Source organism: Triticum aestivum, chromosome 6A, assembly GCF_018294505.1.
Source record: "Triticum aestivum cultivar Chinese Spring chromosome 6A, IWGSC CS RefSeq v2.1, whole genome shotgun sequence".
Taxonomy (NCBI): domain Eukaryota; kingdom Viridiplantae; phylum Streptophyta; class Magnoliopsida; order Poales; family Poaceae; genus Triticum; species Triticum aestivum.
Window position 1 is genome coordinate 15,918,734 of NC_057809.1, and position 70,163 is coordinate 15,988,896.

General features: G+C 45.4%; 2 pseudogenes; one reads left to right on the plus strand and one right to left on the minus strand.

The window, feature by feature from the left end:
• Positions 1-40,600: 40,600 nt before the first annotated feature.
• LOC123130012 (receptor-like protein EIX2) lies at positions 40,601-42,280 on the plus strand (annotated as a pseudogene).
• A 6,940-nt stretch (positions 42,281-49,220) lies between these two features.
• On the minus strand, positions 49,221-58,271 carry LOC123130014 (receptor-like serine/threonine-protein kinase NCRK; annotated as a pseudogene).
• Between the last annotated feature and the right edge of the window lie 11,892 nt (positions 58,272-70,163).

Sequence of the window (70,163 nt, forward strand, 5' to 3'; positions counted from 1 at the left end):
GACGAGCCTATCATGTACAGACATGGCCTCGGAACACAAGAGACCGAAAGGTCGAGCATGAGTCGTATGGTAGATACGATCAACATGAAGATGTTCACCGATGATGACTAGTCCGTTTCACGTGATGATCGGACACGGCCTAGTTGACTCGGATCATGTAATCACTTAGATGACTAGAGGGATGTCTATCTGAGTGGGAGTTCATAAGATGAACTTAATTATCCTGAACATAGTCAAAAGGTCTTCGCAAATTATGTCGTAGCTCACGCTTCAGTTCTACTGTTTAGATATGTTCCTAGAGAAAATTTAGTTGAAAGTTGATAGTAGCAATTATGCGGACTAGGTCCGTAAACTGAGGATTGTCCTCATTGCTTCTTAGAAGGCTTATGTCCTTAATGCACCGCTCAGTGTGCTGAACCTCGAACATTGTCTGTGGATGTTGCGAACATCTGACATACATGTTTTGATAACTACGTGATAGTTCAGTTAAACGGTTTAGAGTTGAGGCACCGAAGAAGGTTTTGAAACGTCACTAAACATATGAGATGTTTCGAGGGCTGAAATTGGAATTTCAGGCTCGTGCCCACGTCAAGAGGTATAAGACCTCCGATGATTCTCTTAGCCCACAAACTAAGGGAGAAAAGCTCAATCGTTGAGCTTGTGCTCAGATTGTCTGAGTACAACAATCATTTGAATCGAGTGGGAGTTGATCTTCTAGATAAGATAGTGATGTTTCTCCGAAGTCATTACCACCAAGCTGCTAGAGCTTCGTGATGAACTATAATATATCAGGGACATATATGATGATCCTTGAGATATTCGCGATGTTTGACACCAAAGTAGAAATCAAAGAGCATCAATTGTTGATGGTTGGTGAAACCACTAGTTTCAAGAAGGGCAAGGGCAAGAAGGGATACTTCATGAAACGGCAATTTAGCTGCGGCTCTAGTGAAGAGACCCAAGGTTGAACCCAAACCCGAGACTAAGTGCTTCTGTAATATGGGGAACAGCCACTGTAGCAGAATTACCCTAGATACTTGGTAGATGAGAAGGCTGGCAAGGTCGATAGAAGTATATTGGATATACATTGTGTTGATGTGTACTTTACTAGTACTCGTAGTAGCACCAGGGTATTAGATACCGGTTCGGTTGCTAAGTGTTAGTAACTCGAAATAAAAGCTACAGAATAAACGGAGACTAGCTAAAGGTGAGCTGACGATATGTGTTGGAAGTGTTTCCAATGTTGATATGATCAAGCATCGCACGCTCCCTCTACCATCGAGATTGGTGTTAAACCTAAATAATTATTATTTGGTGTTTGCGTTGAGCATAGACGTGATTGGATTATGTCTATCACAATACGGTTATTCATTTAAGGAGAATAATGGTTACTCTGTTTATTTGAATAATACCTTCAATGGTCTTGCACCTAAAATGAATGGTTTATTGAATCTCGATCGTAGTGATACACATGTTCATGCCAAAAGATATAAGATAGTAATGATAGTACCACCTACTTGTGGCACTGCCACTTAAGTCATATCGGTATAAAACGCATGAAGAAGCTCCATGTTGATGGATCTTTGGACTCACTCATTTTTGAAAAGTTTGAGACATGCGAACCGTGTCTATTGGTGTATATGCATAAAGAAACTCCATGCAAATGGACCATTTGGACTCACTTGATTTTGAATCACTTGAGACATGCAAATCATACCACATGGGCAAGATGACTGAAAGCCTCGGTTTCAGTAAAATGGAACCAGAAAGCAACTTGCTGGAAGTAATACATTTTGATGTGTGCAGTTCAATGAGTGCTGAGGCGTGTAGTGGATATTGTTATGTTCTTACTTCACAGATGATTTGAGTAGATGTTGAGTATATTTACTTGATGAATCACGAGTCTGAATTATTGAAAGGTTCAAGTAATTTCAGGGTGAAGAAGTTGAAAGATCGTCGTGACAAGAGGATAAAATATTTATGATATGATCATAGAGATGAATATCTGAATTACGAGTTTGGCACAGAATTAAGACATTGTGGAAATTGTTTCACAACTAATACAGCCTGGAACACCATAGTGTGATGGTGTGTCCGAACATCATAACTGCACCCTATTGGATATGATGCATACCATGATGTCTCTTATCGAATTACCACAATAGTTTATGGGTTAGGCATTAGAGACAACCACATTCACTTTAAATAGGGCACCACGTAATTCCGATGAGATGACACCATATGAACTATGGTTTAGAGAAACCTAAGCTGTCATTTCTTAAAAGTTTGGGGCTGCGACGCTTATGTGAAAAAGTTTCAGGCCGATAAGCTCGAACCCAAAGTGGATAAATACATCTTCATAGGACACCCAAAACAGTTGGGTATACCTCCTGTCTCAGATCCGAAAGCAATAAGGGATTGTTTCTAGAATCGGGTCCTTTCTCGAGGAAAAGTTTCTCTCGAAAGAATTGAGTGGGGATGGTGGAGACTTGATGAGGTTATTGAACCATCTCTTCAACTAGTGTGTGGCAGGGCACAGGGAGTTGTTCCTGTGGCACCTACACCAATTGAAGTGGAAGCTTATGATAGTGATCATGAAACTTTAGATCAAGTCACTACCCAACCTTGTGGGATGACAAGGATGCGTGCTACTTCAGAGTGGTACGTAATCCTGTCTTGGAAGTCATGTTGCTAGACAACAATAAACCTACGAGCTATGGAGAAGCGATGGTGGTGGGCCCGGATTCTGATAAATGGCTCGAGGCCATATAATCCGAGAGAGGATCCATATATGAAAACAAAGTGTAGACTTTGGAAGAACTACTTGATGGTCGTAAGGCTGTTAGGTACATATGGATTTTAAAAGGAAGACGGACAATGATGGTAAGTATCACCATTAAGAAAGCTCGACTTGTCGTTAAGATGTTTTCCGACAAGTTCAAGGAGTTGACTACGATGAGACTTTCTCACCCGTAGCGATGCTAAGAGTCTGTTGGAATTATGTTAGCGATTACTGCATTATTTATGAAATCTTGCAGATAGGATGTCAAAACATTGTTTCCTCGACGATTTTCTTGAGGAAAGGTTGTATGTGATACAATCGGAAGGTTTTGTCAATCCTGAAAGATGCTAACAAGTGTGCAAAGCTCCAGCTATCCTTCTAAGGACTGGAGTAAGCATCTCGGAGTTGGAATGTATGCTTTGATGAGATGATCAAAGTTTTTGGGTGTATGCAAAGTTTATGAGAAACTTGTATTTCAAAAGGAGTGGGAGCACTATAGAATTTCTGATGAGTATATGTTGTTGACATATTGTTGATAAGAAATGACGTAGAATTTCTGGAAAGCATATAGGGTTATTTGGAAAGTGTTTTTCAATGGAAAGCCTGGATTAAGATACTTGAACATTGAGCATCAAGATCTATAAGGATAGATCAAAACGCTTAATAGTACTTTCAAATGAGCACATACCTTGACATGATCTTGAAGGTGTTCAAGATGGATCAGTCAAAGAAGGAGTTCTTGCCTGAGTTGTAAGGTATGAAGTTAAGACTTAAAGCTCGACCACGGCAAAATAGAGAGAAAGGACGAAGGTCGTCCCCTATGCTTAAGACGTAGGCTCTACAGTATGCTATGATGTGTACCACACCTGAAGTGTGCCTTGCCTTGAGTCAGTCAAGGGGTACAAGAGTGATCCAAGAATGGATCACAGGACAGCGGTCAAAGTTATCCTTAGTAACTAGTGGACTAAGGAATTTTCTCGATTATGGAGGTGGTAAAAGAGTTCGTCGTAAAGGGTTACGTCGATGCAAGCTTAACACCTATCCGGATAGCTCTGAGTAGAGATACCGGATACGTATAATGGAGCAACAATTTAGAATAGCTCCAAGTAGAACAGTTATTTGGAATAGCTCCAAATGTAGCGTAGTAGTTGCATCTACAAGATGACATAGAAATTTGCGAAGTACATACGGATCTGAAAGATTCAGACCCGTTGACTATTACATCTCTCACAAGCATAACATGATCAAACCCAGAACTCATCGAGTGTTAATCACATGGTAATGTGAACTAGATTATTGACTCTAGTAAACTCTTTGGGTATTAGTCACATGGGGATGTGACCTTGAGTGTTAGTCACATAGCGATGTGAACTGGATTATTGACTCCACTGCAAGTGGGAGACTGTTGGAAATATGCCCTAGAGGCAATAATAAATTGATTATTATTATATTTCCTTGTTCATGATAATCGTTTATTAGCCATGCTAGAATTGTATTGATAGGAAACTCAGATACATGTGTGGATACATAGACAACACCATGTCCCTAGTAAGCATCTAGTTGACTAGCTCGTTGATCAATAGATGGTCATGGTTTCCTGACCATGGACATTGGATGTCGTTGATAACGGGATCACATCATTAGGAGAATGATGTGATGGACAAGACCCAATCCTAAGCCTAACACAAGATCATGTAGTTCGTATGTTAAAAGCTTTTCTAATGTCAAGTATCATTTCCTTAGACCATGAGATTGTGCAACTCCCGGATACCGTAGGAATACTTTGGGTGTGCCAAACGTCATAACGTAACTGGGTGACTATAAAGGTGCACTACGGGTATCTCCAAAAGTGTCTGTTGGGTTGGCACGAATCGAGACTTGGATTTGTCACTCCGTGTGACGGAGAGGTATCTCTGGGACCACTCGGTAGGACATCATCATAATGTGCACAATGTGATCAAGGAGTTGATCACGGGATGATGCGGAACAAGTAAAGAGACTTGCCGGTAATGATGTTGAACAAGGTATCGGGATACCGATGATCGAATCTCGGGCAAGTATCGTACCGCTAGACAAAGGGAATTGTATACGGGTTTGATTAAAGTCCTTGACATCGTGGTTCATCCGATGAGATCATCGTGGAGCATGTGGGAGCCAACATGGGTATCTAGATCCCGCTGTTGGTTATTGACCGGAGAACGTCTCGGTCATGTCTGCATGGTTCCCGAACCCGTAGGGTCTACACACTTAAGGTTCGGTGACGCTAGGGTTATAGAGATATTAGTATGCGGTAACCCGAAAGTTGTTCAGAGTCCCGGATGAGATCCCGGACGACACGAGGAGTTCCGGAATGGTTCGGAGGTAAAGAATTATATATAGGAAGTGCTATTTCGGCCATCGGGACGAGTTTCGGGGTCACCGGTATTGTACCGGGACCACCGGAAGGGTCCCGGGGGTCCACCGGGTGGGGCCACTTGCCCCGGGGGGCCACATGGGCTGTAGGGGTGTGCGCCTTGGCCTATATGGGCCAAGGGCACCAGCCCCAAGAGGCCCATGCGCCAAGAGATAAGGAAAGGAAGAGTCCTAAATGGGGAAGGCACCTCCTAGGTGCCTTGGGGAGGAGGGACTCCTCCCTAGCCGCACCCTTCCTTGGAGGAAGGGCCAAGGCTGCGCCCCCCCTCTCCCTTGGCCCTATATATAGTGGGGGGAAAGGATGGCAGCCACATCTAAGCCCTGGCACCTCCCTCTCCCTCCCGTGACACATCTCCCTCCTCCCGCAGCGCTTAGCGAAGCCCTGTTGGAATCCCGCTACTTCCACCACCACGCCGTCGTGCTGCTGGATCTCCATCAACCTCTCCTCCCCCCTTGCTGGATCAAGAAGGAGGAGACGTCGCTATTCCGTACGTGTGTTGAACGCGGAGGTGCCGTCCGTTCGGCACTAGGATCATCGGTGGTTTGGATCACGACGAGTACGACTCCATCAACCCCGTTCTCTTGAACGCTTCCGCTTAGCGATCTACAGGGGTATGTAGATGCACTCTCCTTCCCCTCGTTGCTGGTTTCTCCATAGATAGATCTTGGTGATACGTAGGAAAATTTTGAATTTTTGCTATGTTCCCCAACACACGAGAGGAAGAGGGGAAGAACAGAGAGGGAGGGGAAAGGGGAAGAACAGAGCAAGCTCGGCGGGTGGACGAAGGGTTTATGTAGGACGACCTTTAGTACCGGTTCGTGACACGAACCGGTACTAAAGGTGCAGGAGGGGCCCCAGATTGATAACATCCTGCCACCACTCTCATTAGTATCGGTTCGTGGAACGAACCGGTGCTAAAGGTCCGCCACGAACCGGTACAATTGAGAGCGGCCCGGCTAGCCGTTGAAACCGGCACTAATGGACACATTAGTGTCGGCTCAAATTCAAACTGGCACTAATGTGCTTCACATTTGACCCTTTTTCTACTAGTGACGAGATATGTGCAGCTCCTATCGGGATTGTCGGCACATCGGGCGGTCTTGCTGGTCTTGTTTTACCATTTGTAGAAATGTCTTGTAACCGGGATTCCGAGACTGATCGGGTCTTTCCGGGAGAAGGAATATCCTTCATTAATCGCGAGAGCTTATCATGGGCTAAGTTGGGACACCCCTGCAGGGTTTAAACTTTCGAGAGCCGTGCCCGCGGTTATGTGGCAGATGGGAATTTGTTGATATCCGGTTGTAGAGAACTTGACACCAGATTCGAATTAAAACGCATCAACCGCGTGTGTAGCCGTGATGGTCTCTTTTTGGCGGAGTCCGGGAAGTGAACACGTTCTTTGGGTTATGTTTGACGTAAGTAGGAGTTCAGGATCACTTCTTGATCATTACTAGTTGACGTCCGTTTCCTTTGCTTCTCTTCTCACTCTTATTTGCGTAAGTTAGCCACCATACATTGCTTGGTCGCTACTGCAACCTCACCACTTTACCCCTTCCTTACCCACAAAGCTTTGCTAGTCTTGATACCCATGGTAATGGGATTGCTGAGTCCTCGTGGCTCACAGATTACTACACCAACAGTTGCAGGTACAGGTTTTGCAATGATCTTGACGCGAGAGCGATGTTTACTTGTTTGGAGTTCTTCTTCTGCTTCTTCTTTGATTGAGGGATAGGCCCCTAGTCGGTAGCCTGGGATAGCAGGGTGGATATTGTTTGAGTTTCTGTTTATGTTTCATTCGTAGTCGGATGTTGATCTTATGTATGATGTATTGTTGTATTCATGTGACATTGTATGTCTTGGATGTATCCCCAGTATTAAATGTTGGAAGTAATGATATCCACCTTGCAAAAGTGTCTTCAAGATGCGCTTCTATCCTTGGTGGGACCTTCGAGTTCCTTTAGGATAGGGTCGCATCTTGGGCGTGACAAGTTGGTATCAGAGCCTCGACCGACCTTAGGAGCCCCCCTTGATTGATCGTGTAGTTTGGCCGATGTCGAGTCTAGAAAAAAAATCTTTTTCGGAGTCTACCTATATCGGAGAGTAGGAATTCTTTTTACTCCTCAGCCCCTTCGTCACTCTGGTGAGAAATCTTGACGTAGGTGTTTTGAACTACTCCTCTTCTCGTACAAATTTTTCTTTAGGATCACGCGGTTAGTTTTTGTTCGTTGTCCATCCTCTTTTGCCCGGCGCATTTCTCGTCAAGCCGATTCGACCCTCTTTGTCTTTTGGGAGATCAATCCTCAGCTCTTTTGAACCGATGTTGTTTCCCTGTCCGAAGTTGTCCTTGTTTTTTTCCACCCGCCCACCCCTTTTTCTTCTTGGAACCAGAGTCTGTAATCGAGTATCTATTCTACTCGTGTCAAGCCTTTGCATTCTTTCCTCACTTAATTCAATCGGCGCCTTTCTCTGCAAGTTATTCATCGGTTCCCCGTTCGCAAGTTATTCGTCGGTTCCCCGTTCAAGTTGCCTGTGTCTTTTCCTGCCCTCCCACCCTTTTATTCCGGAGTCTGAGCCTCTATTCAAGTATCAATTTCATTCGTGCGGAGTATCTTTAGTCTTTCCTCAATTGTCTCAACCGGTGAATTCTCGCCTAGTTAATCATTGTTCGTCTCATTTCCTTTTCCGGTGGGTCCAATTCAAGTTTTCAGTGTTGATCATATTTTTCCCTCAGCTCAAATGTTTCCCTCTGATCGTTCGCCTCTCGCCATTTAATCCGTCCGGAGTGCTGAAGACATCTCAGAAGATTCGTGTTTGCATCCAATTAATTTGAGGTTGTCACCTCATTCAAGTCTTTCAATCGTTCCGGTGCATCATTTCTCATTCGAAATCCTTTCCAACGGTGTTCTCCTTTTAGTGGGCCCTAACCCACAGGTCTTTTCCCAGGATCTTACCTGACTCTTCTGATTTTCCGGATCTATTCTCAAATTCTTTTCGAAGTTTGACGTAAGTATTAATTTCATCAGTCAGATGCCTTCTCCAAGATCACTTTCAAATTCTTTCATGTTCAGGTCAATCTATCCTCTTTTCATTCTCCCGGAGTATCTCAACAATTTTACTGGTGTTCCCCGTCGTCATTCTCAACATTTGAAGACCGAAGAAGAATTTCTCTTAAATCTTGTCCGTTCTCCCGGAGATTCGTGATGCTAGCTCGATGTTAACCTATCTAATTGTTTCCACTCGTGCAATTCTTTTCATCCATCCGGAGTATTTCAGGAGTTGCTTTCTCTCTCGATCATCCGGAGGCCATCTTTTCGGAATACTTCTTCGTTCTAAGTTTTCAAATTCGTTCTCCAATTATTCTAGACCCGTGCCCTTTCGCTTTTCAATATTCTTTTGGTGCTTTGTTCAAGAACTATGTAATCAGTTCGAGACCTCTTCATTCCGTGGTATCAAATTCCCTCAAGTATCTTCATGATTTTTAATTCTTCCCGGTGATTCATTCTCCTTCGTCATTTAATTTTGAATTCTTACGGTGGCTCGTTCAAGATTTCTTTTCCGTTGTTATCGTATCAATTCATTCATTCTTTCAAATCTACCGGAGGTTCATGAAGACTTTCTCAAGTTTCGCGCTATATCCCCCCCTTAATCCTTTCCAACGCGATTAAGTAGTACGCAAATCCATTGCTTCGCGTCAATTTAATTGGTGGAGGATTAAGCATAGCGTAATTCTTATTCTTCTTTCATCAAGTTGATTAATTCCTTCCTTCGGAGATTGTTCATGTTCTAAGTTGTTCGTATTTTGTTTTCCGGAGTTCCAACCCTTCTCGCTTGTCTCATCGCGAAGCTCCATCCAAATCATCGCAAGGCTTTAACCTTTTTCTTTTCATCCTTCAATTTTATCTCGTCATCCGTTTGTTACCGGAGTTCTTATGGTGGTTCATCAGGATTTAATTCATTCTTCAAGTGTTCATCAAGATTCTTTTGAAGGAGCTCAAGTATCTTTTTCTTCTTGCTTTCGAGGTGCAAGTAATTCTCCTTATTCTTTTGAAGTGGAGTTTTGCATTTCTTCGTTCTCTCTCAGCTATTCAATCTTTTTCCGCTTGTGGTCGGAGATCACCTCATAATTTTGAGTTGTTATCCATAAGTCCACAACAAGCTTATTCTTTTCGTTGTTGATTTTTCTCAACAATTCCGTTCAATCCTTCCTTCTATGGATGCTTTCTATTTCATTCGTGGTAGAAGTTATCATCTTCTTCCCCATTCTTCTCATTCCACTATTTCAATTCTTCTGGAGGCATTGTGTTGTTCCTCTCGTCAAGTGTCATGCCATTTTGTTAAGTTCAAGTTCTATTCCATTCTATGTTCCACTGGGATCCTATCACAATTCTTTCGTTCTTATGCCTTGTCTATCTTGTCCTAACCGGAGTGGTTTTCAAATTCAGTCTTATTCTTTGAGCGTTTGCTTCTTGTCATATTCATGGTTCCTCTCTTCTACCTGAGTGCTCTCGACTTTGTTCATCCTCTCTCTTTTGTTCTTATTTCACCTCATCCCTTTTCCCTTCCGTCTCGGTCCTAAGATCTCGGGACGAGATCTCTTGTCAGTAGAGGAGAGTTGTAACGCCCCGGAACTGATGCGCCAGGTGTCTGCCAGTTATTCGCCGTCGTTGCCATGTCATTTGCTTGCGTGTCGCATTTTGCCATGTCATCATGTGCATCTTATTTTTGCATACGTGTTTGTCTCATGCATCTGAGCATTTTCCCCGTTGTCCGTTTTGCAATCCGGCACTCCTATGTCATCCGGCGCCCCCTTTTATCTCTTTTCGTGTGCGGGTGTTAAACTTTCTCGGAATGGACCGAGGTTTGCCGAGCGGCCTTGTTACACCACCGGTAGACCGCCTGTTAGGTTTCGTTCCATTTGGAGGTCGTTTGATACTCCAATGGTTAACCGGGTAGCCGCAAAAGCCTCTTAAGTGTGCAGCCCAACACCCCTCCAAAGTGGCCCAATAACCCATCCTAACCCCCTCCATGCTCTTGGTCGTTCGATCACGATCGTGTGGGCGAAAACCGCACCTCATTTGGACTCTCCTAGCTCCCCTACCTATAAATATGTGCCCCTCCCCGAAAATTCGTGGTGCAAACCCTAGCAGTCTTCCTCCTCGCGCCGCCGGGCATGTCCGCCGGACACGTCGCTCCGCCCAATGAGAGCGTGCCACGTCAGCGCCGCCGCCTCCTTCCTCCACTCACGCGCCGCCACGTTGCCTCCTCTCTCTCTCTCCCGTGCCGCGGCCCGCGGAGCCCATCCGGGGCCCGCCCGGCCCGTCCGCCGCCGCCGTGTGGCCCGCGCCGCCCGTGCGCCCCGCCGCCGTCCGCCCGCTCACCCCGTGCCGCCTCCCGCCGGCGAGCTCGCCCGCTCACGCCGGCCTTCGCCGCCACTCTGCGCCGCCTCGTGTCCCCGCCGGACCGCGCCGCCCACCGCCTTGCCTCCCACTCGCCGGCCGCTCCACTCCCCGCCGCCCCGCGAGCCGCCTGCGCGCGCGCCGCTCCGTTCCCTGCCGCTGCGCCGGCAACCGCGCCGTTCGGTCGCCGCCCGCACGCCCGCGCGCCGTCCTCCGGCCCAGACCCGGCCGGTGCTCGTCGCCCCGACCCCGGTGGTGCTTCTCCTTGTCCGCCCGACCGTCTCCGGCCACCCTCCGGCCATCTCTGTAATCTCCGGCGAGGTCCGGTGGATCGAGACGAGATCCACCGGTCCCTCCATCCAAACACGCCCCCGTCGTCCCCGGATCCCTCCGTCCCGAACGACTCTGTCCCAATTTCGCGGGGTGAGAAATTTGCAAAGTCCCTGAGATCCATTATTTTGGTGCCCTGTTTGACCTGCTATATCTTCATGTGTACTGCTTCATTTTTCATGCATGTTATATCGAAATGTTCACCACAGTGTGATCTTTGTTTTGTTCCATTTTGCCATGTTTTTTTGAGGTGATCTTAATGCCCTAATCATCGTTGCAGGAGTGCTATATAATGTTGTCTGCTGTCTGTTAACAGAATATGCTCATTTGTCATTTTTGCAACTTTTTTTGTGATTTTCTTTTGAGCATCAAGTCTACATGGGTTATGAGATACAACATGCCATCTTTGCTGTGGTGCAATCCACTTTTCATGATATGCCATTGGTTGATTGTTACAAGCTTGCAAAGTAGCCTCCGTGATGTTGCTGATTTCAGTGACTTGGGATTTTACCAAGTCTTTGTTCTGCTGTTATTTTCATGCCATGTATTCATGTTGCTACAGTGAGATCCATGCCTCTTTTGAGTATGTTCAGTAACGATGTTTTGGACACATGGTTATGCTCTATCCATGCATGCCTCTGTTTGAATTTATAGAGTGCTCTAGCATGTCTTAATCTTGCTCCACTTTTGCTATAAAATGTTCCTGGCAGATTGTTTACTTGTTAATCAATTTTGCCATGGTTGTTGTTAGTGATGCATGCATGCTATGAACTTGTTCTTGCCATTGTTAGTTTCATGAACATGTCTTCTTGCTTATGTTATGCTTATCTTGTCATGGAATGCCTTGTGATGAGTGAATCGAGCTCGCAAAGATACTTTCATAATTCTATTTATGCCTGAACCTGATAATAAAACTTGCTATGTTTACATAGGTGCCATCATATCTTCTGTGCCTTTTTGGCTCATGGTTAGTAAGGGACTTCTGTTGTATGAATTATTAGATTCATGCTATGCCTTTGGTTGCCATGATAAGTTCCTGTATCATGTTGTTTGATACCTCTAAACATTGCAACTTGATGTTATTTCTGCCATGTCCTGTGAATTCTGTCAAGTCTGTGAACCTGTTATTATTTGCAATCTTTCCATGTCCTTTTGAGCATGTTCTAGTAGTTTCTGGAGATAGCTAACTGTTCATGTTTTGTCATGCTTTACCTTTACATCATGTCCATGCCTTTTCTTTTCTTGTTGAGGTCTTGTAGCATGTTGTTTTGATGCTTGCAGTATGCCTGGTTGCTGTTTTGGACAGCATGCCCTTTAAACTTGCATGGTGTGTATCTGTTGAACCGTTGCTCCGTTTTGAGTGTGCTCTATATGAAACTTGCTTAGTTTTGCATATAGCTTCATATTGCCTTGTTGCATCCATGCTTTGAGGTGTTTGCTTGATGTTTGAATGCATTTTGCATCAATGCCATGCTTATCTTGTGTTGGGGATATTACTACTGGGCGTAAACCGGCCTGCCTAGTCCGGATTAACTTCATCAGTAGTTCAAGAGTGTTAAAGCCCAAGAAGCTAGATAAAGGCCCAAGGCCATAGTCGGTTCAATGCTTATAGTTGTAAACCGGCTTGTATGTAAACTTGTATTGTAAGTTAGGAATAAGAAGAGACCAACCCGGATACGAGTATGAACCGGAGATTGGGACTCTGTGAACCGACGGGCGTCACCCGTGTATATAAGGGGACGACCCGACAACGGTTCAAGGACAGACAACCACAACTCGAGACTCAGGCGAAGCTTGTTTGCTCCCTAGTCATCGAAACCCCATCAATTCCATCACAAACTAGACGTATGATTTTACCTTCATCGAAGGGGCCGAACTAGTATAAACTCTCTGTGTCCCTGTGTCCGCTTTAACCCCTTCGAGTTAACCCGTTGCGATGGCTCCACGACTAAGTCCTTTTGCTAGGACATCCGCAGTGACAAACCCACGACAGTTGGCGCCCACCGTGGGGCTATCGCATGATGGTTTCAAGTTCTTGGAGGGCTGCTTCAAAGGACTCGAGGGATACGCCGTGGGCCGGATGACCAAGAGTCGTCGCGGCAAGATCTACATCGACGATGCAGGCTGGGGCCCCGAGGCCAGCTCAATTGAGTACGGGTACCGGGTCCCCTTTGGTGGCATACACGTCTTCATCAGCAAGATCGGTGAACCGGGCCCTGAGCTGGACACCTGCACCGACCTCGTCGAGACAGCTCAGCGTGCGCGACCTGCCCGGGTTAAACCGGCCGTGAAACGTGCCTTCGTGGGAGTCATCCATGGAGCAAGCTATGAGGATGGATCAGGATCTGGCGGTGAAACCGTCGTTTACTCTGGCGACGAGTCATCAACCGGAGAAACTGAGTCGTTGTATCAGCTACAAGATGGCCGGATTGGGGGCTGTTCCGATGGCGACAGCATTCCGGATCCCTCCGATCTGCTCAACCGAGTTGGAATATTCATGGCCGGTACACAAGCAGCGCTTCATTCATCTACTGCCGCGGCGGTGGTTTCCGGTTCAGCAGCGGCAGCAGCTGCCGGGGCAGGAGGTTCTGTCCGCCCGCCGGCTCAAGTTTTATCTGATCTGTTTGATGCGTTAGTTGTGCTCATGGCAGAGGCTAATCCGGCGGATCAGGATGCTCACAACGCAGAGATTGCAAAGGTGAGGGAGCAGATCACTCAAGCCAAAGCGGATCTAGCGGCTGAAGAAGTCAGGATGACTGCAGAGCGGGCTGCTTTGGACGCGCAAGCTTACAAGCTCATGCTGGACCATAACGCATCACAGGAAGTCATGAGGAGGAAGTACCGATCTCGTTTGCCTTCAGTTTTCGAAGCGAGGGACCTTTTCAACACCCTTGGAGCAGGGACCAGTAATCCGCCGATGGTAAACCGGGCGGAGGCACCTGGGACGGGCGCGCCGGCTCAGCCCCGTATAATAGATCTGCCCCGCCATAATACTGGTGAACCGCGGGCTGTGCCCACCCCTCCGGGTCACTACTCCAATCCGCTCGATAATCTTGTTGCGGCTGCGGCACGGTTGGAGGCTATTCCAGTTGAGGGAGATTCATTATAGGCGATAGAGACGCGTCGGGTCAAGGAGCTCCTTGGGACCGCTTTGGTCCAACAGGAAGCATATTCGTACAGCCGCGATCGGATCCATTCCACCCCACGTCCAAGCCGGACTTATAGCAGGCATATGGAGGAACCAGCTGCGTCAAGTAATGCACGGCGCGGAGCGCCCCGTGGCAACAATCCGGCCGATGACATTGACAACGCTCAGGAGGTGGTGGACCGGGCCCGAGCACGCAGGGAGGCCGAGTTAGCAGCACAGCATCAAGCTCGTCAGCTTACGCCGATTCGTCCAACCACTTCGATTGAGTCTGGGCTTACTTCTAGCGCGTTGGGAGTGCCTTGCCTTATCCCCGCTTTACGAATGTGCGCCTGCCTAAGGATTTCAAGGGCCCGCGCAAGGTACCAAACTATACGGCAGATCAACCTCCAGAAACATGGGTGGAGAGCTATGAGATGGCCATGGAGATGCTTGATGTGGATGATGCGGCGTGTGCAAAGTATTTTACTATGATGCTTGAGGGGACGGCCCGTACCTGGCTAAAGAGCTTGCCACCCAATTCTATCAGTTCATGGGCCCAGTTGCGAGCCCGGTTCATCAATAATTTCAAAGACACGTGTAAGCAGCCTATGTCGATAGTGGATTTAGCTGCTTGTGTCCAGGAGGAAGGAGAATCAACTACTCATTGGGTGCACCGGGTCTCACAAGTTTTGCATTCATCAGATCGCATCAACGCTGACACCGCAGTTATAACCTTGGAAGGCAATTGCCGGTTTGGACCCCTAAAGTTGAAGTTAGGGCGGATGAAGCGCCATTGCACTGACATGGGGACTCTCATGGACGCTTTGGTAAAGTATGTTGATTCTGATAGTACCAAGGATCCCTAGTCTGATGATGAAAAGACAGGGAAGGGAAGGAAGAATAGCAACTCCAAAGGTCAGCAGCATCACTCAGCAGGTAATGGTGGTGGTGGCAAGCGTAAAGTGGATGGTAACATGGACTTTGTGGCTAATACTAACGCGCAGGACAAGGGCCAGCGACGTAAGGGTAAGAACCGCAGTGGAGCGCCTAGTCCTAATCCGGACCGCCTAAATTATCTATTGAACCAGCCCTGTCCGAAGCATGGGACGAAGGAAGTACCAGCGAACCACCTTTGGAAGGATTGCTACATTATGCAGGAGTTCAAGAGCTCCAGTGCTTTCCGGTATGACCCCAGCTCCGGTGGTGGCTCTGGATCCGGGCCGGTTTATGGTGGAGGAAATTCCGGTTCGGGATTTAATGGTAATCCGGGCGGACATAACAATCAGAATCATCAGAATAATCAGGGTGGTTACAATCAGCAACAGCAGCAGTCGGGTTACCAGAGCAACCCAAAGCAATTGAATAGTGGGCAATATCACGTATTCACCACTAGCTTGGACAAGCGGGACCGGAAGGTCTAGAAGCGGGCAGTTAATTCTATTGAACCGGCCGTGCCCCGATATCTACGCTGGTCAGAGCAGCCAATCATATGGAGTAGAGATGATCACCCTCCCCGGGTTGACAATCCGGGTCAACTGGCTTTAGTGGTGGCGCCTCAGGTGGGAGGTTATAAGTTCACCAAGGTACTCATGGATGGAGGTAGCAGCATTAACATCTTATACTATGAGACCTTCCGTCGTATGGGGCTAACAGATAAAGATCTTCGACCGTCGAATATGGTTTTCCATGGTGTGGTACCTGGCAAGTCAGCATACCCCGTTGGTAAGATAGCGCTGGAAGTAGCCTTTGGGGATGATCATGACTCCAGATCAGAGACGCTGACGTTTGAGGTGGTAAAAATCCAAAGCCCGTATCACGCCCTGTTTGGGCCTATGCCAAGTTCATGGCACGGCCCTGTTATGTGTACTTGCAGCTCAAGATGCCGGGTCATAAGGGGACTATAACGGTTCACGGGAGTCGTAAGGTCGCTTTGGAATGCGAAGAAGGGGATGCGGCTTACGCAGAGTCGGTTTGTGCCACCAAGGAACTGAAGTATTACAAGGACAATGTTGATCCGACGGATATGACTCCTTTGAAGAAGCCTACCACGGAGCATGATCCGACCCTGAAGTTCACATCGGCAGCTGAGACTAAGCTTGTTGACTTCATACCTGGCGATTCATCCAAACAGTTCAGCATCAGTGCCAATTTGGATCCAAAATAGGAAAGCGCGCTCATCGAGTTCATCTGTGAGAATCGGGACATCTTTGGATGGAAGCCTTCTGACATGCCAGGTGTACCGAGGTGACTCGCTGAGCACACTCTTAATGTGGATCCTACATACAAACCAGTGAAACAGTTCCTCCGCTGGTTCAATGAAGAAAGACGCAAGGCTATTGGAGAAGAACGGCCAGGCTCTTAGCAGCTGGCTTCATCATTGAAGTTTTCCATCCTGAGTGGCTTGCTAATCCGGTGCTGGTCCTTAAGAAAAACGGCACCTGGCGCATGTGTGTGGATTACACTGATCTTAATAAGGCATGTCCTGCAGATCCTTTTGCCCTCCCCCGTATTGATCAAATTATTGATGCTACGGCGGGTTGCGAGCATTTATGTTTTCCGGATGCATATTCCGGCTATCATCAGATCAAAATGGCAGTTAAGGACCAGGAGAAGACAGCGTTCATGACTCCGTTTGGAGCCTTCTGCTATGTATCTATGCCTTTTGGGCTCAAGAGTGCCCAGGCAACCTATCAACGATGTGTGCAAAATTGTCTCCACAAACAGATTGGCCGTAATGTGCATGCTTATGTAGATGATATTGTGGTTAAGTCAAGGAAGAAGGAGACACTGGTTGACGATTTGAAGGAAACCTTTGATAACCTGAGGACGTACAAGATGATGCTCAATCCGGCCAAGTGTGTCTTCGGTGTACCGGCGGGCAAGTTATTGGGTTTTCTGGTGTCCAACAGGGGAATTGAGGCTAATCCAGAGAAGATTACGGCCATCAACTCCTTGGCTAAACCGAAGTGCATCAATGATGTTCAATGTTTGGCTGGCCGGATTGCCGCATTAAGCCGGTTTATCAGCCGCCTTGGTGAGAAAGCAATCCCCTTGTATCAGATGTTGAAGAAAACGAATCAATTTGTTTGGAGTTCTGCCGTTGATCAGGTGTTTGAGGACTTAAAGCGGCAATTGGCCAATCCGCCCGTGCTCGCCGCTCCCATTGACAAGGAGCCATTACTGCTGTATGTTGCTGCTAATGCTCGCGCGGTCAGTGTGGCTATTGTGGTGGAGCGGAAGGAGGCATGCAAGGAGCATCCAGTTCAGCGTCCGGTTTATTATATCAGCGAGGTGCTTATTGAATCCAAACAAAGGTATCCACATTGGCAGAAGCTGGTATATGGAGTTTTTATGGCAAGCCGAAAGCTGAAGCAGTATTTCCAAGGGCATCCCATCACAGTGGTCAGTTCTGCCCCCTTGGGTGATATCATCCAGAACCGGGAAGCGACGGGCCGGATTGCCAAGTGGGCTATAGAGCTTGGGCCGCACGGTTTGAAATACGTGCCTCGGACGGCGGTGAAGTCCCAAGCGCTTGTCGATTTCATCAATGATTGGACGGAGCTGCAGGTCCCTGAAGAGAAGCCGGATCACACATATTGGACTATCCATTTTGACGGGTCACGGCAGTTGGAGGGCTCGGGGGCTGGAGTCGTATTAACTTCCCCACGAGGTGACAAGTTCTGTTATGTTCTCCGCTTAATGTTCCCTTGTACTAACAATGCAGCTGAGTATGAAGCCTTGCTCCATGGTCTTCGGATGGCTAAAGAGATGAATTTAAGCCGGGTTAAGTGTTTCAGTGACTCGGATCTAGTGGCTCAACAGGTGTCTGGCACTTGGGATTCTAAAGACCCACTCATGGCAGCATATCGTCGTGAGGTGGATATTGTTGCGGGTCACTTCAAGGGCTATCAGGTGGACCACGTGGACCGTCGGAAGAATGAGGCGGCGGACGCCCTGAGCCGTTTGGGCTCCCAGCGTAAACCGGTCCCGCCTAATGTTTTTCTCGATGTGTTGTACAACCCATCGGTTCAACTACCTGGTGAAGCGGATTTGGCTGTTCCTGATCCGGAAGCTCAGTTGGTGGCAGCGCTGCACGTCATTCCGGATTGGACACTTCCTTACCTGGCATACATGAACCGGGGCGAGTTACCAGAGGATGAGACTCTAGCCAGACAAATAATACGGCGGTCCAAGTCCATGACAATCGTTAATGGTGAGTTGCACCATTGCAGTGTATCGGGAGCGTTTCAACGTTGTGTATCTCCTGAGGAAGGCTGTGAAATTTTGCGTGAGATCCACGAAGGGGATTGTGGTCACAACGCCGGTTCAAAATCTTTAGTGGCTAAAGCGTTCCGCCACGGTTTCTATTGATTAACTGCCCATGCTGATGCGGAGGATCTGGTCAGACGATGTGATGGTTGCCAAAAGTTCTCAAGACGTGCTCATGTACCGGCTCAAGAATTGAGGATGATTCCAATCACTTGGCCATTTGCAACTTGGGGGCTAGATATGGCTGGGCCTTTCAAAAGGTCCAAGGATAAGAAGACCCACCTCCTGGTGGCGGTTGATAATTTTACAAAGTGGGTGGAGGCAGAGCCTGTTAGCAAGTGTGATGCAGCCACGGCGGTTCAGTTCATCAAAAAGGTGATTTTCCGGTTTGGTTTTCCACACAGTATCATCACAGACAATGGTACCAATTTGTCCAAGGGTGCCATGAAAGAGTTCTGCGAACGGGAGCACATCCGCCTTGACGTTTCATCAGTGGCGCACCCACAGTCCAATGGTCAAGCAGAAAGAGCTAATCAGGAGATCTTGAGAGGCATCAAGCCATGACTTATGGTTCCTCTGCAAAGGACGCCGAGTTGTTGGGTAGAAGAGTTGCCCTCTGTGTTGTGGAGCATTAATACCACACCCAACAGATCAACAGGATACACGCCGTTCTTCATGGTATATGGAGCGGAGGCGGTTCTCCCTAGTGATATCCGTCATGATTCACCTCGTGTTGCGGCTTATGTTGAAGCGGACAACGAGACGGTTCGACAAGACGCTTTGGACCGGTTGGATGAAGAGCGAGACATAGCAGCTGCCCGCTCAGCAATTTACCAACAGGATCTTCGTCGCTATCACAGTCGTCGAGTCAGAACCAGAACCTTTCAAGAAGGAGATTTGGTGCTTCGACTAATTCAAGATCAAACCGATATGCATAAGTTATCCCCACCTTGGGAGGGACCTTTCGTGGTCAGCAAGAATCTACACAATGGGTCATACTATCTGATAGATGTTTGAGAGCGAAAAGACTCACACAAATCAGAAGAGGAGACCAACAGGCCGTGGAACATAGCTCATCTTCGGCCTTACTATACTTGAGCCATTGGCTCTGCTTATGTACATATTATAACAGTGTATATATTATAATACAGTAAACTGGATCCTCAGCTAAAGTGGGGTATCTGTTCTTTTATATCATGCGTGGTTACATGGAGTGATTCTATTTTAAAGCGGCCTCCAGTTTACCCCTTGCAAAAATTATAAAATCACTAGGGGGCTCGGTCGTGTCCGAACCGATGCAACACCTTTTGATAGGCGAAAGCCACCAGATCACTAGGGGGCTCGGTCGTGTCCGAACCGATGTAACACCTTTTGATCGGCGAAAGCCACCAGGTCACTTGGGGACATGGTCAAGTCTGAACCAGTCACGACTCTTGATCAGCCTAAAGGCCATAGAATCACTTGGGGGCTTGGTCGAACCCGAACCATTGCCATGCCACTTGATCAGCATAATGCCACGGTTTCATTTGGGGACCTGGCTGACTTGAACCATAGCTACGCCTATTGGGAGCTTGGTCGTGTCCGACCATGGTAACACCATCTGATCGGTTCAGTAAAATCTCTTTTTTGCAAACGGTTTTTATCATTGCCTTTGCTTCTATATTTTTTCTTGATAATTGCTATTTTATCTTGGTTGCGTTCTTAAACCAACAATGTTTTACACCGGTTCAAGCTGCCAATTTGGAGGAGCACGGTATATTCTTAAACCGGAGATTGTTTACCCGGTTTAATTTTTTCTGTTAACATCCTTTTTTGGAGTAACAAAATATTTATTATGACCAAGCACGGTTTACACAGTAAGCCGGCATTATATACACAGGAGCTGTTTTCTCCCATGATGGTCTAGGTTTATTAAACCTCCGTTTCAAGATTTGCTAAGCCTACTTCATGCCCAATGACGGCAGGTATTTTGTATCACAAAATTTGATCATATATGTCAAATCTACTTGCATATATATGAAGCTTATCAACCGGTTGGCTGTACAACCGCCCTGGTAGTTTAAAATTTTATGATTGCAGGAGATATAAATTGGCAGTTTCGGTCTTTCAAACAAAAGTATCAGCACAGATGCACGAAGGCATCTCAGAATCTAAAGTGTCGGCTATCCTATTACAAGGCAACATGGTGCCCGAATAAGATCATTGTTTTTCTGGCGGAATATAACAAGGCAGCCTACTAAACCGGCCTCCGGTTCAAGCTTGGTCACCACCTTGGTTTGATGTTCGTGGGTCGTCCTGCGCCGCTTCAGTTTCTTCTGCCCTACCCAGCGGCTGGAAGTCAACAGTGGTCCAGTCGATTCCCATTAAAGCTTGAAAAATAGCTTCATCATGGATCAGTGAAGACGGTTCAATATCAGGAGCATAAGTGTGCTTACGGATTGGCGGGATCAGATTCTTCGCTTCAGGAACTGGTGCAGCCACTCGTTTGTTCTGATTATTATATTGGGCTTGATAATGCGTCAAATCTGCCTCTTCTACCAATTGACAAGCCAGAGGGTGCACCACCCGGTTTATTGCTCTCAGATCATCTTCATTGAATTCTGACCCGTCTTCCTTCAAACTGGGATAACCCTGAGCTGCTTCAACAGGATCGAAATCTGGGACCCATGCTTTTGCTCGGATTAAGGCAGTAATGGCACCGGTTCGAGCAGCAGATTTTTTCAGATCTTCAATCCAGGCGGGAAGCATTGACAATCTCTTAAGAGTATCTTGGATTAATGTGGGTGCCGGATTGTTACACTACACCATGACAAAAAATTAAGGGCAATTAACTGCCAGGAAGAAGCAAGAATTGGGGGCGAGTAACTGCCTGGAAAGCTTTATATGCCGGGCAATGATGTATAGGTCAATGCATCTGCCGGGAATATGGAAGCTAGGTGGGCAGGCCATCTGCCGGCATCTTTTGGGGCGGCCCAATTGCCCCAAATTCATTTTGAGGGCGAACGCACTGCCCTTAACGAGCTGGCGCGGAATAATGAATTGAGGCCCAAAAAGCGCGCGAGGCAAGTCGCGGGAGAATGAAAAATGAATGAAAAATTAGAAGACACTGGAAGCCCACCGTGGCCTTTTCCCCCTCCTCTTTCCCCTTCTCCACACACTTCATCTCGAAAAAAACACATCTCGATGCTCTCCCTCCCTCAGCAGCCGCCCGCACTGCATCTCGCCGTTGCCGCCAAACCCTAGCGCCACCGCCCCTCCGTTGAACCACCGCTGCCGCGCCCCATCCCCTACATCGACCCACCGCCGCCGCCCCTATCCTCTGCATCCACCCGTCGCCTTCATCCCCTCATCGACCCACCGCCGCCGAACCTGCATCGACCCACCGCCGCCGACCCCATCCCCTGCATCGACCCGGCACCGACCCCATCCCCTGCATCGACCCACCGCCGCCCCCATCCCCTGCATCGACCCGGCGCCGCCGCCCCCATCCTCTTCATCCACATCGCAGGAGCATCCCCAATCCAGCCCGCCGCCCCTGCATCCACCTAGCACCGCCGCCCCCATCCTCTTCATCCACACCGCAGGAGCATCCCCAATCCAGCCCGCCGCCCCTACATCCACCCAGAACCACTGCCCGCATCCTCTTTATCCATGCCACAGGAGAATCCACCAATCCAGCCGGCCGCACCAGCATCACGCAATCCAGCGCCGCCACCCCATCCCCTCCATCACCCCACATAGCTGTCCCGGTGTACAGGCGAAGCTGAATTAAAAAGATCTCAGCTTTGTGGGATATACATAAAAAAACTTTGATGCTGTGAAAGAATTAAAATATGCAGGTTTGTGTCTTTGACATAGTTTTGTATGTTGTGAAATATGGCTGGATTGCAAGTATGGATTTCTTTTCTAGTGTTATTGGCATTTTCTCATATCATACTCATTATGTTTTGTAAACTTATAAATGACAGTTTTTCATAGTATAAACATGCTATTAGGTAGCTTCACCACTTGATGAAAAATGACCAGTATCTAAGTGGCATACATGCTGTTTATAATCCTTTGTTGTTTATTAATCTATAAATGTTTGCAGATATGCAAAGGAGCTCATCACTAAAAAGGCCCTCTATTGGTGCTATATTCCCCAAGAACAACGCCTCCCGATACCCTTCGCCATCCTCGCCCCTGGTTCACCTCCTCTGCCACCTACTCATCAACTGATCAGCAACAGCCTGAGAGTCGCAGATAGAGGTTGCACTGAGTTCTATTCTCTGTTGTCACAGGTCTGCATTTAGAACATGCACAGTTTTTTTTGCTGAGGTAGTAAACTTGGCTATGAGCTATGAGTCTAATAGAAGATCCTTGTAACTTGAACGGTCAGAACATGATTCCTAATTTATGCCTATCAGGTGCTATTTAGAGTATATGACTTGGTACTTTTGATTTAGTTTCATTAATGATCTGGATGATAAACTGGACAAGTTTGTGGTACTTTTTGATATGCTAAATGTAAGATCATAACTACATGCTAGTTGGTTATTGTTCTTCATCTAGGGTAATTATATTTTTACGCGTTCCAGGAACCAACCTAAACCAGACTTTAAGGACAAGTTTAAGATCTAGGTTGGGAAGTGAAGAAGGTATCAAGCTGCAGCCATCAATAATTGAACAAGTGCCACTTGCAGCTTCTGGTGAGATTCTTGATCATAAGACTTGATACTTTTTATATCATTGTGTGGTATCTTCTGATTTTAGTTTGAATACCTTGTAATTTGATTCTATCATTGCATGGTAATATTAGACTATATTTCGAATATTCGAGTGTTTCTCTGGTTTGTAATTATTGATTTGTGTTGGCTTGCGATAATTAGGCAAGGGTTCAAATTTAGTACAAGCAACTCGTGATGGACAAGAGTTGGACGGATCATGCTAGGTACAACATTAAGATGAACATGCTTTATACTTTATATAATATTATCGAAGGATTATCTATTGATGAATCAATAATTGTAGGCATACAAAAACGTATATTGAAGGGGTCAAACAATTTATACAATTTGCATTTACCAATTCTGCTAGAGGGAGCAAGATATTATGTCCTTGTAAAATCTGTGTGAACTATGCATGGAAGGAATCTAGTGTTGTCTATGAGCACTTAGTATGTGATGGGTTCTTGCAAGGGTATAAAAAATGGTTGTATCATGGGGAGGGACCGTTATGCCTTCCACAACGGTGCGAGCCTGTCAAGTTTCAAAACGACGAGGTTGAAGATGAGGACATATTTGAGGTACTTGATGAGATACCTGAAATGCTTGAAGATATAGGGCATGAATTTGGTGAAGTTGGGGATGGTGGTGGGAATAATGGTGACCTAAGGGAGGATGGAAGTGATCCAAATATAGAGGCCTTTCACCAATTATTAGATGATGCAGGGCAACAACTTTATCCTGGGTGCACAAGCTTCTCAAAGCTACACTTTGTAGTTAGATTACTCCACACCAAATTTCTCGGGGGTTGGAGTGATAAGAGTTTTAACATATTGCTCGAGCTGCTTAATAAGGCCTTTTCAGGGGACTCGCCACTTCCTAAGAACTTTCATGAAGCAAAGAAGATGATAAAATGCCTTGGACTAGGTTATGTTAATATACATGCATGTGAGAATGATCGCATATTATTTCGAAAGCAATATGCAAATGCAGACCAATGCCCTATATGCAAAACTTCTCGGTGGAAATCTGAAAAGAAGAGCCTTGATGGGAAACGTGTACACCAAGTACCAAGAAAGGTTCTTCGTTATTTTCCAATAAAGAAGAGGCTTCAGCGGCTGTTCATATCAAAGAAGAGTGCAATAGATGCAAGATGGCATGATGAAGGACGCATAAGAGATGGTTTAGCGAGGCATCCTGCAGATTCTCCTGCATGGAAACATTTTGATGCGACACATCCAAAATTTGCTGAAGATAGTCGCAACATTAGGCTAGCTATAACGGCAGACGGATTTAATCCCTATCGATCTATGTACTGTAGTAGCTATAGCATCTGGCCTGTCATGTTGATCCCCTTGAATTTGCCTCCTTGTTTATGCATGAAGCAACCAAATTTCATCCTTTCCTTATTAATTCCTGGCCCAAAGTCACCTGGGGAAGACATGGATGTCTATCTTGAACCACTTATTGATGATATGGTCGAAATGTTTGAAAAGGGCGTTAGAACTTTTGATGCTTCTACAGGAGAGTCCTTTGACTCGCATGCTGCCATATTATACACCATTTCTGATCTCCCTGGTTTAGGTCACCTATGTGGATGTGTCACCTCTGGGGGATATGGTTGTCCAGATTGCCACTTGCACACTTGCTCTCTTCGGCTGACAGAGGGCATGAAGAATTGCTATATGGGTCATAGAAGGTTCTTAGATGCAAACCATGAGTATAGGTTTGATGAAGAATCTTTTGATGGTATGGAGCTTCGAGAGGCACCTATACCACTTACTGGAGAAGAAGTTTTGGCTCTAACAGAAAATATGCATACTGTTTTTGGAAAGAACCCCGTAGGAAAGACAAAGAAAAGGAAGCATAAGGATGGTGAACCAGTAATCTGGAAAAGAAAATCCATATTCTTTAATTTACCATATTGGAAAGACTTGCTGCGGCCTTATTATTTAGATGCAATGCACATTGAGAAGAATGTTTGTGAAAACATAATGAACACACTTTTGGGCTTCGACAGAAAATCTAAAGATAATTTGAATTGTCATCTTGATCTACGAGATCTAGGTATACGAGCTGATCTTCATCCTACTGACTTAGGAGAAGATTCATATTATGTACCTCCAGCACTTTACTTAATGACCTCCGAGCAGAAAAAGCTATTTTGTGGAGTTTTTAAAGGGGTCAAGTTTCCTTATGGCTATGCTTCTGATTTGTATTACCACGTCCATGTTAATGAGAAATTTTTTACTGGATTGAAGAGTCATGATAATCACATTCTCTTGCAAAATTTACTTCCATTGGCTGTTACAGGAACATTGCCCGAGCACGTTGGCATTGCATTGACACGTGTGAGCATATTCTTCAAGAAAATTTATGCACCCGTTATTTGTGTAAGTGATATGGAGAAGCTAGAGGAAGAAATTGCTGAGACAATAAGCATTCTCGAGACTATATTCCCTCCATCCTTTTTTGATCTTATGGTCCACTTAATGGTCCATCTTCTAGCCCAAGTGAGGCTTTGGGGGCCAGTAAAATACACCAACATGTTCCCAGTTGAAAGGTCAAATTCTGCACCTATTTGTTAGTATCATAAAAAAATCTTTTTATTTTTTTACGCTCATATGTGCTATGTCAATCATGTATAGGTTTTTGATGAGGTTAAAAGGATATGTTCGCACCAAGAGTCATCCAGAGGGGTCAATTGCAGAGAGTTATGTGTTTGATGAGTGTATCACTTTTTGTTCTCGTTATTTACAAGACTGTGAGACTAGATTTAGTCGACTTAATGCAAATGAGCTTGCTGGTCCTAGCAGCACTCCTAGTACTATGACCTTCTTTGACAACACGGGTCGGCCTTTGGCTGGAAAACATGATGTGACTTTGGACAATAAAATATGGCTTCAAGCACATAGATATGTCTTATTTAATTATGATCATATTGAACCATACTTGAGGTCAGTTATGTCATATGTCAAACATTTGTTTTCATAGAGTGAATTCTTTTCCCCTATGTTACTCAAATTTGATTTAACTACTGCAGAAAGCATGCTGAGTTTTTGTCCTCATCCGGTCATCGAAATATTAGTCGCATCCAGCATGAAAAATTCCATGAGTGGTTTAAATTACATGTGGCAGAGCTAGTAGAGAGTGGTGAAGAAGTGTTCGAAGAGATCCAAACTTTATCGTCTGGACCCTTCATTGCTCCAAAAACATATAGCAGATATACTATAAATGGGGTAAATTTCCACACAAGGTCCTACGATGATGGTAGGCGCAGCCAAAGTAGTGGAGTTGCTCTAGTTGCACAAACATCTACAAATGCTGAAAATCATATAGTGGGGAGTAAGATATATTATGGTGTGATAACAGAAATTCTGGAATTAAACTATCAACACAAAGGAAATATCGTGCTATTTAAATGTGATTGGTTTGACAACCGTGTACCAGACAAGTGGGTAAAAGTCGATAAATTTGGCATCACGAATGTGCAGGCTAAGCATTTATTTAACTCTGGTGAGAAATTGTCTGATGAGCCATTCATTTTGGCTTCGCAAGCAACTCGGGTGTATTATTTTGAACATACCACTGACAAAGATTGGTATAGTGTTGTTCAGTCCAAACCTGGAATCCTTTATGATATTTTTGGAAAAGGAAATGAGAACTTCGAGAAAGTTGATGAACATGTGGTTTTGTTCCCTGATTTAGATGCTAATGTAGATCTCCGGGTTGATCTTAAAAGTGCACCTCGTATCAGAGAAGATATAGATGGAACAATTGTTCGACAGGTCAAGAAGGATAAGTATGTAGTTTTTAGCTTTTAATATTTCTGCAAAATACCTCGTCTAATTAATATTCATGTGTTCCTCTAGTTCAGATTGTTCATAAGACACCCTTTTTAACCAGTCTTGTAAGACTACATCTTTGTTTTTGTATTGCAGATTGCATTAAACCTTTTTCTAATTCAGATATTTTATCTTTTTTCAGGAAAAAGAATGGCAAATGGAGGAGAAAGGGCTAATACTACTTCATATGAAGAAGCGCGGGCAGAGACTCTAAGGCTGAACACAGAGAAGTTGCATCAATTAATTCCAAGACTTGCAGAGAAGTCTTCGCATGAACAAAACAACAAGACAAAGGTGATGGTAGCCTTCCAAGACTTGCTTGTGTGTTGATTCAACTGTGCTGGTGTATGGTAGCTATTTAACAACATGTGCTTATCTGCAGAAAAGGCAACACAAATCTAGTTAGCCAGCTCTTGAAATGCCTAGACGCATACTAAGATCAGACACTGCTAGAGCTGATTCTAGGCACGATGATGAAGACATGCGAGATGCTGCATTAGAAGAGAATGAAGATGATGTTAATGCAGCGACACAACATGGTAGGTAGTTCTATTTTTTTAGGCATTTAACCTTTTTCATTTCAGAGATCTAACTAATTCTTTTCTATGTTCATATAGATGGTGGTCAACAACAGAAGAAGCGTGGATGCAGCTAAACTAGAAAGGCCGATATACGCTCAAGAGGGAACCAGCCACCAATTAGGGTAGAGATCAATGAGAAGGGACAGCCTGTGAGGGACAATGCCACCGAGTTTGCAAATTTTATAGCCACACTGGTTAAAAATAGCGAGATAGTATCACTTGCCAAACCTGACTGGAGGTTGGTTGAGCCAAAGCAAAAGCTTTTATTGTGGAATACTTTGAAGGTAACTTCCGTGATGCACACATACAAAAATTTCTTATGGACTTATGTTTCATCCTCTAATTCATTGTTGAATTTTGGCAACTTGATAACCAGTTGTACTATGAAGTGGATGAAAGAGTTAAAGACTGGGTCATGGGAAGTGCTGCTAAGAAATGGAGAGATTTCAAATCAGATTTGAAGGCTTTGTATTTTCATGAAGAAAAGACTGACGAGGAGCTCCTTGCTGATTGTGATGCTAGAGTTCATGAAGATGACTGGAAATGGCTTATTGACCATTGGAGGACTGATGCAGCTAAGGTATGCTGCAAGATCATTGTCCAGTGTTCATTTTTGAAAAGCTCTAACTGTTGATCATGATCATTGTTTCTTGTACTTTAGCAACGTAGTGAGATAGGGAAGTTAAATCGCCAAGGGATGTCCTTGTTTCATACAACTGGCAGCAAGAGTCATGCACGTGTTATTGAAGAAGAGGTACATTTTTGCTACTGTTTCCTACAATTCTTTAACCCATCTAAATATGTGCTGGATCATAGAATAATAAATTGAATGTAGCACAAGAAGAATGGATATCCCCCACATAGAGATGAAGCATTTGTTATAACACACACTACTAAAAAAGGAGTTCCTTCCAATGCGGCAACGACACAAAAAATTGTATGTACTAAATAGTAAGTACTTTCATGTAGTAGAGCCATTTGTAGTGATGCTTATTTTTGTGGTTCCTCCTTGTAGAAAGAGCTAGAGAACAAAGCAAATGAACAACCAGAATTTTTAGAAAAAACCATAGAGCAAGGTGATCTTTTTTCGCATGTATTTGGAAAGGAGAGGAATGGATATGTTCGCTGTATAGGCATGGGGCAAAGTGCATCAGATCTACACATGCCTGGAACTAGAAAATTGAAATCAACAAGGCTCCAACTGGCTGAGGAAGAATGTCGACAAGCTATGGAAGAGGCTGCACTTTTAAGGGAGCGTGTGGAAGCAACCGATCGAAAAATGGACATTGTTATGAACGAAGTCCTAGAGATGAAAAAGATGATGTTAGCTTCTCAGGCTAAAGAAAAGGAGCAATTCAGTCCACACTATGATTCCAATTCTGCACAAGACGAGGTGTGTTTTTTGGCATTGTCCCCATTTGAAGCCTTTATGAATAGTATAGTTATCTTTCCTTCTTTGCTAACTCGTATTGGCTTGGTGCAGTATATTTATGATGAAGGCGAAAATAGTGAGACTCGGTACATGGCTGCTGAAAAGGAGGATGATCACGTGGTATGCATTGCTCAAATGAAAATGCATTATTTTAGTATTGTCAACTAGACTTTTTAAATAACATCCAAAAAATACTCTTTGGATGTAGATGTCAAATAGACCAATGGTAGAAAGTCAACCAAAAATCACACAACAGAAGAAGCAAGTGCTGGTCCAACAGATGAATCAACAACTAGATCATCAAAACACAACCGTCACTCAAAAGACTCCCCAAGTAAAAAAAACTCTTGCTCCTAAAGATTTATTGCATTATATTTGACACACATTTTGTGAAGTTTGGCTTATATTTTGCTTGTCTCAGGTTGGACAGGATGTCATATTGTACTGTATCTCCCGCCCTTATAACATACCAGTGGCGAAGGCCACTATTCAGTCAATTGATAGGACGAAGATAGTGGCGGGTGCCGAACTTGGATCTCAATGTTGTGAAGTCGTAGTTAACATGGTGATGAAAAAGGATGCTATTTTGCAACGCCCTTATGGGAATGTGAGGACCATGGCGAATGCTCTCGGGCGATCTATTGCATGGCCTCGTAGATATGTAAAACTTCTTCCTGATCATGTCTATTTCAGCAGTTTGTTTCTCTAATTGCTTCATATTGACAATCCTACGTTTGCAGATTGAGGTTGTTCATAAAGTTATGCAGAAGCAACCATGACAGCCCATAGCAGTCCCCACATCTTGAAGGTATTGCATCTTCTTAGAATTCTGGAATATTTTACACCTAAAGAAAAGATATGTTTCTCTTTTCACATACGGATGACTTATTATTTTTCTGAATGAAGCATGTGATTGAAAGTAGGAACCTAAAAGTTCTTTATTTTCTCCTGAGCAACTTGTACTTTCTATGGTTTCCTAGTAGATAAAAATGTGCCTACTTTCAAATACATGCTTAAGTCCTATTTTGAATCACAAACAGCAACTCTGTTTCTTAGATAATTCTGCAGCTACTACTTAAACTTTGACAGACATTTATGTGCCTGCAAACTCTTTCTGAAAGCAAGCAGCAAACTTTCCACCCTCAAGGCATCAACACCATCTCCTTTTGATTTTGCACTGCCCCTGTTTTATTCTTGGGTACGGCCCTACACACTAAATAGGACAAACATGTACAAGGAAAACAGAATGGTGGACACCCTGCATTGCCACTGGATTGCTAGTAATTGATCCCTGGCTGCAGTTTTTGAATGTTCTATTTACTTAACAGCAATCAAGAGAAATTATACTGCACCAAACAAGATGGCTATTGGTATATATTTATAGTGATTGGTTACATTGATTTTCCTAGTGATGCATACACAGTGCACAATCTCTTCTTATGAGTACATCCACACATTCTGTCTTGCCTTGTGGAATGCATACAGGGTGACACACATGTGTCTCTTTCATTTGGTTGAGTCGATTTTCTTTTTCAGCCGATGCAACATATATGTTTGGAACATGTGTTCTTCTGAGCTGATCTATTTGGCCATTTCTTTTTTTTACAGGTCACCGGCATAATGCCTTTGCATCCACAAATGCGGTGTGTTTGGTGAGCTAAAAGGATCTTCTGCTGGGATATGTTTACACCTAAAACCAGATTGTATATTTTGCGCTTTTGTCTATGATGTACTACTTTGAGTTGTGAACCTACAACTGTACGCATGTGTGCATGTAGACCTGATGGATAGTTGTGCTTTTGGTTGTCTTGTTACTGGACTTATATGCCTGTGTGTGCATGTAGGCACACATAATGGATCTTTGTGCTAGCTTTTAGTTGTCCTAGACTAATGATGTATTGTATGCCTGTGTGTGCATGTAGGCACACATAATGGATCTTTGTGCTAGCTTTTAGTTGTCCTGGACTAATGATGTATGGATGATGGATTGCTCATAATTAGTATATGCACTATCTCTGAAGTGTGATGCTATCTTTATTACTGTATGCATGTGTGTTTTATATATAGATGGCACAAAATGGACTGAAGATAAATCATAGATGTCGAAATACATACAATATGGGAGATTTGTGTGGTTGCAGTGAAGAAAAATACAGGCAGACTGGCTGCCGGGAAATCTTCTAACTGCCCTGTATAATCAGCCCACCGGGGAAGATCTATACGCCGGTAATAGTGCTAACTGCCGGTAAAGGCAAGAACATGAAGGGCAGATATTCTGCCGGCGTATAGGGTAACTGCCGGGAATTCCTTTCCCCGACAGGACTTTCAAGGGCGGTTTGTAGTTGCCGGCAAAAGATTTTCCGGGCAGTTATTCTGCCTCCAATGGCCTGTTTTCCCGGCAGATATTATGACCTCTAATTTTTGGTCATGGTATAGTGTTATGTGATGCAGTCGAGATGATCCGCTGCGCTCCAGTATACAGTTGTTCGATTAATGTGTAGGCAGCTTTCAATTTCATCCGAACATCTGACCCCAAGTGGTTAATGCGGGTGCCTGCAACATGATAGAACAGTTCACAAACCAGACTTATCATAGGAAGATCAAATTTATCACAAAAGTCAAAGGATGCTTACCAAAGATGGCGGCAGTCATTGCATGCACTTGTCGCTTCATGCTATTCAGTTCATCTGTCACCGGTTTAAGGGCAGCTTCAGCAGTTTCAATCTTCTTGGTCAAAGCGTTTTTCTCAATGGCCCAATCCGCCCGATCTTTCTTGAAGCCCTCCTTCAGCTGTTCCATGACGCTTAAAGCGCTGGTCAACTCCTCTTTTGTTTTGGAGGTTTCAGCTTGTTGGGATTTTAAGTTCTCTTGAAGATCGGCGAGTTGATTTTCTTTGGTCTTCAGTTCAGCCTGCATTCAGACAGTTATATGGTTTAACAAACAGTATAGAAATTGAAGTACCAACCACATAACGAGTTATGCACTTGGTACTTGGGGCCTAATGCCTATTTGATCTACAACTATCAATTGATTGCAAAGTCCCAAGCTCAATACAAGTATTCAACTTAGCACTTGGGGGCTAATGGCTATTTGCTCAAATAAGGTTTGGTGTTACTATGTTCAATTATCTAAAGTCCCGGTTTAACTACATTAAGTTGAACCGGCCCTTGGGGGCTACATCAGCACATTTTGAAGTATGCAGCTTTATGTTTCATAAGTCCCGGTTTGAAAGAAGATTACAAACCGGCCCTTGGGGGCTAGGAGAATCCGCAAGATTAAAAAATATACAAGCAGGAAGAGGCATATGGAAGTTACCTCAAATTTCTCTTTCATCATGTTCACCAGACCAGCTTCATAATCGCGATTGGTATACAGCCGGTTCAGGTAACCAGAATGAAGATCTTGGGCGTTCATAGCAGCATAAGTCGCTAAATCGACATTCCACTTGCCCTTGCCCATTGCGGCAAATTCATCCTTGGCAGTATGCTTGGACAAAGCGACAGGGTTGTTTGGTTCGGTATGACCAACACCAGTTATGACAACCTCATCATCCTGGGTGTCACCGGTTTGCACTGTGGCTGTCGGTTTACCAGTAGCTTTGGATGGATTTGTTGATTTTTCAATCCGGATGGGACTTCTAGGTTGGTCGGCAGGACCGGAGGCATCAACAGGCCTTTCTTCAGTAATAAAAACCTCATCTTGTGCTGGTGGGTCGTTGGGCACGTCTTCACGGATGGCCGCTTCAACATTCGGGGTATTGCCCGGTTCGGGGGCAGCTTCTTCTTCTGCCGCTTTATCCAGGCGAGCTTTTTTACACGGCCTCGGTTTGGCCCTGAAAGGAGTAGCAAAATCAAAAACAGTATATGTTGCAAGATAAAATACCAGGAATATTATGATAAGTGCAAGCTTACCCAAGCACAGTTTTAAGCGGTGGCAGTTGGGTACCCGTTGACTCCCCAGAGGATGAGTGGGAGGTAACCTGATAATCGGAGTTAGATGGGTTAAGCGGTTGACGAAAACAGCCCGCTTTAGGACAAGTACTGACAAGCAAATTAGAGACCTCTGAACGACGTCTCCGAACCGGATTGTTCGGTAAACCGGTAGAGGTAACTACCTGGCCGCTGTGCCGAGTTGTGCGGCGCACCTCATGCTGTTGGGTCTTCATAAGAAAGCTGGGATCCAAGTAAGCAAGAGGATGAGAAAATTTAACTTTTCGGTTTGCCTGACGGATTTTTCGTGAAGGCAGAAGACTTGAATCAGAAGAAAGAGTAATTACCTCTGCATCATCAGCATGGCTAGCTTCGGCATCATCCTGACAAATATTATCATCAATAAGGTGTGTAAAAAACAAACCAAGTGAATCAAGTTCTGCCTCAAGGTCCGGATTACCCACATCATCATCAGCGGGCGGATCAGAGGATGCGGTAGTTTTCCTTTTGTGAGCAGGCTTCTTAAGGACCTTTGTCTTAGGCCGGGTCGGTCTTTCCGGTTTGTCTGCCTTCTCTTATGGGAGCTTCTTGCTCCAAAACGGATCATCGCCCTGCTTTAACAGATATTGGTGTCAAAAAATAAGCAAATGCAATAATATCAGAGTTAGTGAAAGGGAAAATTCAGACATACAGCTGGCGGTTTGTTGGTGGCGCAGAAAGGAAGCAGGCCGGTACGGGCGCAGACGTACTCCGGTTCGTTCAAGATTTTCTTCACAGCTTCTGTGACTTCTTCGTCAGTAAGCTGGATGTTCACGTGCCGCAGCGGATCGTTAACACTGCCCGTATATTCACACATCAAACCGGAGCGTTGACTGAGGGGCAGTACACTCCAGGATATCCAGCAACGGGCGAGATCAACTCCTGTTAAACCGTTGGCCATAAAGGCTCTGAGCTTGGACAGTTGGGGAGCATACTTACTCCTCTCTTTGGCAGTCAACCTCTGTGGAAAGGGGTGCGTGTTGCTAAGACGTTCCAGACGAAAACCAGGCAAGGGATTTTCATTAGCAGGGGAGGTGTCTTTGCAATAAAACCATGTTTGATTCCATTCTTGAGGATGGCTGTGCAGTTTTGCATGAGGGTAAGTAACCTCTTTCCGCTTCTGAATCGCCATACCGCCCAATTCCATATTGGAGCCATCAGTAAATTCTCTGCGGTGGTTCAGATGAAAGCAGTCTCGGAATAACTCGACTGTGGGTTCCTCTTGAAAGAACACTTCACAGAGCACTTGGAAATGGCATATGTTGGTAACAGAATTGGGGCCAATATCTTGCGGACGGAGTTGGAAGTTGGCCAAGACATCCCGGTAGAATTTTGAACCGGGCGGGTTAAAACCTCGGGCTAAGTGATCCGCAAAAACTACCACCTCTCCTTCCTGAGGTGTGGGAGGACATTCTTTGCCTGGGACCCTCCAATGGATGGTATTTCTGCTGCTTAAAGCGCCGATCAGGACTAAGTTGTTCAGTTGTGTCTCTGTGACACGAGAAGGCACCCAGTTGCACTCATATACTTGTTTAGCCATGGTGGAGTCTACAGAACAAAGTGATTCCGGTTCAAGATTGTGTTGGGTACAGGATATACGCTGATATGATCAATGTTAAACCGAGGATAATTGCATTTAAACTGAAGCTCTGTGAAGCGATGGATTATGGCTAAAGGATCCTGGCGGTTCAATAAGGGGACTAATGGTATATACCGATTTATTAACTTTTTTCTATGGTAAGTTAAACCGCCCGAACTAAGTATTGAAAGCACTGGAGGTTGCGAAATGGCTAAGTATACAGAAACATGTTTCAAAGAAGTTCTGTTGCATCAATAGATCTGAGGCAACTTCAGAAAAACAGAAAAAAAAATATGTTTAAAGGCCTCGAAACAGAGCGGAAGTGAATCAATGGGCAGATAAACAGATGAGATCCACGGATTTGAACACGAGACTATAGGTGGATACGAAAAACTAAATGGTATTTAGCACAAGGTTTACAGATCCTTACGGAGGATAATGCATGAACAGGAGCAGTCGATGAACATCACAAGAACAGCGAACCCTAGAACAGATCTAGGTTAAGAAGAACAGAGGACTTAGTGGAGCTGAGGAGGATGCGGACGGTCACCGCAGTTTCTCTGGTACGTTCAGGTCGATGCAGCGGCCAAGGTCGAGGCTGGAGGCAACGGCGGCGGCAGAGCTCCGGAGCTGACGACGCGAGGAAGACGAAGATGGGAAGGCACGAAGAGGAAAAAGGAAATGACCCTTCGGTCCTATTTATAAGGCAAAAGACATGTGTCAGGCGCGACAAACTCGGGGCCATGGAACGGAGCTGTCGCCTCGATTTTCGCAACCTCATTTAAGGAGAAAAGGTATTATGGATACTTTCTTTATGACAGATGACGTCACCCCGGTTTAACAGCAATTGGAGAAGATGACGTCAAGACGGTTCAGCAATTACAAGAAGATGTTGAAGATGAAGATTTCTGCTAAGGATTGACATGAACACATTCAAATCAATCTAGGGCCTAATGTTGGGGATATTACTACTGGGCGTAAACCGGCCTGCCTAGTCCGGATTAACTTCATCAGTAGTTCAAGAGTGTTAAAGCCCAAGAAGCTAGATAAAGGCCCAAGGCCATAGTCGGTTCAATGCTTATAGTTGTAAACCGGCTTGTATGTAAACTTGTATTGTAAGTTAGGAATAAGAAGAGACCAACCCGGATACGAGTATGAACCGGAGATTGGGACTCTGTGAACCGACGGGCGTCACCCGTGTATATAAGGGGACGACCCGACAGCGGTTCAAGGACAGACAACCACAACTCGAGACTCAGGCGAAGCTTGTTTGCTCCCTAGTCATTGAAACCCCATCAATTCCATCACAAACTAGACGTAGGCTTTTACCTTCATCGAAGGGGCCGAACTAGTATAAACTCTCAGTGTCCCTGTGTCCGCTTTAACCCCTTCGAGTTAACCCATTGCGATGGCTCCACGACTAAGTCCTTTTGCTAGGACATCCACCGTGACAAACCCACGACATCTTGTTTTGCTCATATTTTCTAGGCTGTAGCTCCTAATCTAATGAACTTTATATGTAACTCGACTAGAATTTCGTGTAGTTCATCGTGGTGCATCTTAACTTGCTGTTTAACAAATTGAACATAAGTTTTATTCAGATCAGGACCAATTTCGAGATTTGCATATGGGGACTTACCGGAATTGTCATATGGTGTTTCCAGCCTCATTTAAACTTGCTTTGATGTGTTGCTCTTGTATGCATCCTCTCTTGCCATGAGTAGCTTCTTGTAGCCTTGTCATGCATCATACTTGGTTGAGCATCATGCCTTGTGATGTGTGGTGTGTTTACCATGTTGTGTGCTTCTTCTCCATAGTTCCCGTTTCGTTGCGATCGTGAGGATGCGTTCGTCTACATGTGGTTCGTCTTCGTGGCTTCATCTTTTTCATGGACTCGTTCTTCTTCCTAGCGGGATTTCAGGCAAGATGATCGTCACCTTGGATCTCATTACTATCATTGCTATGCTAGTTGCTTCGTTCTATCAATTTGCCGCGTTACGTACCACTTGCTTATCAAGCCTCCCAAATTGCCATGAACCTCTAACCTTTGCCACCCTTCCTAGCAAACCGTTGTTTGGCCATGTCACCGCTTTTGCTCAGCCCCTTTTATAGCGTTGCTAGTTGCAGGTGAAGATGAAGATTGCTCCATGTTGGATTATGTTTATGTTGGGATATCACAATATCTCTTATATTATTAATGCATCTATATACTTGGTAAAGGGTGGAAGGCTCGGCCTTATGCCTGATGTTTTGTTCCACTCTTGCTGCCCTAGTTTCCGTCATATTGGTATTATGTTCCCGGATTTTGCGTCCCTAAGGCGGTTGGGTGATTTATGGGACCCCCTTGACAGTTCGCTTTGAATAAAACTCTTCCAGCAAGGCCCAACATTGGTTTTACATTTGCCTCAGCCTAATACCTTTTCCCTTGGAAGTCGCGCATCCCGAGGGTCATCTTTATTTTAGCCCCCCCACCCCCGGGCCAATGCTTGTCTAAGTATTGGTCCAAACTAGAGCCACTTGCGGTGCCGCCCCTAGGCAACTTGGGGTATCTTCGGTTGCCGTACGTAGTGTTCATCCGGTGTTGCCCTGAGAACGAGATATGTGCAGCTCCTATCGGGATTGTCGGCACATCGGGCGGTCTTGCTGGTCTTGTTTTACCATTGTCGAAATGTCTTGTAACCGGGATTCCGAGACTGATCGGGTCTTTCCGGGAGAAGGAATATCCTTTGTTGATCGCGAGAGCTTATCATGGGCTAAGTTGGGACACCCCTGCAGAGTTTAAACTTTCGAGAGCCGTGCCCGCGGTTATGTGGCAGATGGGAATTTGTTGATATCCGATTGTAGAGAACTTGACACCAGATTCGAATTAAAACGCATCAACCGCGTGTGTAGCCGTGATGGTCTCTTTTCGGCGGAGTCCGGGAAGTGAACACGGTCTTTGGGTTATGCTTGACGTAAGTAGGAGTTCAGGATCACTTCTTGATCATTACTAGTTGACATCCATTTGCTTTGCTTCTCTTCTCGCTCTTATTTGCGTAAGTTAGCCACCATACATTGCTTAGTCGCTGCTGCAACCTCACCACTTTACCCCTTCCTTACCCATAAAGCTTTGCTAGTCTTGATACCCATGGTAATGGGATTGCTGAGTCCTCGTGGCTCACAGATTACTACACCAACAGTTGCAGGTACAGGTTTTGCGATGATCTTGATGCGAGAGCGATGTTTACTTGGTTGGAGTTCTTCTTCTGCTTCTTCTTCGATTGAGGGATAGGCCCCTGGTCGGCAGCCTGGGATAGCAGGGTGGATATTGTTTGAGTTTCTGTTTATGTTTCATTCGTAGTCGGATGTTGATCTTATGTATGATGTATTGTTGTATTCATGTGACATTGTATGTCTTGGATGTATCCCCGGTATTAAATGTTGAAGTAATGATATCCACCTTGCAAAAGCGTCTTTAAGATGCGCTTCTATCCTTGGTGGGACCTTCGAGTTCCTTTTGGATAGGGTCGCATCTTGGGCGTGACAGTCGACCCTCGTCTTCCTCCTATGTAGTGAATTTGCAAACTGGTTGTTTCTTATGTTTTGTGTTCGTTGATGGATTATGTAGTGTGTAACTATGTTTTGAACTTGTCGTGAGCTATGTTTGCTGCTATATATGAGTTTAATTCGTATGTGATGTCACTTTAAGCTATAACAATACGATATATGTGCTGCAAAATTATGTTAAACAACTTATATGTGTCGTTTGTCAATTGCAGGAACTTAGGATAGAACAAATAGTTTGTTACTATGCTATTACCTTCTGCCGATTTCTGCACTCGGTGATGTTAGCCTTTGTCAATTGCAGAGCTCGGCAAAGGTGGCGCCTGAGCTACGCTGACACCGCCAGCTCTTTTCCGAGAACGGAGACAATCGGGAAACAAGACACATGGTATGACCTGACTACACCCACATAACTATGACGAGTTGCGAACATATGGAGCTCGGCAAGCATTTATGCCATGGGAGAAAAAGAATTTTTGTAAATACTTTACCGAGTATGTCAAAACAGAGACACTCGGCAAACATTTACTCTCTGAGGAAAAAGTGTTTTCATATATACTTTGCCGAGTACGTGACAAAGAGAGCTCGGCAAATATTTACTGGCAGGCAAAATAGTGTTTTCATAATACTTTGCCGAGTGCTCGGCAGTGGGAGCTCGACAAACGTTTACTGTCAGGAGAAAAATGATTTTTGTAAATAGGTTGCCGATTACTTGGCACTGAATCTCGGCAAAGATGCACTGAACGTGACGGAGCCGCCGAGCGCAAACGGCCGTGCCACCTGACACTTATTTGCTGTGTGCCATAGCAGAGGATCTAGCCATATACTCCCTCCGTCCGGAAATACTTGTCGGAGAAATGCATAAAAATAGATGTATTTAAAACTAAAATACGTCTAGATACATTCATTCCTCCGACAAGTATTTCCGGACGGAGGGAGTACATCACATAAACCGAGTGTTTTTCTTTTTTTTTTTGCCGAGCACATTGCATCGGGCACTCGGCAACTACAGGTGTATGCCGTGTCCTGCTGTCTGTCGAGAGCCACATTTGGCTTACATTAGTTTTACCATGATCGCGTGTTATAGTACTAGGCAAACAACTAGAACTCAGTAACGGTGATTTTTTTAATATGTTTAGCAATCGAGTAATGCTACATCTACAGGAAATTACGGGGGAGAGTGGTTTACAGGATGATGAGGCATTCTTTCATTGGTCAATTTGGGGGGCACCAGCCCACCCCTAAAAATCAGGGGCGGAGGTATGATTAGAAGAGAAGGGAGGTATGTAACTTCCTGTTGATTACCTGTAGGTGTAGGATTATTGTCATGTGGGGCCAGCCCTATAGGCGTAAGGGACCTACATGGGCCGGCCCTGCACCTGCCTAAAGATATGTCCTAGTTTAATTACAGTCTTTTCAGATTAGGAGTCTGGGTATTGGTTGGAAAGGTTTAGTCCCGAAGAAGGTTACCCTGCCAACACCCAATTCTAATAGGAGTCTTAGTCTGGTCTTGTAATTAGGATATATATAGCCAGCCCTTGGATCAATAAACGCAAGCAGAATATCCTACAACCTCTCCTCCCTTGCTCCTGCGCCACGGCGCCCCTCCTCACCCCCTTCTCCAACCATAGGCAAGCGAGGGCCTCGCCCTCGTCCTCCTACCAACCACGACTACAACCTGCGCGGTAATCAGCCGGGCCGTGACAACTTGGTATCAGCCGGGCCGCATTCACAATGTTTTCCATGTCGGAGTCCTGAAGAAGTACCATGGCCCACCGCCGGAAGTTCCACCGATGCTTCCACCTCTGTTTCAGGGTCGAGTACATCCAACCCCTGTCCAAGCATTGCGTGCTCATATTGCCCGCGGTATCCAGCAGGTGCTCATTCACTGGGAAGGCCAGCCGGCGTCTGCTGCTTCATGGAAGGATGTTACAACCTTCCGCGAACGTTATCCAAGCTTCCAGCTCGAGGACGAGCTGTTTCAGAATGGAGGGGGAGATGTCATGTGGGGCCAGCCCTATAGGCGTAAGGGACCTGCACGGGTCGGCCCTGCACCTGCCTAAAGATATGTCCTAGTTTAATTACAGTCTTTTTAGATTAGGAGTCTGGGTATTAGTTGAAAAGGTTTAGTCCCGAAGAAGGTTACCCTGCCAACACCCAATTGTAATAGGAGTCTTAGTCTGGTCTTGTAATTAGGCTATATATAGCCAGCCCTTGGATCAATAAACGCAAGCAGAATATCCTACAACCTCTCCTCCCTTGCTCCTGCGCCACGGCACCCCTCCTCACCCCCTTCTCCAACCATAGGCAAGCGAGGGCCTCGCCCTCGTCCTCCTACCAACCACGACTACAACCTGCGGGGCAATTAGCCGGGCCGTGACAATTATTGTTAGCAATCCCGATATTAATATACGTGAGAGGCTTGACCTGTGCATGGCTTCTTCCCCCTGTCGTGGTACCTTGATTGCCGTCCGTGGACGGCATGCACCCAAACGACTCGGTCCACACGATTTGCCGCCAGGTGGATCGCCGTATTGGTATGCATATATCGCCACATTGTGCGAGTGCTAACAGAGTATCTGCCGACTGGATTATTTTCTTCCTGCTCAGCCATTCTGACTGAGTCCAGGACATGAAGAGACTAGCCCACACTCACCTCGCCGGCAGTGTCGTACTCTTCGTGCTGGCAGCCACCATCATCCCCTCAACAACGGCTGTCGTGGTGTCTTTGGACGGCGAAGCCCTTCTGGCATGGAAGGCCAGCCTCAGTGACCCGGCCGCGCTCTCCAACTGGACCCGGGCCAAGCCGATGTGCCTCAGCTGGGATGGCTTGTACTGCCACCTAGAACGCGTCGTGAAGCTAAGGCGCCCGGGACTCGGTCTCTCGGGCCGGCTCGACACGCTCGACACTTCAGAGCTCCAGGACCTCGTCACCCTGGACCTTAGTGGGAACAACCTCGGCGGCGCCATCCCTGCGGGCATCTCGCGGCTGCGCTCTCTCGAATTGATGGACCTCAGCAGCAACAGGTTCGACGGCTCTATCCTGCCAGGGCTCGGTGGCATGCCCAACCTCGTCTTCCTCCAGCTCTACAACAACAGCCTCGTGGGTGGCATCCCGCCGCAGCTCTGCAGGCTCCCCCTCGTCCGATTACTAGATATCTCCAAGAACCAGCTCGCCGGAGAGCTTCCGAGCTGCTTGTGCGACTTCCGGTCTCTTCAATACATGGACTTGTCGAACAACCAGTTCTCTGGGAAGCTTCCGGACTGCTGGTGGAACCTGCAGGATCTGCAGTTCATGGATCTATCCAATAACTCCTTCTCAGGTAAAATCCCCATGGCTGTGCCAAGCCAAACCTGCTCTCTTAGGTGGCTTTACCTTGCCAGAAATAGCTTCATCGGTGCCTTCCCGCCGGTCCTAAGGAGCTGCAATTCGCTGGAGACAGTGGACATAGGAAACAATGGGTTTTTTGGGGTTATCCCTCCATGGATTGGGAGTCGGTTTCCATTGTTGAAAATCCTTAGCCTCAGATCAAACAACTTCACCGGAGAAATTCCTCCACGGTTATCGCGCCATTTGGGACTTCAGTTGCTTGACATGGCAAGCAATAGCTTGACCGGCTCAATTCCGGCATCCTTCGGCAGCTTCACCTCCATGAAGTATCCAAAAAATCTTTCGGCTACTGCATCGCTCTACTGGTCAAAATACGATGATAAAATCAACATAATCTGGAAGGGCCAGGAGCAGATTTTCCAAAGTGCAACCCAATCATTAGCCGGTATTGATCTGTCGGCTAATTTGTTGTCTCGATGCATCCCTAAAGAGCTAACCAACCTTATGGGCATCCAGTTCTTGAACCTGTCAAGAAACCATCTGTCATGCGGTATTCCTAAAGACATCGGTAGTTTGACTTATCTCGAGTCCCTTGATCTGTCTTCTAATGAACTATTAGGAGGGATTCCTCCGAGCATGTCGAACTTATCTTGGCTGAACACGTTCAATGTCTCGAACAATCTTTTGTCAGGCAAGATACCCGCTGGGAGTCAGATGCAGACCCTGACTGACCCATCGATTTATTCCAATAATTCTGGGTTGTGCGGATTTCCTCTCGAGACTCCATGTGCAAATACTTTCCTTACACAGAATGAGAGAAATGGTGGAAATGAGGATCAGTGGTTGTACTACTCGGTGATTGCAGGGATTGTGTTTGGTTTCTGGTTATGGTTTGGGATGCTCTTTATAGTTAAAACTTGGAGATGTGCTTTTCTCTTATTTGTCGACGGCATGCAATGTAAGGTTATGAAGAAGGCATGATGCTTTAGATGGCATGCAATGTAAGGTTATGAAGAAGGCGTGATGCATTAGTTGTGTTCTCTACTTTGTTGTGCAATAGACAGAAAAATAGTCCAAAATATGAGATGGGTTGTCAACATTAAGAAATGTACAACGAGTATGGAGAAAAGTAGAAATGAAAAAAAAAGTTTCAATGTTTAAAAATATCTTAATCATGCATTTACAAAATGTTAAATTCATATAGAAAAACTATCTCTGATCTATACGAAAAATGTACACCAAAAAGTACAATATATATATGGAAAAAACTAGACATAAAAAAATACAACTGTAAAAAATGCTAAACATGTATTTTGACAATGTTAAATGTGTATATGAAAAAGGTTCCTGATGTATACAAAAAATGAACAATGTGTACGGAAATATTAATCAGTGGTTGTACTACTGGGTGATTGCTGGGATTCTATTTGGTTTATGGTTGTGGTTTGGGATGCTCTTTATAGTTAAAACATGGAGATGTGCTTTTCTCTTATTTATCGACCGCAGGCTATATAAGGTTATAAAAAAGGTCTGATGCATTAGTTGCGTTCTCTACTTTGTTGTGCGATAGACAGAAAAATACTCCAAAATATCAATGTATTTCAGCTTAAGTATGAAGTGGTTTGTCAACAATAAAAAAGTGTACAATGAGTACAGAGAAAAGTAGAAATGGAAAAAAAGTAATATATATATAGACACACACACACACAGATATATATATATATATATATATATATATATATATATATAATGTTCCTGATTTATACAAAAAAATGTACAATATTTATCAAAAGAGTAGACGTAAAAAAGTATAAGTTGTCAAAGATGTTAATTATGTATTTGAAAAATCTTAAACGTGTATGTAAATTTATTCCTGATGTATATAAAAATATAAAATGAAACAAAAAATAAACACAAAGAAACAAAGGAAAACAACGAGGAAAAACATAAAACCGGTTAAAATAAAAAATAATAAAAAAGAAAGAAAAACTGGTAGAAAACCTGAAAGAAACAAAGAAAACGATCAAAAAACAGAAAACAAATAAACAAAACCAAAAGAAAATATAAAAGAAGTAGAGAAGGAAAAACCCAGAGAAAACCAGTACATAGAACGAACGATTGAACTAGCGAGCGGGCGAGCCACCTAACTAATGAGCCGGCCCTATATGTGCGCACCTTCACGCGAGACGGATGCTAGGTGCACCTTCGGCCGTTGGCTAGCGCTCGTTTATATGTGGTTGAGAGACACGACCGAGCATACGTTTTGCCTTTAGTTTTTTGTTTCCTATTTTTCCTTCTTTGTTTTCTCTTTCAGGTGTGTTCTTCCCTTTTTCTTGTTTGTCGTTCTTTCCTTTTTAACCTATTTATAGTTTTCTTTAGTATAAACATGCTTCTAATATATGGTGAATATTTTTAATACACTGAACATTTCCTAATATGCGTTGAACTTTTGTTTAAAAATACAAACTGAATAATTTTTTGAATATGCGGTGAACATTTTTCAGTAAAGACTGAACATTTTTAATATGCATTGAACTTTTTTAAATAAAAACTGAACAAATTTTGTAAATATATTGTGACCCTGTTTCTAATACACGCTGATCATTTCTTAATATACGTTGATTTTTTAACAGAAACTGAATATTTTTTAAATATACTGTGAACTATTTTTAGATACACACTGAACAAATGTATAATATATGATGAATATTTTCTTATATACAATGAGCCTTTTTTTTAAATGATGAACATTTTTTAGATACACAATGAACAAATTGTTAATATACGATGAACATTTCTTTATGTACAATGAACTTTTTTTGAACGTACGGTAAACTTATTTTTAACATATGGTGAACTTTTTCCTAACACAAAATGTACATTCCTAAAATGCACGCTGAACATTTTTTAGAAAAAAACATAGAAAACATAGAAGGGAAAAATAGAAATAATCGGTCGGAAACCAGGAAAAGTTTAGCAATGAGTATGGAGAAAACCAGGAAATCGCTCAGAAAAAAATGAGTATGGAGAAAATTAGAAATGGAAAAAAAATAAGTTTCAATTGTTAAAAAATATATTAGTCATGCATTCACAAAATGTTAAATTCATATAGAAAAACCATTGCCGATGTATACGACAAATGTATACAAAAAGCATACAATACATATGGAAAAAAACTAGACATAAAATATACAGCTGTAAAAAATGCTAAATATGTATTTGGAAAATGTGAAATGTGTATATAAAAAATGTCCCTGATATATACAAAAAATGTACAATATGTATGGAAAAACCAAACATAAAAAAATGTGTGTTTTAAAAAATGTTATTCATGTATTCGAAAAATGTAAACACACACACACACACACATATGTATATGATTGTTAATATACGATGAACATTTCTTTATGTACAATGAACTTTTTTTGAACGTACGGTGAACTTATTTTTAACATATGGTGAACTTTTTCCTAACACAAAATGAGCATTCTTAAAATGCATACTGAACATTTTTATAGAAAATATAGAAGGGGAAAATAGAAAAAATTCAGTCGGAAAACTAGGAAATAACACATAAAAGAAATGCAAAAAAAATTCACAAATTCATCGTTATTTAATTTGAAAAATGTTGACATATTTAAAAAACATTCATTTTTTTCAAAATTTGTGACCGAATTTGAAAATTGTCAATGAATTTAAAACAAAAGAAAGTGAAAAAATCATCATACTTGGAAGAAACTAAAAAAACCCGAAAACAAGGAAAATTAGAAACTAAAAAACGATAGAAAACCAGGAAACCCGGGGAAGAAAACAGTTTTCCATCCCGAGAGGTTCCACCAAAAGGTCGTCCTTTTTTTCTCAATTACGTCACGCCCTACCAGTTAAGCACGAGCGTATCGTTGCCTTAGGGCATGTACAATGGGGGCAGTGGTATGGTGATGACCCAAGATCCACGTAGGAGCAAGTAGATGAAGCATCACCTTCATTCACCGTATGGTCCCTCCTATATTCTCTCTCTCGTCATCTTCTTTTCCCTCTAAATCCATGGCTGCACATGTTTGCTGTGGTCCTCTGCCACCCTTTGCATATGATTTTGCCTCTTTCCTCTTCCTTTATTCTTCTTTTTGGTTGAAGCACCAGCCTCCTCTACAAGAGACCGTTTGGCTCTGCAGGCAGCACTCTTTTCTCTCTGTCCCCTTTTCATCCGACGTGGACTGCAGGGCAGCACTCCAGCATGGAGCGTTGTCCATTCCCTTAGGGCATCTCCAGCCGCGCCCCCAACAGGCCCCACCGGCCACTTTTTCGGCGCCGGCGCCGAAAAAACGGCCCAGTCGCGCCCCCAGGACGCCGAAAATCGCCGGTTCGGACCTTTTTTCCGCCCGGCGGTCACAGGCCGAACCCGGCGCGCTGGGGAGCCGTTGGGGGCTCCGGCGCTAGGGAAAAGCACGCCTGGCCCACACCGACAGGGGAAAAGTCAAGGTTTTCTTCCCCCGACTCGCCTCGCACCCCCGCGCCCTCGGCCACCACTAGCTATATCCCGGCGACGGCCGCCGTCCTTCTCCGCTAGATAGCCATTCCCCGCCGGAAAATAGCAGCACTTCGCCGCGGCAGCCCCTCCCGCAGCATCTGGGCGTTTCCGGCCGCCGAGGCGCGGTTTAACGGCGGGTACACGCCCACCGAGCGCAAGGTGTTCGGCGTTTTGCCTGCCTCGGCGATGGACTCGGACGAGGAGGAAGAGCTCGCCGCGCTGCTGGAGGAGGAAGCCGCGGCCGACGTCCAAGAAGAAGAGCATCTCATGGTGCTCGCCGCCCTCGCCCAGCTGCTGGCGAGCAGTGAAAAGCCGCGGCGAGGTGGCTCGGCGCCGGGGCGGGTGAAAGCAAAGAACCGGCATCGTCTGCAAGGCTACTGCATGCTCTACTCCGACTACTTCGCCGATGCTCCACTTCATGGCGAGAGAACATTTCGGCACCGTTATCGGATGAGCCGAAAGCTCTTCCTCAGGATTGTGAATTCCATTCGGGAATTCGACAACTACTTCAAGTGCAAGATGGATTGCACTGGCGCTCTTGGATTCACCTCCATCCAGAAGTGCACGACGGCTATGAGGATGCTTGCATATGGAGCTCCAAGTGATTCACTCGACGACTATGGGCGCATGGCCGAGTCCACCAGCATAGAGTGTTTCTACAAGTTCTGTTGGGCAGTGGTGGCAGTGTTTGGGTCACAATACTTGAGAACACCCAATGCGGAAGACACTGCTCGGATTCTAGCCCAGAATGCAGCAAGAGGATTTCCTGGGGTGCTTGGAAGCATCGACTGCATGCATTGGAAATGGAAGAACTGCCCATTTGGTTGGCAGGGGATGTACAAAGGCGCCAAAGGCGGTTGCAGTGTGGTGCTTGAGGCGGTAGCCACACAGGACCTCTGGATTTGGCACTCCTTCTTTGGTATGCCAGGAACTCACAATGACATCAACGTGCTGCAGTGCTCTCCTGTTTTTGCCAAGCTCGTTGAGAGCCATTCTCCTCCGGTGAACTTCGAGATCAATGGGCACCAATACAACAAGGGGTACTATCTAGCTGACGGCATCTATCCGAGATGGTCGACATTTATGAATACGATCTCAAACCCTGTGCCAGGAGGCAAGAACGCCTGGTTTGTGAAAGTTCAGGAGGCTTGCCGAAAGGATGTCGAGCGGGCATTTGGTGTGCTCCAATCTCGATTCGTTGTTGTTCGGTATCCCGCTCAGACCTGGTCGAAAGATCAAATGTGGGAGATCATGACTTGCTGTGTCATCTTGCACAACATGATCATCGAGAGCGAGCAAGAAGACCCAGTGATTGACACTGAACCATACTACAGGCAAGGCCCTCTAGCCGAAGTTGATCACCAGCTACCAGCAACTTGGACTGCCTATCTCAGTATGCGTCAGGAGATCCGAGACCCACAGGTGCATAATCAACTGCAGAAAGATCTGATTGAGCACCTATGAAGGCTCAAGGGGGACGCCTCGTGATGAAATACGAGTTTTTATTTGTTGAACAATATAATTTGTATTGAATTATTTGTTGTTGTAGTATTTTGTTGAAGTATTTGATTTTTCTGTGATGAAATATGTGATAAGAAATAATTGTGTTGATAATTGAACGCCTAGACACGGCGAAATCACGCCGAATATGGGCCTATTGTCGCCCATATGGGTCGTTTATTCGCCGAAATTGGGCAGCAAAGTGGGCCAATTTCGACGCCTGGGGCGAGCTGGGGGCGACGACTGGGCGCAAACCCGCCCCAGCGCCGAGTGCATCGCCGGCTCGTCCCCAGAGGGCGATTTTTATGCGTCCTGGGGGGGCCAACGGCTGGAGATGCCCTTAGTGGCTAGCCCAGTGATCCCTGGAAGTCATTTTTTTAATCTCTTTTTCTGGTTTGAAGTGCGATCACTGGGCCGGCCCTTACGTGCGATCGACTTCTTAAAGCTAAATATTAGTTGCGGCGAAATCACTAACATCACTCATACCTTTTTAGATTGTGACAACTGGCATGATGCATGTGCGCCACATGTCGCAACCTGAATTTTTTCCCTTTTTTATATATCCATTTATTCAAAATATTTTATGTCTTAAACCGTGCGTCCAAATGTCAAACCATTTTCATCATTGGATTCCTCATGTTGTGATCTTAAAACTAGATCAATGTTGATAGGTTTTTTATAAACATTTTTTTCACAAAAAATCAAACCGGAAGCATGGTTTTTTCCTTTCCGAAAGAGGCACGGCCATGCCTCTCACGAAGCACAACCGTGCCTCTCGCGAAAGCAAACCATGCCTATTGCGGAAGGAAAAAACACAGAGAACATGTTTTTTTCGTTTTTGAGAGGCACGCCTCATGAAAGCATAATCGTGCCTCTCGCAGAAGCAAAACCGTGCCTCTCGTGAAAAGAAAAAATAAAAAACATGTTTTTTTATATTTTAGAGAGGCACTCTCGCGGAAGGAAAACCAATGCTCAAACCAAAGCTTTTCGAGTAGTTGTTTGTGCGGAAAAATATAAAAAAAAATTGGAGGGAGCGTCCAGAGCGCGAGACGTAGCGGCGGTTGAGAGCGCGTCAAGTGACACGCTCTCAGCTCATCCGCAAGTGATCGTTGTGAGGCTACGGAAGGAGCTCTCGTCCATTAGTTCTCCCATTGCGGGGATGCATATTGCATATGCGAGCGCCGTGACGCACATAGCAGAAACATTAGTGTGGTTAACTATACCGGTATTGTAGGGAAGTTCACTATAGCATTGGTTCACTGTAGATCGAACTCGTGCGCCCGTCTGCAATAGTGGTGTTTTTTTAAATGTGACCAGTTTTGAAAAAGTGAACATTTAGAAAAGAAAATTTTGGAAATTTTGGAAACATTTTTTGAATATTCTGAAGAATCCTAAACATTTTTCGAAAACAAGAACTTTTTTGAGTTAGCGAATAAATTTTGAAAGGAGATTTTTTTAATTCTGAAAAATTTGGTAAACGAGAACATTTGATAAAATTATCGAACATATTTCAAAAAAATCTATTTGCATTTATTAATAAATTTTTAAAAACAGAATGATTATTTAAATTTTGGAACAAGTTTTGAAAAACTTGAACATTTTCTTAAATCCCGAACATTATTTAAATTTGTGAACATTTTTTCAGAACTAGAACTCTTTTGGAAAGTGTGAATAATTTTTAAATGTTCCGAACAAATTTTTATATCGTGAACATATTTTGAATTGGTGATAAACTTTGAAAATCAGGGAATTTTTGAATTTATTGTTTTGGAGGAAACAACAAAAAAGGAGGGAAAAAACTCAAAAAACCCTATAATGTAAGATTATGAAAAAGGTGTGACATTAATTGTGTTATCTGCAAGGGAAATTATTCACATCAGCTGACGGATCCTACTATTGATCGACCTCCTCCAATAATAGACACGTGTCCTTGTGCTTCGGCTGACCATTTGCCCCTTCTCAAGAAATCTCACGAGGCATCCTATCTCCTTCCTTTCTTTTGCTCGTCTCTCTCTGTACATTCCAGGCACATGGAGCACCTACTAGCACTGAAGACCACCATCGCTTTTTTCCACTTACCATGTGAGCCACCCACTGGTACACCGCCGTGTCCCTTTACCTTCGGCCATGAAGCTGCAACCGCCACCGCCTCCTGCGCAACATCTGAGGTGTTGCAAAGGTCTGCAACGAGCTAGGGGAGAACTAGGTGGGGGCATGGCGGTGTGCTACTCCGGTGAGCTCACTGGCGGCGGTACGGCAGATCCCTCATATGCTAACTCTGCAACAACACCTTTGTTACAAAGGTTTCTGCAACAACACCTTTGTTGCAAAGCTCGGAGAGGAAAAAGGTTAAGGAAAGAAAATGGACATGCCGACTTAGTATACAAACGTTTCTGCAATAGCACCTCTGTTGCAGTGACCGGGGGGGGGGGGGGGAGTTTCTGCAATAAGGCTCTTGTTGCAGAAGGCCAAACGCAACAAGCTCGCCGTTGTAGATATCGGGAGGAAAAAAAGATAAGCAGTTGTTGCAGATAGACGAGGCGCAACATAGCCATTGTTGCAGAGATTGAAGGAGAAAAAAGATTGCAACAAGCTCGTTGTTGCAGAGAAACAAGTGCAACATTAAGCTTGTTGCAAGATCTAACGCAAAAGAAAAAACTCTGCCTCCATCCGACGGTCTGGGAGATGGCAGATCTTTTTAGATTATCAATCGGCCGACGCGTAGTGCTAGACCTCTTTTTTTTTGGCGAATGTACAATGTTATACCAAAAGCATCTAAAAAATAGCATCAAATCATTTGATAAATTTGGGCGTGATGGGTCTCATTCCCAATTTTCTTCTCAAATGATTTGATTACGTTTTTGCCTGTACAAAGATAGATCGGTCCCGCCATGCCATGCACGCGGAGGATCGCAGCAGAGTTTCTGGTGCTACTTGCCTATTCTATATCTATCTCTTCTACAACGTATTCGATCGATCTCCCTTCACCTGTAGAGGCTCGTCGCCGTCGTCGGCTGCGTGAACGTCTCCAGCCGGGGCTCCGTCAGGTCCACCTCCTCCTGCTCCGCCGACCGCAAGCTCCGGCCCATCATCACCGGCGTGCCGACGTTAACAACGACCTCTCCAGACACGACGTTGCCCTTGGCATTGCTATCGTTCCCTCCGTGCAGGTGATCGCGGCGATGGCCGTCGTCGCCGTCCTGCCACGCCGAGCATTCCTGCCGCCTCTCGGCACGGAAGCCCGGGGCGAAGGCGCCGGCGGCGGCGGGCAGGTGGTGGCGGCGGCGCTTGTCGGCGAGGGGCGCGATGGTGGAGAGGATCTGGACGACCTCGGCCATGGTGGGCCTGGCCTCGGGGTCCCACTGCAGGCACTCCCTTGCCAGGTGCGCCATGATCTGCATCTCCTCGGGCGGGAACCCGCCCTTCAGCGCCGGGTCCGGCAGCTCCGCGACCACCAGCCTGCTGTCCCGCAGCCGCGACGTCGCCCACATCACCAAGCTCTCGTCCGTGCCCGCGCCGCTGGCGCCAGCGCCGCCCCTCTTGTGCACGGGCTGCCGGCCCGTGATGAGCTCCAGCACCACCACGCCGAAGCTGAAGACGTACGACTTGAGCGACGCCTTGCCGACGATGGCGTACTCGGGGGCGAAGTACCCGAAGGTGCCCAGCATGCGCGCCGGCGAGCTGAAGCAGCTGGTCACGCCGTCGTTCATCAGGCACTTGGCCATGCCCAGGTCCGTGAACCGGTCGTCGAGCAGGATGTTGGTGGACTTGATGTCCCGGTGGAGGATGCGCGGCGCCGCAGCCTCGTGGAGGTACTCGAGGCCCCTCGCCGCGCCCAGCGCCACGCCGACGCGCGTCGCCCAGTCCATGGGCTTCCTGTTGAGGTCGTCCAGGCACTCCCTCAGGTTGCCGTTGGTCATGCACTCGAACACCAGCAGACGCTCCAGCTGCCGTCCCTGCCGCTCCGAGGAGTACCCCAGCAATGGCACCACGTGGTAGTCGTTCAGCCGTGATAGCAGCTCGATCTGTTCGTTCATGGAGGAAGAAGATTCAGATGCCAATCAATGGTCTTGGATTATGGATGTTCTCTTTTTCAGAGTTCAGACTTTTTTATCTTTTTGAAAAAGTTCCGAGTTCAGACTTGATAACAGAGTAAAACAGAGCACGATTTGCAGTACCTCTGACAGGAACTAGTAGTCTTCGTCGGCGCCTCCGAGGGGCCGAAGCTTCTTCACAGCGACGACTTAACTGTCGGCGATCTGGCCACGGTACACCTTGCTCCGCCCTCCGACGCTGATGAGCCGTTCGTCGGAGAATTTCCCGGTTGCCTGGTCCAACTTCGCCGGGGAACGCCGGGGAACGGGCCGTCTTCCCTCCGGCAAACGAGCGGGCAGCTACACAAGAACCCTGTGTCGAAATGGAGTAAAATCAGAGTCGAAAAAAGAACCAGGGCTTTCTTTCCTGAAAAATACTTGCATCAAAACTGTTAGAATAAATCCGAGGCACTCCGTCGATCTACCGAGGACCAAGCAATCACACAAGACACGACACCGAGATTTGTTAACGAGGTTCACCGATATGGCTACATCTCCGGGGCATGACTACGGGCGCTCCTCCCCATGACACCATCATAGTACCGCACCCTGGCCGCCCGGGCGCCGGCACACGCCGCCGGCTCCCCCGCGTGCCCGTGCTATTATGTTGGCATAGGTTACATCGTGTGTCTAACCCCGCTATATATGAGAGGCCTTGGGTACAAGTGTCCTATTAAGACACAACTCCTACCCTGTCTACACACAGTACGACTCCAAGTCCAACTATAACCTAACTTGTACAATAATATTAACTTGTACAATAATATTCGACACAACTCTAACAAACTCCACCTTGGCGAATATTCTCCACCACCTTGAATTCGTCCGTGCGTCGAACCTCCATGTACATTGGACTTGAGATACGCCATGAGCAGCGCTGCTACTCCCAGACTCCATGTGACTCCACCTGCAACTGTAGTCCCTTCTCGTCTTCTTCACAGTCAACCCTCGAGCAAAATTAAGTTCCTCATTACTCTATTTTGTGCTCCCAACTTCCGAGATCCATTCAACACTATCACACACCGATCACTGTCTGCGTGAAAATGAACAACTCGCATATTGGATGCCACATATAAGAGTTACCTGAACTCAATGCCACCGCTCTTTCTTGACCGTCTATCTGAAACTTGACGGAATTTCACCGTCGCCCTGTGCCACCCTGAGTCAAATTCACAGTTGTCTCACCCTTTTCCCGGATAGTCTCTGGCATGTCCAACAGCTATAGCACTCCTCCTCCTTCTGTCTTGTCATCCGCACTTTGCCATGTGCACTGAACACCACAGAATATACGGCCATGTACTCTCTCAGTTTTTGACAATTTTAGACTTTCCACCACTTTCTCAGATTCTCCATGGTAAACTCTTGTCCATCAACTAGCACCGATAGACCCAGTCACCAACTTGAATCTGGTACTCGTCAACACTGCTTCAGCACCCCTGCATACTTTGCCTGACCACATGTCTGACCACCAGTGCCTTGGCCTGTCGCTGTGTCCTGTGGTTACCGCACGCCTCGCCGCTATCACCGCGTCGAGCCTCTGCTGTCCTGGTCGAGTCTCCCGGGTAGCTAGCCCCCACTGTCTCAACTCCCACTGCAGAGAACCATCGATCAACACCGACCGATGCCGAGTATCACGCCTCCATCAGACCACTGGGCCCCAGTCCGATCCACGTGTCTCTTGCTATCCCGCTGAAATAGGCTTCGACTCCATGCATTTACGTCGTAGCCCCTCCATCAGCACAGAGTGAAGTCGTCCATCAGACTCCAGCTCCACCTTCAACATGACTCTATGTAGCTAGCCACGCTACCCTGCGCCCTATCGACTTCAAGCTCTCTCATGTGTACACTGCCTTGAATCAACCCTGCGCCATAGTCTTGTTGAAGCCGCACAAGCCCTTAGACCTGCACCACGTGTTTCTACGCCCCAGAAGTCGGCCACCATCAGCATCACGCTCCTGTGTCGTCGTCGCTAAAATCACCGCCGTCTTCTGCTTTGACCAACATCCATGTCAGTCCATCAGACAATCCAGTCCGACCCAGCCAAAATTATCCGACTGCAACCATGCTCCACCCCGCGTCGTGTCCGCCCGCACATCTATGTATTGCCTTTGACGCCCTGTGTATGCATGATCCTGCCGCGACACGCTCCGGACTCCTCCGAGCCTTATACGCTTGTCGTCATCCTTGAAACTTGTCCCAGATTCCTTGACAACTCCACGATTACTCTGGTCTTGCAATGGTAGAGTATCCAATCAATGTGCAAATTTGAACACGCTCACGTCCGCTCCACCTTGCTTCACACAGCCACACCATGGATATACATAGCATGCATAGTTTTCCGCATGTACACGTACCAACATGCACCCACCACGCCCTTGCATTGCATGACATCCTGTTTCCGAAACATCAGTCTCACAGAGCCATGTGCGTACGTCTCTCTACACCTCGTTCTTGGGACATGCTCCAATTCCTTTTTTTTCACAACAAATCTCACGTGCATCCATGGCCTTCCACCCTGCTCACGTCCGAGCCACGACAACCTTGTACCGCCTTCCACTCGATTACGCAACCCGCCTTGGAGCCGCCTGTCCTGGGCCGCATCCGTACGAGCAGGGTGTGCAAGCCTGCTACGCGATCCCGCGTCGACTGCCAACACCTGTGTTGCACGCCGCTGCATCCGATCGATCCGGTACTGGAGTCCAGCTGCTGCACATCATCCCGATCTCGTTGAGAACCTGCGCGATCCCGTCGCCGCCGTATGCTCGGTCGCCTGTTGCACGGCTGCTCCTTCTGATTGCTTCTTGTACTTGCCGACTTCTGCTGCTTCGGAAAAAATCCATCGATCGTCCCGGCTTTCCTGTCGACCAACGAAATTGATCCCGATCGCTTGACACCATCGATCGAACTAGTTTCTTACGCAACCTTCAGCCTCACCTCTAGATCAGCCACCGGAACCTCATCGAACCTTGCTCTGATACCACTTGTTAGAATAAATCCGAGGCACTCCGTCGATCTACCGAGGACCAAGCAATCACACAAGGCACGACACCGAGATTTGTTAACGAGGTTCACCGATATGGCTACATCCCCGGGGCATGACTACGGGCGCTCCTCCCCATGACACCGTCATAATACCGCACCCTGGCCGCCCGGGTGCCGGCACACGCCGCCGGCTCCCCCGTGTGCCCGTGCTATTATGTTGGCATAGGTTACATCGTGTGTCTAACCCCGCTATATATGAGAGGCCTTGGGTACAAGTGTCCTATTAGGACACAACTCCTACCCTGTCTACACACAGTACGACTCCAAGTCCAACTGTAACCTAACTTGTACAATAATATTAACTTGTACAATAATATTCGACACAACTCTAACAAACTCCACCTTGGCGAATATTCTCCACCACCTTGAATTCGTCCGTGCGTCGAACCTCCACATTGGACTTGAGATACGCCATGAGCAGCGCTACTACTCCCAGACTCCATGTGACTCCACCTGCAATTGTAGTCCCTTCTCGTCTTCTTCACAGTCAACCCTCGAGCAAAATTAAGTTCCTCATTACTCTATTTTGTGCTCCCAACTTCCGAGATCCATTCAACACTATCACACACCGATCACTGTCTGCGTGAAAATGAACAACTCGCATATTGGATGCCACATATAAGAGTTACCCGAACTCAATGCCACCGCTCTTTCTTGACCGTCTATCTGAAACTTGACGGAATTTCACCGTCGCCCTGTGCCACCCTGAGTCAAATTCACAGTTGTCTCACCCTTTTCCCGGATAGTCTCTGGCATGTCCAACAGCTATAGCACTCCACCTCCTTCTGTCTTGTCATCCGCACTTTGCCATGTGCACTGAACACCACAGAATATACGGCCATGTACTCTCTCAGTTTTTGACAATTTTAGACTTTCCACCACTTTCTCAGATTCTCCATGGTAAACTCTTCTCCATCAACTAGCACCGATAGACCCAGTCACCAACTTGAATCTGGTACTCGTCAACACTGCTTCAGCACCCCTGCATACTTTGCCTAACCACATGTCTGACCACCAGTGCCTTGGCCTGTCGCTGTGTCCTGTGCTTACCGCACGCCTCGCCGCTATCACCGCGTCGAGCCTCTGCTGTCCTGGTCGAGTCTCCCGGGTAGCTAGCCCCTACTGTCTCAACTCCCACTGCAGAGAACCATCGATCAACACCGACCGATGCCGAGTATCACACCTCCATCAGACCACTGGGCCCCAGTCTGATCCACGTGTCTCTTGCTATCCCGCTGAAATAGGCTTCGACTCTCCATGCATTTACGCCGTAGCCCCTCCATCAGCATAGAGTGAAGTCGTCCATCAGACTCCAGCTCCACCTTCAACATGAGTCTATGTAGCTGGCCACGCTACCCTGCGCCCTATCGACTTCAAGCTCTCTCATGTGTACACCGCCTTGAATCAACCCTGCGCCATAGTCTTGTTGAAGCCGCACAAGCCCTTAGACCTGCACCACGTGTTTCCACGCCCCAGAAGTCGGCCACCATCAGCATCACGCTCCTGTGTCATTGTCGCTAAAATCACCGCCGTCTTCTGCTTTGACCAACATCCATGTCAGTCCATCAGACAATCCAGTCCGACCCAGCCAAAATTATCCGACTGCAACCATGCTCCACCCCGCGTCGTGCCCGCCCGCACATCTATGCATTGCCTTTGACGCCCTGTGTATGCATGATCCTGCCGCGACACGCTCCGGACTCCTCCGAGCCTTATACGCTTGTCGTCATCCTTGAAACTTGTCCCAGATTCCTTGACAACTCCACGATTACTCTGGTCTTGCAATGGTAGAGTATCCAATCAATGTGCAAATTTGAACACGCTCACGTCTGCTCCACCTTGCTTCACACAGCCACACCATGGATATACATATCATGCATAGTTTTCCGCATGTACACGTACCAACATGCACCCACCATGCCCTTGCATTGCATGACATCTTGTTTCCGAAACATCAGTCTCACAGAGCCATGTGCGTACGTCTCTCTACACCTCATTCTTGGGACATGCTCCAATTCCTTTTTTTCACAACAAATCTCACGTGCATCCATGCCCTTCCAACCTGCTCACGTCCGAGCCACGACAACCTTGTACTGCCTTCCACTCGATTACGCAACCCGCCTTGGAGCCACATGTCCTGGGCCGCATCCGTACGAGCAGGGTGTGCAAGCCTGCTACACGATCCCGCGTCGACTGCCAACACCTGTGTTGCACGCCGCCGCATCCGATCGATCCGGTACTGGAGTCCAGCTGCTGCACATCATCCCGATCTCGTCGAGAACCTGCGCGATCCCGTCGCCGTCGTATGCTCGGTCGCCTGTTGCACGGCTGCTCCTTCCGATTGCTTCTTGTACTTGCCGACTTCTGCTGCTTCGGAAAAAATCCATCGATCGTCCCGGCTTTCCTGTCGACCAACGAAATTGATCCCGATCGCCTGACACCGTCGATCGAACTAGTTTCTTACGCAACCTTCGGCCTCACCTCTAGATCAGCCACCGGAACCTCATCGAACCTTGCTCTGATACCACTTGTTAGAATAAATTCGAGGCACTCCGTCGATCTACCGAGGACCAAGCAATCACACAAGGCACGACACCGAGATTTGTTAACGAGGTTCACCGATATGGCTACATCCCCGGGGCATGACTACGGGCGCTCCTCCCCATGACACCGTCATAATACCGCACCCTGGCCGCCCGGGTGCCGGCACACGCCGCCGGCTCCCCCGCGTGCCCGTGCTATTATGTTGGCATAGGTTACATCGTGTGTCTAACCCCGCTATATATGAGAGGCCTTGGGTACAAGTGTCCTATTAGGGCACAACTTCTACCCTGTCTACACACAGTACGACTCCAAGTCCAACTGTAACCTAACTTGTACAATAATATTCGACACAACTCTAACAAAAACTGATAAAAAAGAAATGTTTTGCCTTGCCTTTGATGACACTGAGCCCCGGTTTGGGCTTCAGCTGGGAAAGAGGAGAAGATGGCTGACGAGGTTCGATCTGCTGCTCCAGCTAGCGTACTTGTCTAAAGAGTGCATCCGGGAACGCGGGGAGAGCATGTCCTTGCAGCGAAAGTACTATGCTGTGGTGCCGATGAAAGCAGCATACCAGGAGTGTTGCGATGTCTGTTTTGCTAGAGAAATGCTGTCTGCCTTGTTCAGAACTTCCTGGAGAGTTGAAGCAAGCAGAATTCAAACAGTCAGACGTAACCACAACACAAATTCCATCTTAACATTTGAGTATCTGAAATATATTTGAGTGTCCAGATGTGCAGTTACAGGAAGTGAAGCAACTCCCGCTGTGCACCACAGCGTGTTCTTCTTCCTGAAGGGCCTTGTCGGAGTGGCACGAGCAGTTCCATGACCCTGTGGCGCTGTTTTCATCTGCAACAAGAAAGGCCACCATGTTCAGGAACCTCGTGGTGCTATGAATTTTTGAACTCCTGATAAACGTAAATTGTGATTAATTGCTCATATCTCGTAGTGCAACTAGATGACAGGCTGCTATTGGAGTTAGCTTCGCCAAGCGGATGTGCAAGTCCAGCTTGTCGCTCCAGTTCCTCCTGCGGTAGTGTCTATATTTTAGGCGAGGATCAGATGCTAAATCGTCTATTGTGAGTGCATTCCATATTCAGTGCAATATGCTATTCTCGGTGTTCCGTATATCCTAGAAGAATTATGTTGCCATAATTTCTACAAAGAGATGTAGTTCATGAGTGTTGCAGTGCTTACCACAGAATGCCCCTTTTATAAGAAGTACACAACTGAGGTAGGCCAGGAGAAGCTTCATGTGGAGATCCATCACCAGCTAGTTTGCAGGTAGGAAGTGGGGAGGAATATCAAACAGGCCTCACCCAGTGCAATCTCTGAAAACTGATGACTGAAAACTTACAAAGGATGTTTGAAGTCATGGCTTGTCGACCAAAATAAGAGAAAAAAGACATCACTCATACTTCTGACATTCTTAAAGTAGTACATAGTTGACTATATATCAAATTATGCCACAATATACATACACTTCCAGGAGAATAGATAAAACAAAACAAAAAACAAGCATACATCACCACAAGCATATGCAGTTCTTCATTAACAAGTACAAATTCCTATTAGATGTCAAGTCATCATTCAGAAGATAGTAGTTATAAGGAGAATGAGTGAGTCAAAAATCATACTTAATTACAAGTTACAACTATCTATCTTAATGCTAAATAGATCTATGGATCATGCCGCACCTACCGCATCGCCATGATCTCTCCGAGAGTTCACAACCAAAAATCAGCTGAAAGTACAATAAGTTGGCCTAACTTATGAAATGCTTCAGATAAGTATCCTGGTCAGAGAGTACAACTAAACAGAGGTGGAGTTCTCCATTATGATTAACAAAGGGGTCAGCTTATATGAAGGCAAGAGCATCCGAACAATGAAGTGACAGAAAGCTATCAACTTCAATGACAAGAATAAGTCCTGTAAACACATTGCACATCAAATCAGTACTAGCACCCTGCAAGACAGGGGACATCTCAACCTATAGCACTACTCAGTAGGAAAAATAAGTAAATAGCCCTAAGAGAACTAGAACAGCAGCTACCTGTTACATACAAAGAGACTGGACTGCATGTGCTTAATTAGGTGAGATGAGTTGGATGGAGACTGTGGATTGAAAGTTGAAAGGATAACTGACATGAGAGTCACAGACGTTACAGATGCTTGGTTTGGTGGCGGTCAGAGATCTAAGGCTTGGTAAAGCGTCTAAAACAAAGTATAGGCTTCTAAAACAGTTTGGTGGTGGTGGTCAGGGCCGTCGGCATATGTTTAAAAGCTAGTCAAAGGGTGTCCGCACTGGTTTATAAGCGCGGCTGCGCGCACCGTGTTGAACTCGTCACTACTGCAGGCCTATGGGCCTAACCAATCTGTCTCTGCCTATGGGCCTACTGTACCTTCTGCGTGGCTGCATCCTGGCCCAACTAGCGCTTGGGTTTCTTTATGCAGGCCGTTGTGGCCCAGTAGGCGGCATTTTTTAATTTCTGTTTTACTTTTTAGTCTCGGTTTGTGGTAGAAACCGTGACTAAAGCTCTTCTTCCACTTTTTTTGTTTTGTTTTTTGCTTTATTTTTTTCTTTTGTTTCTACTTACAGCTAAATACTTAGAGTTTTTGAGTGATTATTTTTTGCTTTAGATCACAAAATTTATAAACTTTCTGTTAGTGCAAGTAGTTTTCAATTTTGAATTAGTTGAAATTTGTGTGAATCACTTGTTTGTAAATAACTTTATTTTAAAAATAGATTTTTGAGTGACTCTTGTTCCTGCTGTTTAATATTAGTGTGTTCTAATAATTTTATCATTATTTTCAATTTGGTAATTTTTAGAATATTTTAAATGGGTGTTCTAATAAAAAAACAGATTATGTTTAGCTCTTTTAGTTTTATAGCTGTAAAAATCATTAATTGCATAAAAAATAGCGAATGAAGTCAGAAATGGTTGAAAATTAATGATGTGGCTTTGCGAGGTGCATGTTAAACGCACAAAAAATCTGTAGTTAAAATAAGTTTAAAAAAATAAAATGCCTTTGTAACATATGAGTTTTTGTGCAAAACCCTTATATTTCGAAAGAGATTGTCCAGTTTGCACACGAAGTTCGTCCCACTGTTTCCGTAACCCTCTCAACTTTTTAGCACATGCTATGTGGGTGAAATGATGATACCATGCCAAGTTTCAACCTTTTCAGAGTTCATTTGTAGTGATTTTCAATTTCAGGCTCATTTAGCTCAAAAATAAATTAAATGCACGAAAATAGCAAATGATGTGGCTTTGAATGGTGCATGTTGAATGCACAAAAAGTCTGGCATTTAAATAAGTTTAAAAAAATGAAATGTCTTTGTAACATATGAGTTTTCGTGCGAAACCCTGATACTTCGAAAAAGATTGTCCAGTTCGTACACGAAGTGCATCCAGTTTTTGTCGTAACCCTCTCAACTTTTTAGCACATGCTATGTGGATGAACCATGTCAAGTTTTAACCTTTTCAGAGTTTATTTGTAGTGATTTTCAATTTTAGGCTCATTTAGTTGGAAAAAATCATTAAATATACGAAAAATACCAAATGAAGTCAGAAAGTGTTGAAAATTGATGATGTGGCTTTGAATGGTGAATGTTGAACGCACAATAAGTCTGTAGTTAAAATAAGTTTAAAAATGAAATGCCTTTGTAATATATGAGTTTTCGTGTGAAATCCTTATACTTCGAAAAAGATTGTCCAGTTTGTACACGAAGTGCATCCAATTTTTGCCGTAACCCTCTCAATATTTTAGCACATGCCATATGGGTGAAATGATGATACCATGCCAAGTTTCAATGTTTTCAGAGATTATTTGTGGTGATTTTCAATTCCAGGCTCATTTAGCTCAAAAAATAATTAAATGAACGAAAAATAGCAAGTGAAGTCAGAAAGTGTTGAAAAATGATGATGTGGCTTTGAATGGTACATGTTGAATGCACAAAAAGTCTGGAGTTAATAAAATTTTTAAAAAATAAAATGCCTTTGTAACATATGAGTTTTCGTGTGAAACCCTTATACTTCAAAAGAGATTGTTCAGTTTGTACACGAAGTGCATCCAGTTTTTGTCATATCCCTCTCAACTTTTTAGCACATGTTATGTGAGAGAAATGATGATACCATGCCAAGTTTCAACCTTTTCAGAGTTCATTTGTAGTGATTGTCATGTCTTCATCGATTTTACAAATCCGGTATCAACAGCAGAGGCACACAATCGTTCGGGATTTTCTGTTAAAAAACATTAATAATAATGTCGTAGTTAGCAATGTAGTTTAGGTTTAGAAGAATCTATGCAAAAGATGCATGGTAGAACTGGTAGCGCTCACACAAAGGAGGGAGGGGAGGAAGGGAGGGAGGGAGGGGAGGAGAAGGTTGGGCGACGAGACGAGGGGGAGAGAGGAGGGAGCGCAGAGAGAGGAGGGGGGTATAGAAGGGCGGCGAGAGGAATAGGGAAGGAGGAGCTACCTCGGTGGAGGAGGAGAGGAGAGCGGTAAGGAGAGTGAGGAGTGAGAGTGATGGGAGGGAGAGGAAACAAACGGGGGATAAGATGACTTAGTATTAGCGCGGGAAAGAAGACAAGCGCTACTACTATTGCTTTTAAGACTAAGCGTGCTACTGCTAAGGCTAAGCATGTAAAACAAAGATCAAAATTACATTGGTCATCGATATTCTTTTTGTGTAGAATCTATTTTGTTAGTATGAATCTTCACCGGTTTAGGAACTGGCGAAGATTCATATTGCCGTACAAATCCTACACATAGAATACAATGAAGACCAAGTGGATGTTATAGTTTGAGAAGTAACATATTTAAGGTGGTAAAAACACTGTTCCTAAAGCAAGGTGGGACTGAACTTAGTAGCAGTGCGGCCACATTTAGTCCCGGTTGATTATACAAACGGTGACTAGATGGGCTCACGGGGGCCGCAGCCCGACACCAGCCTGCCAGCCCCCCTTTAGTCCCCTGGACTAAAGGTGGCAAACAAACCGGGACTAATGATCCCAGTGGCCCCAACGGCTTCTAGCCGTTGAAACCGAGACTAATGATCACATTAGTCCCGTTCCATAATCAAACCGAGACAAAAGGTGTGGGCGAAAGCCCTGTCTTCTACTCGTGTTACCCTTGAGGCTCAGTAATACATGCACCGCCAATTATCTCCTATCTAATCCTCTTACAATACTGTGTGTATTTCCTTCTGGAAGCGCACGCACCATGGTCTGACCTTGCTCAGAGAAAGAAAATTCGGTTCTCACGATGCACGGCTCGATCGGGAGGGGATGTTCGGCATATTCCTTAAAATCATAACAGTCAAGTATACATGGCTTGATTCTTCTGCACCATTAACACTTGGATTCACCATAAGACGGTAAGCAATTTCAAATTGGTTTATCCACTATACAAAATTGTGTTGTCACTCAAAAAGAAACTTGGATTCAGGGCCGGCCGGATCGGAGCCGAGCATCTTGCCTTGTATCTTCTTCTTTTTTTCCAGGTGGAAATATTGTATTACTCAAGCCATGAAAGATTTACAATCAGCAGTACTAGCTCCAACGCTGTCGGGGGTCCTGAACCAATCCAAGTCATGGTTCTTCCATCGGTGCGAGCAAAGTTTTCTGGACCATCACTAACCTGATTTTGAGTTCGGTTTACATGAGTAATACAACTTTTGCGGAGAGATAAGAGATGTCTAATCTCTTTGACTATTGAAGCATAAATAGACCTATCTTTATCTTGCTCTTGGATCAGCTTTATAGCAATAAGAGAATCCATCTCAATGGCCACTGGACGAACACTTCGCTGGATCGCTAGAGATAACCCTTCCATGCAAGCACACAACTCTGCCTCCAAAGCTTCCCGACACGAGTAGAGTGTTCTGCATGCTGAAAAGATTACGCTTCCCAAAGGGTCCCGTAACACCATACCTGCTCCTGCCCTGCCAGCATCATAAGATCCATCCGTGTTTAACTTCACCCACCCCTCCGGTGGTGCAGCCCACATGGGGATGGGAGGCGAGGGCACGGTATCAATCTTGAGTAGCATGCGGTCATAAGAGATGACTGATTTCCCCTTGGCTGGATCCATATGTGTGTTTGTTTTAATAGCAATTAGAGACTCCAGATAGCTCACAAGGAACCTCCTTGATACTTCAAGAGGCGGGGGAATCTTATTGTGCACTATCTCATTACGTATGAACCAACACCTCCAGAGTGTCATAAGAAGAATGGACCTCTGTATTTCATGCAGTGGTTGTAGGACATGGAACATCCATTCCTTCCCGATATTCACCATAGTATCTACCGGTGGAAGGTTCCAAACCTCGGACATATAGAACCAGAGTTCCCGTGCTCTAGGGCAGCGACATATTGGATGGAAGTTGTCTTCTGGTTCCATGCCACACACCGTACATATGTTTGTGGTTTCCAAGGTCCTCTTATGCTTATTAACCCAAGTAGGAAGGGAATCTGAGACCACTCTCCAAGCATAGTTTTTGACTGTTGGCGGAGTATCAGTTTTCCATAACAAGTTCCAGATGGCCCGGCTGAAGGAAATATGCCCTAGAGGCAATAATAAAGTTATTATTTATTTCCTTGTATCATGATAAATGTTTATTATTCATGCTAGAATTGTATTAACCAGAAACATAATACATGTGCGAATACATAGACAAACAGAGTGTCACTAGTATGCCTCTACTTGACTAGCTCGTTGATCAAAGATGGTTAAGTTTCCTAGCCATAGACATGAGTTGTCATTTGATTAACGGGATCACATCATTAGGAGAATGATGTGATTGACATGACCCATTCCGTTAGCTTAGCACTCAATCGTTTAGTATGTTGCTATTGCTTTCTTCATGACTTATACACGTTCCTATGACTATGAGATTATGCAACTCCCGTTTACCGGAGGAACACTTTGTGTGCTACCAAACGTCACAACGTAACTCGGTGATTATAAAGGTGCTCTACAGGTGTCTCCGAAGGTACTTGTTGGGTTGGCGTATTTCGAGATTAGGATTTGTCACTTCGAATGTCGGAGAGGTATCTCTGGGCCCTCTCGGTAATGCACATCACTTAAGCCTTGCAAGCATTGCAACTAATGAGTTAGTTGCGGGATGATGTATTACGGAACGAGTAAAGAGACTTGTCAGTAACGAGATTGAACTAGGTATTGAGATACCGACGATCGAATCTTGGGCAAGTAACATACCGATGACAAAGGGAACAACGTATGTTGTTATGCGGTTTGATCGATAAAGATCTTCGTAGAATATGTAGGACCCAATATGAGCATCCAGGTTCCGCTATTGGTTATTGACCAAGAATAGTTCTAGGTCATGTCTACATAGTTCTCAAACCCGTAGGGTCCGCACGCTTAACGTTACGATGATAATTTTATTATGAGTTTATGTTTTGATGTACCGAAGGTTGTTCGGAGTCCCGGATGTGATCACGGACATGACGAGGAGTCTCGAAATGGTCGATACATAAAGATCGATATATTGGACGACTATATTCGGACACTAGAAGTGTTCCGGGTAATTTCGGAGAAAACCGGAGTGCCGGAGGGGTTACCGGAACCCCCCGGGGAAGTATTGGGCCTTAGTGGGCCTGAGGGGAGAGAGAGGGCAGCAGCCCAGGAGGTGGCGCCCCCCCCATGAGGAGTCCAAATTGGACTAGGGAGGGGGGCGCGGCCCCTCTTTCCCTCTCCCTCTCCCTCTCTTTCCTCCCCCTCTCTCTTCCTAGTTGGACTAGGAAAGGGGAGTCCTACTCCCATTAGGAGGAGGACTCCCCCCTCCTTGGCGCGCCCCCTAGGGCCGGCCGGCCTCCCCCCTTGCTCCTTTATATACGGGGGCAGGGGGCACCCTAGAACACACAAGTTGATCTTCATGATCGTTCCTTAGCCGTGTGCGGTGCCCCTCTCCACCATATTCCACCTCGGTCATATTGTTGCGGTGCTTAGGCGAAGCCCTGCATCGGTAGAACATCATCATCGTCACCACGCCGTCGTGCTGACGGAACTCATCCCCGAAACCCTGCTGGATCGGAGTCCGGGGATCGTCATCGAGCTGAACGTGTGCTGAACTCGGAGGTGCTGTACATTCGGTGCTTGGATCGGTCGGATCATGAATACGTACGACTATATCAACCGCGTTGTCATAACGCTTCCGCTTTCGGTCTACGAGGGTACGTGGACAACACTCTCCCCTCTCGTTGCTATGCATCACCATGATCTTGCGTGTGCGTAGGAAATTTTTGAAATTACTACGTTCCCCAATAGTGGTATCAGAGCCTAGGTTTTATGGTTTGATGTTATATGCACGAGTAGAACACAAGTGAGTTCTGGGCGATATAAGTCATACTGCTTACCAGCATGTCATACTTTGGTTCGGCGGTATTGTTGGATGAAGCGGCCCGGACCGACATTACGCGTACGCTTACGCGAGACTGGTTCTACCGACGTGCTTTGCACACAGGTGGCTGGCGGGTGTCAGTTTCTCCAACTTTAGTTGAACCGAGTGTGGCTACGCCCGGTCCTTGCGAAGGTTAAAACAACACCAACTTGACAAACTATTGTTGTGGTTTTGATGCGTAGGTAAGATTGGTTCTTGCTAAGCCCGTAGCAGCCACGTAAAACTTGCAACAACAAAGTAGAGGACGTCTATCTTGTTTTTGCAGGGCATGTTGTGATGTGATATGGTCAAGACATGATGCTAAATTTTATTGTATGAGATGATCATGTTTCGTAACCGAGTTATCGGCAACTGGCAGGAGCCATATGGTTGTCGCTTTATTGTATGCAATGCAATCACCCTGTAATGCTTTACTTTATCACTAAGCGGTAGCGATAGTCGTAGAAGTATAAGATTGGCGAGACGACAACGATGCTACAATGGAGATCAAGGTGTCGCGCCGGTGACGATGGTGATCATGGAGGTGCTTCGGAGATGGAGATCACAAGCACAAGAAGATGATGGCCATATCATATCACTTATATTGATTGCATTTGATGTTTATCTTTTATGCATCTTATCTTGCTTTGATTGACGGTAGCATTATAATATGATCTCTCACTAAATTTCAAGATAAAAGTGTTCTCCCTGAGTATGCACCATTGCCAAAGTTCGTCGTGCCCAGACACCACATGATGATCGGGTGTGATAAGCTCTACGTCCATCTACAACGGGTGCAAGCCAGTTTTGCACACGCAGAATACTCAGGTTAAACTTGACGAGCCTAGCATATGCAGATATGGCCTCGGAACACTGAGACCAAAAGGTCGAGCGTGAATCATATAGTAGATATGATCAACATAAAGATGTTCACCATTGAAAGCTACTCCATTTCACGTGATGATCGGTTATGGTTTAGTTGATTTGGATCACGTGATCACTTAGAGGATTAGAGGGATGTCTATCTAAGTGGGAGTTCTTAAGTAATATGATTAATTGAACTTAAATTTATCATGAACTTAGTACCTGATAGGATCTTGCTTGTCTATGTTGATTGTAGATAGATGGCCCATGTTGTTGTTTCGTTGAATTTTAATGCGTTCCTTGAGAAAGCAAAGTTGAAAGATGATGGTAGCAATTACACGGACTGGGTCCGTAACTTGAGGATTATCCTCATTGCTGCACAGAAAAGTTACGTCCTGGAAGCACCGCTGGGTGCCAGGCCTGCTGCTGATGCGACTGACGACGTTAAGAACGTCTGGCAGTGCAAAGCTGATGACTACTCGATAGTTCAATGTGCTATGCTTTACGGCTTAGAACCGAGACTTCAACGACGTTTTGAACGTCATGGAGCATATGAGATGTTCCAGGAGTTGATGTTAATATTCCAGAAGAATGCCCGGATTGAGAGATATGAAGTCTCCAATAAGTTCTATAGCTGCAAGATGGAGGAGAATAGTTCTGTCAGTGAGCATATACTCAAGATGTCTGGGTATTGTAATCACTTGATTCAACTGGGAGTTAATCTTCCGGATGATAGCGTCATTGACAGAATTCTCCAATCACTTCCACCTAGCTACAAGAGCTTCGTGATGAACTATAATATGCAAGGGATGGATAAGACAATTCCCGAGCTCTTCGCAATGCTAAAGGCTGCGGAGGTAGAAATCAAGAAGGAGCATCAAGTGTTGATGGTCAACAAGACCACTAGTTTCAAGAAAAAGGGCAAAGGGAAGGGGAAGGGGAACTTCAAGAAGAACAGCAAGCAAGTTGCTGCTCAGGGGAAGAAACCCAAGTCTGGCCCTAAGCCTGAAACTGAGTGCTTCTACTACAAGCAGACTGGTCACTGGAAGCGGAACTGCCCCAAGTATTTGGCGGATAAGAAGGATGGCAAGGTGAACAAAGGTATATGTGATAGACATGTTATTGATGTGTACCTTACTAGAGCTCGCAGTAGCACCTGGGTATTTGATACTGGTTCTGTTGCTAATATTTACAACTCGAAATAGGGACTACGGATTAAGTGAACACTGGCAAAGGACGAGGTGACGATGCGCGTGGGAAATGGTTCCAAAGTCGATGTGATCGCGGTCGGCATGCTACCTCTACATCTACCTTCGGGATTAGTATTAGACCTAAATAATTGTTATTTGGTGCCAGCGTTGAGCATGAACATTATATCTGGATCTTGTTTGATGCGAGACGGTTATTCATTTAAATCAGAGAATAATGGTTGTTCTATTTATATGAGTAATATCTTTTATGGTCATCCACCCTTGAAGAGTGGTCTATTTTTGATGAATCTCAATAGTAGTGATACACATATTCATAATGTTGAAGCCAAAAGATGCAGAGTTGATAATGATAGTGCAACTTATTTGTGGCACTGCCATTTAGGTCATATCGGTGTAAAACGCATGAAGAAACTCCATACTGATGGACTTTTGGAACCACTTGATTATGAATCACTTGGTACTTGCGAACCGTGCCTCATGGGCAAGATGACTAAAACGCCGTTCTCCGGTACTATGGAGAGAGCAACAGATTTGTTGGAAATCATACATACAGATGTATGTGGTCCAATGAATGTTGAGGCTCGTGGAGGATATTGTTATTTTCTCACCTTCACAGATGATTTAAGCAGATATGGGTATATCTACTTAATGAAGCATAAGTCTGAAACGTTTGAAAGGTTCAAAGAATTTCAGAGTGAAGTTGAAAATCATCGTAACAAGAAAATAAAGTTTCTACGATCTGATCGTGGAGGAGAATATTTGAGTTACGAATTTGGTCTACATTTGAAACAATGCGGAATAGTTTCGCAGCTCACGCCACCCGGAACACCACATCGTAATGGTGTGTCCGAACATCGTAATCATACTTTACTTGATATGGTGCGATCTATGATGTCTCTTACAGATTTACCACTATCGTTTTGGGGTTATGCTTTAGAGACGGCCGCATTCACGTTAAATAGGGCACCATCGAAATCCGTTGAGATGATGCCTTATGAACTGTGGTTTGGCAAGAAACCAAAGTTGTCGTTTCTTAAAGTTTGGGGCTGCGATGCTTATGTGAAAAAGCTTCAACCTGATAAGCTAGAACCCAAATCAAAGAAATGTGTCTTCATAGGATACCCAAAGGAGACTGTTGGGTACACCTTCTATCACAGATCCGAAGGCAAGACATTCGTTGCTAAGAATGGATCCTTTCTAGAGAAGGAGTTTCTCTCGAAAGAAGTGAGTGGGAGGAAAGTAGAACTTGATGAGGTAATTGTACCTGCTCCCTTATTGGAAAATAGTGCATCACAAAAACCGGTTTCTGTGACACCTAAACCAATTAGTGAGGAAGTTAATGATGATGATCATAGAACTTCAGATCAAGTTGCTACTGAACTTCGTAGATCAAACAGAGTAAGATCCGCACCAGAGTGGTATGGTAATCCTATTCTGGAAGTCATGCTACTAGATCATGATGAACCTACGAACTATGAAGAAGCGATGGTGAGCCCAGATTCCGCAAAATGGCTTGAAGCCATGAAATCTGAGATGGGATCCATGTATGAGAACAAAGTATGGACTTTGGTTGACTTGCCCGATGATCGGCAAGCAATTGAGAATAAATGGATCTTCAAGAAGAATACTGACGCTGACGGTAATGTTACTGTCTACAAAGCTCGACTTGTTGCAAAAGGTTTTCGACAAGTTCAAGGGATTGACTATGATGAGACCTTCTCACCCGTAGCGATGCTTAAGTCTGTCCGAATCATGTTAGCAATTGCCGCATTTTATGATTATGAAATTTGGCAGATGGATGTCAAAACTGCATTCCTGAATGGATTTCTGGAAGAAGAGTTGTATATGATGCAGCCAGAAGGTTTTGTCGATCCAAAGGGAGCAAACAAAGTGTGCAAGCTCCAGCGATCCATTTATGGACTGGTGCAAGCCTCTCGGAGTTGGAATAAATGCTTTGATAGTGTGATAAAAGCATTTGGTTTTATACAGACTTTTGGAGAAGCCTGTATTTACAAGAAAGTGAGTGGGAGCTCCGCAGCATTTCTGATATTATATGTGGATGACATATTACTGATTGGAAATGATATATAATTTTTGGATAGCATAAAGGGATACTTGAATAAGAGTTTTTCAATGAAAGACCTCGGTGAAGCTGCTTACATATTGGGCATTAAGATCTATAGAGATAGATCAAGACGCTTAATTGGACTTTCACAAAGCACATACCTTGACAAAGTTTTGAAGAAGTTCAAAATGGATCAAGCAAAGAAAGGGTTCTTGCCTGTGTTACAAGGTGTGAAGTTGAGTAAGACTCAATGCCCGACCACTGCAGAAGATAGAGAGAAAATGAAAGATGTTCCCTATGCTTCAGCCATAGGCTCTATCATGTATGCAATGCTGTGTACCAGACCTGATGTGTGCCTTGTTATAAGTCTAGCAGGGAGGTACCAAAGTAATCCAGGAGTGGATCACTGGACAGCGGTCAAGAACATCCTGAAATACCTGAAAAAGACTAAGGATATGTTTCTCGTTTATGGAGGTGACAAAGAGCTCATCGTAAATGGTTATGTTGATGCAAGCTTTGACACTGATCCGGGCGATTCTAAATCGCAAACCGGATATGTGTTTACATTAAACGGTGGAGCTGTCAGTTGGTGCAGTTCTAAACAAAGCGTC